This window comes from Neomonachus schauinslandi, chromosome 16, assembly GCF_002201575.2.
Source record: "Neomonachus schauinslandi chromosome 16, ASM220157v2, whole genome shotgun sequence".
NCBI lineage: Eukaryota > Metazoa > Chordata > Mammalia > Carnivora > Phocidae > Neomonachus > Neomonachus schauinslandi.
The window spans coordinates 49,573,461-49,636,348 of record NC_058418.1 but is presented as its reverse complement, the minus strand read 5'-3'; the positions used below and the strand labels follow the sequence as shown (position 1 = coordinate 49,636,348).

General features: G+C 45.5%; 1 protein-coding gene across 2 annotated transcripts; it reads right to left on the bottom strand.

Moving 5' to 3' along the window:
* Positions 1–12,691: 12,691 nt before the first annotated feature.
* NUDT7 (nudix hydrolase 7) lies at positions 12,692–41,698 on the bottom strand. Of its 2 annotated transcripts, none has more exons than XM_021702771.1 (4): positions 41,569–41,687; positions 39,286–39,439; positions 36,741–36,899; positions 12,692–12,725 (listed from the first exon to the last, which is right to left on the bottom strand). In XM_021702771.1, exons 1-4 carry the CDS (start codon positions 41,664–41,666, stop codon positions 12,708–12,710), a joined length of 429 nt encoding a protein of 142 aa, XP_021558446.1. In that variant the 5' UTR covers positions 41,667–41,687; the 3' UTR covers positions 12,692–12,707. The 2 variants fall into 2 exon arrangements, with proteins under 2 accessions (XP_021558446.1, XP_021558441.1); XM_021702766.1 differs by lacking the exon at positions 12,692–12,725 and adding an exon at positions 30,873–31,529 and having other exon boundaries at positions 41,569–41,698.
* Between the last annotated feature and the right edge of the window lie 21,190 nt (positions 41,699–62,888).

Genomic DNA, 62,888 nt, shown 5'->3' with positions numbered 1-62,888 from the left:
CATCCACCCATTATTCATTCATCCATCCATCCACCCATTCATCTATTTATCCATCCATCCATCCACCCATTATTCATTCATCCATCCCTCCATCCCTCCAGTGCCTGTATTCCTGCTGTGCTATAAACAAAGTGGAAGGAGCACATAACCTGATTTCCAGAACTCGTTCAGATCCCAGTTTTCCAGTTACTAGCTATGTGGCTTTTAGGCTCCAAGAGGTTGAGAGAGTTGCCCAAATTAAATAAGAACCAGAAGACCTAATTTTCAGGCATGGTGTGAAAAACTGCATGAGATACCATGCCAAACTCCTCCAAGTATTACTTCCCACACATAGCAGTAGGTGAATGGACAGTAATTCGTTCTCTGCTTCCTTCATGACTAAGGCCCGGTGCATGTCTTGAGAGGGAGACAGACATATCAACAGTGTGGCCCAATGTCCCAGGGGGGCAGGACAATGTAGATAGAGGATCAGTGTGTAGAAACTGGGGTTGGACAGGCTGTGTTCCAATCCTGGCTTGAACTATTCCTAGCTATGTAACCATGGGCTAATTCCTTAATCTTTCTGTTGCTTCATTTTCTAATCTGTAAAATGTAGATATTGATCACACTTACTTTACAAATTTGTGTGGGAAATTAAGAGGTAACCCACATGAATGTCTGCGCTTGGAAAAATCACTCTTTCTATGTGAGTCCTTGGTAACCACCTTTGTCATAGAACTTTGTATTTCAACAACTGTGTTTAATTCGAAAAGTTTAGAGTTCTAATCCAAACTTTTCCAAAGTACATTCCATGAAACAGTAGTTTCTTGGGATAGTGATTAGGGCTGGGGTACTAGGGGGTTCTGTGGTCAAATTTGCTTGAGACACTCTAGGTCAAGTGCAGCCAAGCAGCTTTCTTTAATGCAGGGCCATTTAGAACCTTGTAACAATGTGACCTTTGAATCTCCAAATGGGGATACAGAAGGCAGCTTCACCCAAACTTGCTCAACTTCTAGCCCGTTTTCCTTGAAGTCCACAGGTAGCATTCTGCAGGATATCTTTTGGTAGACGTTGCTCTAGACAAATCAATAGAACACTATTTCTGAATGTCTTGCTCGGGGCTAGACCCTAGAGAGGAACGAAAAGGAGAAAATGACATGACCTGCCCTTGATGAGCCAAGAGGCTTGCTCAAGAGAAAATAAAACTACAAACAGTTTTGAGAAGACTTCCACGCTAAGGTGGGGCCCAAAAAGATGGTGAAACTATTCAAGTGTCTGGTGTGGGGCACAATAGAGAATGGTGGGGACAGTGACAAACTCAATTTCAATCCCTCCTGGCCCCACAAGAATGCGTGCTCACAGAATGTATGCCTGGTCTTCCAAATGTTCAAGAGAAGCCAGGAGTCTGGATTTTTAGGTGAAATCTCCTAGATTTTAAAAATCCTAACAGATATCAAACAGAACGAGCAAAACATAGCTGAGCCAAGTTTAGCCCATGTGGTACCAGTTAGCAATTTTTGCCCTAAGCCAGTAGTTCTCAGCCGGGGGGCACTTTACCCGTATGGGGATATTTGGCAATGTCTAGAGACAGCTTTGGTTGTCACAGCTGGGGCCGTAGACATCTAATGAGTAGAGGGAAGGGATGCTGCTGACCATCCTGCAAGGCACAGGATGACGCCCACAGCAAAGAATCATCCAGCCCCGAATGTCATAGTGTCAAAATCGAGAGATCCTGCTGGAAGCCACGGATCCTTAGAGCCTGTGAGCGAGGAGGCCCGTGCTTTCAACATGCTGCCTGTGTGACTTTGGAAATGTCCTTGTTCCAGTTGGTAAAAGGAGATACTTGGACTAATTGAGGCTCAAGGGACTTTCCAGCCCAGGGGCTCAGGTGATATCAGTCGTCACTGTTGGCAGTGGCCTGGCACCAGGGCTGTCTCAGCAGAAATGACATGGATCAGAAATGATAACTCTGAAATGACAGCACACCCACCAAGGCAATGTGTCCAACCTGGAAGCCTGTCTGTCCTGTGGAAGAGTTCAGAAGCCTGTTTCCTGCAGCTCTCACTCCAGACACTTGAATAAATTTGAAGCTGATTGTAGAAGGCTGCTAAATCATCCTGGGCAGTTTTGTCTTAGCGACAGTTCGTATTTTGTTGAGGGGAAAATCAAAGGACATGCTTTAATTTAAGATACCCCTGCCTTTCCAACTAGGACAGTCTCTCAGATATTGAACTGGAGTCTTGGCATTGCATGAACCTGTTCATCCAGTTGGTTATCAGGAACAAAGTTTGTGCGAGTGTGTGTGTGTGTGTGTGCATGTGTGTGTGTGTGTTGTTTTGTTTTATCTTAAGGATTGAATTCAATCATGCCCACAGTAGAATTGAGGCAGGCTGCAGGATGAGGTGGGTTGATGCTTTGACCCGGATAAGCAGTGATGGAGGGGGAACAGGACAGAGAGTGAATGGAGCTAATGGGACCTTACACCCAGTGTGTTACTGCTAATGTGAACTCTGAGCCCATCCCGCCCAAGCAGTGAGCCACCCACTACTCAGGCTGCCCTCATGTGGCCTCATTCCTCCTCTCCTCCACCTTCTGCGGTGTTTCCCAAATGGGACAAATCACTAGGGAGAAAGGGCTTTCTGTGATCCTGGAGAGGTACAGGCAGGGATGTTTTTTAGAGATCCTGGGCACTGGCCTGATTTCCACCCTAACACTCTCAACCCTGCAAGAGGAGGTTGTGACCTTTGGTGATGCTGAGTTGCATTCAGGAACATTCAGGAGAGCTAGGTGTGTGCAACATTTGCATTTGTATAGATTCTTAGGGCAAGATCTTCTGGAATGGTAATACAAGCTTGAAGATACAACAGCAGTTACAAAGCAAAACCCCATGCTGGGTGCACAGTGTCCTCAGCAGCTATACCCCCCTCCCCCCCCCCCCCCCCTTACGGCCTCCCGGCCCCGAGAAATGATGCCAAGTGTGCTAGCTCTGCCCTTCTCTGCGAAGTAATCACCCTTCCCGTAACTTCCTGTACTCTTAGCTGGCTGGGCTGGAAAATCAGTCTCATTGTATGATACATGTGTGAGTGAATGAATGCAATCCCCACCAGTCCCTCACACAGGTGAAATTCAGGTACATGTACAGTGTTGATGATGTGCAGGTGTCTCAGCTAAGGCTCCCTCCTCAAGCAGACCCTGAGGCTAGGATGTGCATTCAAGCAGCTTATTTGGGAGAGGATCCCAGGAAGCAGTAGTAATGGAGTGGGGAGGTAGATGAGGATTGGAAGGAAACAGGAAACGGGTGCATTTTCAAGCAAGTTGCACCTGGGGCTCATCCCCACTGACGAATGATGGAAGACAGTGTAAAACATGCCTTTGAGTTATTCCAAGGGGGCACTGATGAAGCTGAGGTCTTTATGCACCAATAATTCCCTTTGTATGATTTGCTGAGGGCTGCTTTCAGGAGCATTAACTTTTCAGAACTTCCGGCTTGCCCTGCTTTCAGGCCAGGCTGGCTCCCATAGCAAAAGCCCTCAGGCGGAGAGCCGCAGGTGTTCATAGCCAGCAGCTTTAGGAGTGCAGAGGTGAGCAGAGGTGAGTGTTAAGGGCATCTGGGTTGGCCATTGCTGGCCTCTGCTGTAGCTTATTGATTTAAGCTGTTATTACCATCCTGCTACTCACATGAATGCAAGCCAACTCTAATATCCTTATGTTTATAGCTCTTATAAAATGACTCAAAAAAGCAAAACATACTTACATATTACATTTTTAAGCACTAAAAAGGAATATAAGTCAAAATTACAACAATAGCTTGAGGCGATGGGTGGTATTGTTTGGTCAAACAAAGTCAAGTTTTGCAATGTAAATATGGCACTCATCACCAAGGGGCAGGTTCTGCTGAACCCAGAGCTCCAGTAATATCCTCTGGTAACTAGATTTTCCCCTACTTTTCTGTATCCCAGCCACTGCCAAAAGTCAGTCGTGCAGCTCTGAGGTCCTTTGGTCTTCTTGTGACATAGTGCATCATTTTTCAGTCAAGGGTCTTTTCTCCATCAAGGTTCTTACTTGAAACTGGCTGATCTGACACACAAAAGAAGGGAATTAATTGGAGAGATGTTGGGTCACTCTCAGGCTCTGTGGGAGGACTGCAGAATCCAGGCTCTGGAAAGTTGCGAGAACAACAGGAGTTGGGGAGCAGGCAGGACCCCAGCTGAAATTATGCCAAGGAAGCTGTGTGGTGAGGACACTCCTCTCACCATTTCTGATAAACAGGGGACCCCTCTGCACCACCACCACCCACAGCAGATGCTGGGTACCACTGCTGCTCCATCACTCTGTTGCCCCTAAGACCTTGACATGGCCGCCACTGCTCCATCCCTCCATCCCTCCATCCTCAGAAGCAGTTGTCTGCTTCCTGCTTCAAAGCCCAGGTTGGGTGTGAATCTGATCAGTGACACGTGGCCCACAAGCCTGCATCTCAACAAGAGGGGAGGCTGGTAACACAAACATGTTGTATCATCAGGTTCTAGAGTGGGATTCAGGTTTTGTCTACCTCCAAGTTTCAAGGTGGGGTGTTCCCCAGACATACGAAGGAGGCTCAGATGCTGAGCAGTCAAAAAAGTTGACTGATGTCACTCCGATCGTTCCCTTTTCTTTCTTTCTTTAGTATGTCAGAGTTAAAGAGGCAAAGGGAAAGCTTTGGTGGGCTGGTGACAATCCACTGAAAGTGTCCCAAAAGAGTATTAAAGTGGTCTAATTAAAAAAAAAAAGTTCTAAAGTTCCCTAGATAAGGAATTGGGTAGTGCTCATAGGCACAATATAGTCTTACCACTACATGCCAGTTAGGACATCTCATTCTGGAATGCAGGGGTTATGTCTTATTTATTTCTTTGTGGACAAAAGTAGGTATCAATTGCATGCTTGAAGGAGGGAAGAAGGTGGCGAGGGAGAGAAGGAGACAGTTCCAATTAGGTCTTCAGCTCTTGAACACAAACAGATTGGGGCAATGAATCTTCGAGCAGGAGCCAGAAGAGAAGTGCAATTTTTAGAACAGAACAGACAAGAATTCCGCTTGTATGGGAAAAGATACTTTGAAGGGTAGGGAACCTCAGTTGTGGTTTGAAGAAAGAACACGTGGGCACAAAACCAAGAAAGACCAAAGCATTTATAAGAAAACCAAATGTTCTGCAGGAAAAAAATACTAGAGGAACAGTCAAAGGTGACATGACTTTCCAGTCTGGAAAATAAAGTATTTCCCTGGAAATACAACACAGAGGAAATCTCCTAATCAGGACCTCTTGAGCAGCAGTTCTTGCTGACTTAAATTAACACACCAGAGTTTCTTTGGGGGAAAATGAAGCTTTTATTATTTTTAATAAAAAATTCTAGGGTCCCAGGTAAATTTGCTTTGCCAACTTTTCTATAATAATGTAAAAAATAAAATTATTCCCATAAGAAGAGTATTGGAAACAGATGGGCTGTATAATCTATTCAAGATTTTTCCGTCTGTATTTTTGGGTATTAACTTGGGATTTCACAGAAAGGCATATGCTCGGAAGTGAAAGTCATTTTCAGATAGACACAGTTCAAGTGAGAAGACCATCCGTGTTCATGGAAAAGGCCCAGGACACACAATCTGGATATGACAGTGATTTATTTAAGAATGTTCCAGTTGGTAAGCAAGACGCATCTGAAAAAATAAGCTCAAATAAATACAAATCTGAATCCTGACTTCTTTTCTCTTGCCAGGAAATTTAAAAAGTGTGTGATGACTGTGTCTTTGTATGTCTTTGAACACTACAGTCCAGGGGCGCCTGAGTGGCTCAGTTGGTTAAGCGGCTGCCTTCGGCTCAGGTCATGATCCCAGGGTCCTGGGATCGAGTCCCATGTCAGGCTCCCCACTCAGCGAGGAATCTGCTTCTCCCTCTGTCTCCTGGCCTGTGCTCTCACTCTCTCTCTGTCAAATAAATAAAATATTAAAAAAAAAAAATGAACACTACAGTCCAGTGTGACTAGAGGTATAGAGCAAAGGATCCCTGGGGAGTGTTTGGGGAGGTGAAAAGTGATTCAAACATTTGAGAAGGGAATTTGTGCATGTGAAACAAAAGCCTTTGGAAGATGTAAATTTTGACTCAGCAATTCCTTTTTAGAAAGATATATTAAGGAAATTAGTAAAGATGTATGCAAATATCTCCACTCTCAGCATTTTTCACTGCGGCATTAATTATAATACTCTGAATCTGGAAATCTGAACTTCTACAACAGAAGTGAGGATAAGAGATTTGTTTTTCATATCCATAAAATTAAAACTCATGGGATCTTTGAAAATATTATCAATGGAAGAATATGTTAAGCAGGTTTAAAAAGGACCCAGGGATAAGTGATAGCTGCATATTTGCTTATGTATTTAATGTTGAGATGATCAGGAACGATCAAGGAAGGTCTTCATGGTGATTATCTGTGCTTGATTATTTTATGAATATCCTGAAATTTTTATTCTTTATGCATATCTGTACTTTATAATGTTTCTACAGTTAGCATATATTGCCTTTATACTGAATACTTTTAAATGACTTTAAGAAAAAAAAAATCTGGCATACATCTTCCCTTCCAGCTCTGTTGATGGGAAGAAGTAATTTTTAATAAGTAAGCAAAAAGCTACATGGTGTGTGATCTTTTTATATATATCATCTCATTACTTGACACAGTATCCTATGGAATAGAAAGTATATATATATATCTTAATTTTATTGCTGTTTATAAGAAACTGAGGTGCACACACTAGAGAGTAGAAAAGCTGGGTTCAACCCAGGTTGACTGGTTCTAAAACCGATATATGTTCATCACACCAGCTGTCACCAGGTCCCAAAGGATCTTCTGAAGGACTCTTTCACCCGTGCTTTTCATTTCCCAGAGCTCTATCCTCCAACTGGCTTTGAGTTCCTTTTCCAGGGTTGGGGGGAAGGCAGGAATTTAGTCTATCAGATTTTAAACACCCCAAAATATTTACCCTTGGGGTGGGATTACTTCCCTTCCTTGCCCCTCTCCTGGGACAGAGAGTTTACAAAGTCTAGGCCAATAGATGGTAAAGGACACAAGGTGGGGAAAGAGGTAAAGTCTTCTGGGACATCAGAGAGGGAGCCCCCAGCGGCCTTGAAGATGCTGCACCTGCAGGGTCCAAGGTGAATATGCATCTTCATTCCCAGTGAGCTCACCCAGAATAGGAAGGAAAGAAGGAAGGATGGAAGGATTGGAGGGAGGGAAGGAGGGAGGGAGGGAGGAAGGAAGGAAGGAAGGAAGGAAGGAAGGAAGGAAGGAAGGAAGGAAGGACAGGAGGAAGGAAGGAAGGAAGGAAGAAGGAAGGAAGGAAGGAAGGAAAGCAGGACCCCCTTCACCTCAAGGTGGGGAGAAATAAATGACCAGAGGTACAAGGGCAGTGGATGGAAGAGATAGAATTCCCAAAGGAAGAAAGTATTTTTAACCTTCTAACTGCAAATAGGTAGTGTTAAGGCATGACTTCAAATGCTTAGAGTTGGAAGGTCTCATCTCTGTTCACTTGCTGGGAGAGTTGGTCCAAAAATGATGACATAGGGAAGCCATTGGCCCTAGGGTTGGTATGGGGTGGATGGTCTAACTCAAACCCCAAATAAAGGACTGTTTGGCACATGTCAAACCTTATCTCATATTGACTCTCAGTGTGTAAGCAACCGACTGACCCTAGGTTGCTTCACATTGGATTGTACCACTCCTTCCTGGTCGTCCTTGTGATTGCGCTTTAGTTTTTGAATATGTGGAGCATTGACATGCTTCCAAAAGTCAAAACTATACCAAAAGGTATACTCAGAGAAGCTGACTTCCTTCTGCATCTCTTCCTCCCTGTTCCTCTGATCTGAGCCTTGTAGGTAACCAAGTTCATTGTTTTCTGGCTTATCTTTTTTTTTTTTTTTTTAAAGATTAGTGCATATATGTATATTTTCTTTATGTCTCTTCTAACACATTCTGTGTTATGCCTTTTGGTTCTTTGCTTTTTTTCACTTAACAATCTCTCCTGGAAGTCACTCTATAATCAGTTCATGGAGATCGTTCCTTTTTCTCTTTACAGCTGCTCAGTAATCCATTGTGTGCATGTACCAAAGTTTATTTTTACCCAGTTTTAAAATCTTAACAACTAATTCAATTTTTAAAATAGAATAAAACACATCTGTGGGCTGTGAGCCTATCATCTCTGGCCTGCGCGTATGCATAGAGTCGAAATGTCTCCAAGGGAAAGAGAAGATTCTGGGGTTGGGAGGTTGGGGAGGCAGAAGCAGCCAGGTCATAGGTGGGTGTTGAGAACACTTCTTAAGATTTAGGGAGGGCTGTGCATTCCATGAGTGATCAGGACCCCACTCCACTCCCAGCACAGCAGAGAGGTGACAGATCCCAGGGGAAAGTAGCTGTGGGGAGGAGGCTCATAAGGGGGCTGAGCTCCAGGTACCAGGACCCTCAGCCTCCTCGGCAAAGCCCCTGCACTCATCTGTGCTTGGAAGCAATAGGAGCATATCGATGAGGCCCAGGAGTCTCCTGAATGAATGCTCTGCTCTTGAGAAGACCTCTAGGGCCTTCACAGGTTGGAAGGAGTTCCATTATTGTATTTTCTGCCATCCTGGTGGGCTGGGTAATCAGCATAGATTTTTTCCTCCATGTATTTACTTGTTTATAGCTGAGATGCAGAAGACTGTTAGGCTAAATTTTATTCGGAGTAACAAATGTGATGTTTAAACGGAGAAACAACCCTGTATGTTGGAGCTAACTTCATTCCCCCTTCATATATGCCATCCTATTTGGTTCTTCTAGAACTCCTGCCAGGAAGATACTATTCTCACTTCATGAATTTCAAATTTATAAGATCCAGAGAGATTAAGTTTCTTGCCCAAGACCACCCAGCCAATAAGTGGCAAAACTAGAATTTGTACCCTGTGTCTGACTCACAAATTCCCAGACCATCTTCTTCAAAGAGTCATACTTCTCAAAATCACTGAACCTGCAGTAAGTTCATGGTCACAGCAATCACAGTCTTTCAGAGAGTTAAAAACTACATTTTGGTGTGTTTTGTTCCTCTGTTCAAAGCTCAGAAAGTACAGAGCAGTCCAAAGTATTACACGCTTTAGAGTCTGTACAAGAAAATCTGTAAATATCCAGGAGTGATTTTGAATAAGCAGATGAAGCAGTGATGAATATTTATTTGGCATATTTTACGAATCTCATAATTGAATTTTACTTCTTGTTCGGAGAGGGGGAAATTCACTCCAAATAGGAGGGAAGCCATGGAAATTCCAAGAGCTATAGGTGAATTAATTAGCTTGCTGTGAAAGTGGTTTTTGCTTTTTCATTACTGTTGTTGTTAAAAGCAAAAGAAAACCTCTAGCAATGGGCTTAAAGAAAAAGCCAGGTGGTGTTTGAAAGGACTCCAGGGGTGGATGGGGCCAGAACAAGGAAGAAATCTGGGACCCACACTAACGTTTTCTAGGTCTCTGGGGGCAATGTGGTGCTTTCCCTTTGCTTCTCTCTGAAATTTTGCTTATTTCCGCCCCCTTTTCTTTGCTTCTCTGTGCATATAGTGGAAAATGATTGTTGAGTGCCTCAGCATACTTTTCCTCTGCTCCTTTCATGGATAAGACAGGAAGTAAGTGAGAGCGAATGAGTTTGGTAGGAAATGAAGAGTCTTCAATAAAGAGGGGCTCCCCCTGCAAGTTCTAGAAGTGACCTTTCAGTGGGTACTGAGCAGTCTCTGCAATGGAGGGAGAGTGCCGGGAGGGGGGCGGGGCGGGCGGGGGGTAGTGGGGCAGATGAAAGTCTGAAGGCTCCAGGAAGGTAAATTTACAAATTGCCCCTGGTTGCATGCTTCTAAGAGACAGATGCAGGCTTTGAACCTAGGTCCCTGATTAAAACCACCCATCCGTGACTATAAAACAGGAATGATTTTGTTTTCCTGGGAAATGACAGGGATTGTTGGGAACTTCAAATAAGATACTAATAATTTGGGGTATTAAAGAGTACTCCCGAGGTGAGAAAAGTATTGGTACTACCACACCCACCAAATGCAGATACTACCTACAGACCCTGGATTAGGAGGACAGAAGTAAGAATGAGTTCTGCAAACATAGGGGTGGATCCTGTCTTTGTTAAAATACCGATGTTTCAGTAATCATAGATGTATGCACTCCTTCCGATTTCCAGAAATCATGTTCAAATCAATGATTTCCAGAAATCATGTTCAAATCAATCACTGTTGACCTTGATTATTTTTTCGGCATTGCTTTAAATTGTGCATCCAAGGTGAGTGCCTCACTCCCTTGACCCTAGTCCTGCCCCTGCAGTGGTTGACCGTACGGCAAGGTTTCCCAAAGTGTGCGCCACGCACAAGATAATCTTAGGTGGTAAATGGCCATGACACTAGATAGCACTACTCGCTTCATGAGGATGTTTTTCCTTTTTCCATACCTCTGGCTAGGTGAAGGAGAAAGTATCAGGTGGGGTGCTAGCAAATACTTGACATCTCTCCAACTAACCCTTGTTAAATTTTTTTAAATATAAGAAATTAGATTTGGGGGTATGCTAGGTATCTTCTATTTGCCCTCCAGGTCCACTCTCCTTTTTCTACCCTGCTCTGTGCCCTAAAGGCTGATCTCCATGGAAACCACTGGAAGACTGTCCACAGATTCACTTGCCCACTAGTTTCTGGATTCTTCTAATAATGGGAAATACCAGGAGGCAACTGGAAGACTGGAGGAGGAGCAAGAGCTCAGATCTTCATTGCCCCCAGCTCCTTCACTGCCCCTTGGTTCTCCTTCAGATGCCACGCTCCGTGGTGTTCTAATAACCACTCCTCCTCTTTCCCTCTTAGGGCAGCGTTGCCAGAAAAGTACAGGATGTCCAGTTAAATTTGTATTTCCAATAAACAACAAATAATCTTGGTACAAGTAGGTACCAAATACTGCACGGGACATAATTATACTAAAAAAGCTATTTGTTGTTTTCTGAAATTCGAATTTAACCCAACATCCTGTGTTTTTATTTGCTAACTCTATCAAGCCTTCCCTAGTGGGTCATTGCTCTTGTCATTTGCCAGGTTAATTTCCCTTAACATTGTTCTGCATCTCTGTTAATAATTTCTCCATTAAATTCTCCTTGGTGTCCCCATTTGAGAGTGTCATCTGTTTTCTGGGGAGCCCTGGATGGGTACTAGTAAGGACTAATATCTGCGTAGAATTTTATAGCATTGTTTTGTTCCTCACTTTGAGTTGATCTTCTCAAGTGATATTGGTTTTCCTTCTATGGTAGTGAAATATATTTTCCCTTCAAGATAAGTGTATGTAAGTTTGAAAATAATAGTAAGAGTGCAACATGGCACTTTTAATGGCGAAAATCATGGAGAGGATACCCAAGCCAACTGGCTTTTGAAAAATTGAAAAACATGGCATCTGGAGTCAGATCAACTCTAGTTCAAATCTCAACCCAGGGCTGTTGTAAAGATGAAATGAGATAACAAATGCAAAGTGTGGGGGCTCTGCTGACAGCGGTGTCATATCTACATATACATAAGCATGCACACATTGTCCGCTCAGAGAGGTAAAGCGACTCACCCACAGGCACACAGCAAGCGGAGAACATTCGGGGCTACGGTGCAGGAACCTGGCCTCCTGCCCCATGTTTTTCCACGGGGCCACGGGCTGGTTGTGTTGTATGCAGAGGAAATGCTGCGTCAGCTATGGGGCTGCTTACTGCTCTCGGTCCGTCTGGCAGGATTGGTCAGTCCTCATGACTCTGGTTTTTTGGAATGCTGGGATGAAGGCCATTGAGTCTGGCCAAGTTGATGTTTCAGAGGGAAATGTTGAAGACGCAAGTTCTCCTTGGGTTTAGTAAACTCAGAGAAGGAAAGGAGTGGCCTCATTTTTTACTGCCTGCCTGCCTGACTGATTGAATGATTGACTGAATGAATGAATGAATGAATGACTAAATGAATGACTGACTGCCTGCCTACCTGCCTGAATGAATGAATGACTGCCTTCCTGCCTGGTTGATTGAATGATTGACTGACTGACTGACTGCCTGCCTGCCTGCCTAAATGAATGAATTGCTGACTGACTGACTGACTGCCTGACTGCCTGACTGAATGAATGATTGACTGAATGACTGACTGACTGAATGAATGAATGAATGCCTGCCTGACTGCCAGTCTGCCTGCCTGAATGAATGAATGAATGAATGACTGCCTGACTGAATGAATGATTGACTGAATGAATGGATGGATTCAGGAGAATGTGAGGTATTAACCTGCCAAACTCTGGTTGTAGTGCCCGGCCCTTACCTCTCCTGAACACATCTCACCAGCTGCAAGTTGACCTCCTGTGGCGTCTTCCTCGTTCCTGGAAGATTTGGGCTCAGGAGATTTGGGCTGGCCGGACCTTGGTTAACCTGCTCCCGAAGTGGTGTTCTGCTCTTCACAGTTACTAACCTAGAGCCTGCTATGGACAAAGCACATCGTTAGAGAGAACTCCCAAGAATGAGCCAGAAGGAATGAGGGTGTCCCTTTGCCCCCGCCAGCCACAGGGAGAACAGCTACTGCGTGGCTCACGCTGCCATGGATGGTGCTAGGGACCTCATGCACAGCCTTTCCTTCCATCCTCACAGCAGTGCGGAGATGGTGAAACTGAGCCTCAGACCGCCACAACGTCATCGTGCGTGTTCTCTTACGTCGCCGGGCAGCACTACAACAGGAAGAAGGTACTGTCATTTCCGCAGTTTACAGATGTGGACGCTAAGACCTACAGATGCTGGCGTCTTGCCCAAATGCGCTATATGCTATGTGCCACGTGCTAGAACCAGGATTAAAACCCAGGCCTGTGGCCCAAATCCCGGGTTTTATGCCATCAGGGGTGGTGTGGGATGGTATAAAGGATTTGCTTACACAGCTGGTAAGAGGCAGAGTGGGATTTGAGTCCACACTCTTTTCTTTATACACTCATGTTTCTTAAGAAATTTGGTGGTGTTGTGATCTCGGAACTTATATTTCCACTGAATTGAGTTAAAGTACTAGAAAAGTGCCATGGAATGAGAGAGACAGAGACAGGGAAAGGGAAGGAGAAGGGGGAAAAGAGAAAGACAGAGGTTGGTGTAGTGAAGTTGAGGCAGCACTGAAGGACAGCCAACATTTGGGGGAGACGGTGGTACAGAGCAGACGTCGCGGGGGAAGGAACAGTGTGGACAAAGGTGAGGGGTGAGGGGGAAGGGTAGGAACACACTCGAAGGACGGTCTACCTCGGTGCTTCCTGTGCACGCCAATCTCAGCCGGCTCTGGTAGCAGGGTTTCTGCTGGGTGTTCCATCTGGGGCCCATTTTTTGAGTCTGTAGAACTGTTCCTTCTGATACTGGGCTCCGGATTTCTCATGCAAGTTCTGCCCCTTGGTTCTCCAGTTTTTGTGAGCAAAGGCCTTGCTGGAAGAGCTAAGAACAGGTAGAGCATGGGTATGGAACAGTCCTGTCTTTGCTGGGTGCGTGGTGGTGGGCATGGGCCTCCAGGGCCAGCGCCGACATCTCAAGTGGCTCTAGAAGGGACAGATCCCCACAAAGTGTCAGCTAGGTGGATGACAGCTGCATTACCGTTCTTGGACGGAAACAAGATTTTGGTTTTGTGTTTTGTTTTGCTTTGTTCTTTTGTTTTTGGCAAAATGCCCTGTTGTGTCAGGCCTTTTTTTCTTTTTTTTTTTTTTTTTTTGGTCTGAAGCAAGGAACACCGTGACTCTTATATCTGCCTTCTTTGATGAAAGGACAAAGCTGAGGGCTTTGCATTTTTCCATCTTCTTTGCAAAGTGGGCCTTTCAAGAATGGTAAACAAGTAAAGAACTGACATTCGTACACTTTACAAAGGGCTTTAGCACTTTTGATCCTTAATATAACTAGTAGATGTTTTTGCTGGTGTCTGGCGAGTAATTGGTCCCCGTATCCAGTTAAGTAATCAGAGGCTGGAATTGGTTAGAAGAGATCAGGGTTGAGAGTGGAGCAAATGCAAAGCTTCGGGTGCTCAGTTCAGGACATGTTCCATTGCACTGTCTTGTCTCTCTGGTGCTATTTCTCCATCACTAGAATCAAGAAGCACCTTACACTTCCGCTTAGGACATGGTATCTCGTCGACAGGGCTTCGAAGGTGTTAGTTATTCATATTTGTTATCTCACAGCTGTGGTTGTTGTTTTCCCTTCTCTGCCGCACTGAGGCATTTCTCCCAATGGCAGAGGCTCTGTGCCTTGGGACACAGGATGGTAGGATGGGAAGAACAGGGAGACTGCAGCAGACCGGGGTCTGCGTTGCCCTGGGCAATGGTGCTGAATGCATCTCACCTTTGATTGTTTTGCTAGGAGACCGGGGACAACCATACTCACCTTTTACTCTTGAACTACAGATTACTAAGCCAATCTGGGCCATGATGACCAACATTTAAAAAAGGAAATGAAATAGAACAAGTGGACTAGACAATGTCATCATGGATTACCCACAGTGCGTAGTTTTCATGGAATGTTTACATGTGTGTATGTGTGTAATGCATACAGTCGAAAATGAATTTCTTACTGTGGGTGACATCCAAAAGTTTTAGGAACGCTGTTGTGAAAATTAGAGGCAATGTAGGTAAAGCAAGTGCTGGACACAGAGGAAGTGATCGAATGATCCTTGTTACCATCAGCTTCTTCATTGCCATCTCCATCTCCAGACAAGCCAGAAAAATTCTGCTTGTGCTTGTCTGCCTATGTTGAACCAGATGGTTCACGGATCTCAAACTATCAAAGGATAACTCACGTGGCCAGCCAGCTCTCCTTAATCCTGCCGACCATCAGAACTGCCCGCAGAGGCCCATTCAAGAGGCAGGTGGCTATGACCGGCGCAAATCTCCTGAGTCTGAAAAGCCCTGAGCAGAGAACAGACCGAGCTTGCCTTGAAGGAATCAAGGTACTTTCCAGGCATGCTGTGCCAAGAGCTCTCTCGCCATTGAATACCTGGTGTCGCCTCTTCAGTTAAAAAGGATCGAACCAGCAAGTGGCGTGTTGTTGACCACTGAGCAGCTGTGCCCCCGATCAGATCAGAATGGCATCTGCTTGGAACAGAACATCTTGTTATTCTGCGTCCCTTTTGCTATGGCAGTTCAAGCGTGATGGTGCATGAGAAACATCGAGCATTTGTTCTAACATTTGTTAGACATATAGAAACATTTGTTCTAACATCTACCATGAACTGAACATTAATTCAATTGTGTTGAGCTTTTATAAAAGAGCCTCCAACAGTCACCGGAATGACTTTTCTTCCACAATGTCTGATCTTGTCAATACCCTGATTTTAACCCTATTAATGCTTGCCTCTTATCTTCAGGGTGGTCACCAAATTCCTTGGTCAGGCATTCAAAGCCCTGCCTCATGTTGTCCCTACTGACTGCCCTTGCTTCATCTTCTTATCATCCTGGCTTCATCCTGATCCTTTATTTACCCTAATACTTACAGCTTTTTGAATGGGCTTTGCTATTTCATGTCTCCATGCTTGTTCAAATGCCTTCCCCTCTGCTTAAAGCATCTCTCCCTGTCTCAGTCACCTGCTGAGTTTCTATTCATTTTTTAGGACTTCGTTCACCTCTTTTTTGAAGCCTTGAAGGTTAATTACTTCTTCCATTGAAAACATAGGAACCTGAGGGATATGTTCATTAATATTTGATTAAGATGAATTATAGTCAATTTATTTAGTTGCCTGTCTCCACGAATGCATGTCCAGGTGGGCACGTACTAACCGTGACATCCACTAAATGAATAGCAGTGTTAGCCAACTTCTATGAAAGACCTACTAAGTGCCAGATTAGAGCCCCAGGCATGGTAAGCTGTATAATGGTCCCCCCCAAATATCCATGCCCTCATCCCTAGAACCTTGAATGTTACTTTAGGTGACAAAAGGAACTTTGCAGATGTGATTAAGTTAAGGATCTTCATATAGAGAGATTATCCTGGGTTATCTGTTTGGGCCCTAAATGTAACCACAAGAGTCCTTAAAGGAGGAAGCAGAGGGAGAGCCACAAGGCCATGTGAAGGCTGAAGTAAGATGCTGTCTGCTGGTTTTGAAGATGGAGAAGGAGCCACAAGCCAAGGAAACGTGGTTCTAGAAGCTGGAAAAGACAATGGAACAGATTCTTCCCGGGAGCTTCTGGAAGGAGCATGGCCTTGCCAACACTTTGGTTTCAGCCCAGGAAACTGCGTTTGGACTTCTAGCCTCCGGAAGTTCAAGAGAATAAATTTGTGGGGTTTGAAAGCTATTCCACTGGTGATAATCTCCTACACCAGCAATAGGAATCCAATACACCAGGTAACACGTATGATGGGATAAAACTTACAGATGATATTTATTGGGGAAGAATAGAATAGAGCAATCCTTCCCCAACTTTGCAAGAATCACCAGGGATCTTGTTTCACTGCAGATTCTGATTCACTAGGTCTGAAGAAGGGCCTGAGATTCTGTATTTCATTTAATCTCCCGAGTGCGGACCATGCTGCTTGCCCAGGGACCACACTTGGAGAAGCAACAGACTCGAGCAGTGGGGCGAACACAAACTAGAGAGGTAGCTGTGGGCACAGAGTTTTAGAGACAAAGATCCACTGGGCAGGAATCTATGCAGTGGTGGCCCTCAGATGGGTATATGATGGTACCAGTGATTCCTCAGTGCCCTCTTGGTTGGGAGTCCAGAGGCCCCTCAATTTATTGTCTCTATTATTTCCAACAGCCCTGCAGATGAGGCACCTTAATGCTTTTTTGACAGATGATGACTTGAAGGCCAGAAGTATTAGAAGACTGGCCACACCCACATGGAGTCAGACCTAGCAGGTCTAAAATAAGTGGTTTTTTTCCCCTATTTCCCTCCACCGCCTTTTCTCAATAATGAATAATGTGCATGTGCTATGGGGCTTTGCAGAGAGAGCAGTGTTTTTCAATTTTCATACAATGTCTGGAGCCTACCTTGGTGGAGATCTTCACATCCCCCAGTGAAATAGGCACATGTTACAAGGGATTGGAATTGGACTTGCCAAGACTGAGGCTGGGAGAGAATGAGAGCTTTTGCCAGGCCATTCTGTTGGGTTAAGTGACAGTCCAAGAGCTGAGGGGCAGAGAGAGTCCCTGCAAAACATGGCGGCTGTGAGGGTCAAGAGGTAAAAGGCATCTGCCTCCTGTTGGTGGGTAGAGGAGAAAGTGGAGGACTAAGCATAAGAGCATGAGCTGGCCCTTAAAGAGATCCCAAATGATCAAATCAGAGAAGCCAAGGGCATTCAGCAAGCCCAGGGAGCAGGGGCAGGACTAAGATGGGAAGAGAACATGCAGATCCAGAACAAGAATGGAAGAACAATGGTATCGGGAGCCAAACAGGGGCCATGGAGAAAGAACCACATCCTTTGCCCCTCACCAGGGCTGTGGTCTCCTCATCAGTAGCATCAGAACCCTCATACTGTTGCTGTAGGCGGTGGTGGAGGTCAGAACTAATCTACATAAAGTGCCTGTCGTTCTCAAGCTATCAGGAAAATGATGGATTCCTTCAAGCAGCCATGCTGTCTGTTGGTCTTTATGCATTATTGGGTTTATAGTCTGAGATGGAACAGGATGACCTAAGATAAGAGTTTGCCACAGAGTTCCTGCAAGTTCCTTATTGGTGTTGTTTTGTGTCCTGTTGTTCTGTGGCTTAGAACATATAGGGAAATTCTTGAATTTTTCCTAAGTTATTAAAGATCATCAGAGGTTAGGAAGAGAAAGGAGAGAGTATGTTTGGGCAGGGAAGTTTTAATTTTGTGGCGACGTCTTTGGCTGCTGGCTGATATTTATGTTATGCATGATACAGAAGGGCCTTCCCTATAAGTTGTCCTGCACCGACCCCCACAATCCAACCTTGAGAGATTCCTATCCCAGTTCCCAAAGCTATTTTTCTTGCTCGGGCAGCAGATTTTATAGGTTTTAGAGGGTGCTAGTATAAGGAAGGGCAAGAGCATGCAGGCAATAGGGAGGCAGCACTGTGCGTTCATTAAGGAGGTAAGTTTTACAATTAGAAGTGGATTGAGCTCTAGCTTTACTTGGAGAAGTTACTTGATACCCTCTGGGTCTCGATTTCTCCATCTGTAAAGTGGGAATGGAAATAGCATCAGCCTACCTCACAGCCTTTGTGAGGATTAAAAAGGAAAATGCTGGAAGACCATTTAGACCAGGGTTCAGCAAACTTTTTCTGTAAAGGGTCAGAGAATTAATATTTGTGGCTTTGTAGGTCATAGGTCTCTGTGACAATGCTCAACACTGTCAGTGTAGAGTAAATGCAGCCACAGGCAATGTGTCAATGAATAGGTGTGGCTCTATTCTAACAAAACTTTATAAAAACAGGCCAGAGTTTGCAGATCTCTGCTTTAGAATAATATGAAGTAAGCCTTGGGGCGCCTGGGTGGCTCAGTCTGTTGGGTGTCGGACTCTTGATTTCAGCTCAGATCATGATCTCAGGGTCCTGAGATCAAGCCCCGCATTGGGTTCCATGCTCAGCAGGGAGCCTGCTGGAGATTCTCTCTCCCTCCCCCCCCCCGCCACTCTCTCTCTCTAAAATAAATAAATAAAGCTTAAAAAAAAAATACGAAGTAAGCCTTCAAAATGGCAGTAGTAATTATGACTGTACATATTGTTATTAGAAGTATCTCATACTGACTTAACCCTTTTTCTTTCAGCAGCCAGGTTCTCAAAAATTGAGGCTGGTACCATTCATTTTTATCCTCTATGGAGTAGTTTTTGTGTGTATGGAAGTGCTGGTGGGGAGGGAGTGGATTCTTTCCTTTGGGCTTTACATCTGACAACAGAATTCTATAATCCAAGTGTTTTGGGTATCACTTTTTAAATATGTTGGCCCCCTAATGATTTAATTTTTATTGATCAAACCATATAATAAGTGAGGATAATTTTAGAAATAAATAATAGATAGCCTGGTTCATTTATCATTTACATAGTCAAGATTCAACCGCAGAGTTGGAGATGGGAAATTTTATCGGGAACAGTTAAGTGCAAAATGTGAGTGGACCAAGATAATCTAATTGTTTACATTTAGCTATCCCTGAGGTCTGAGTACTTATAGCCAAGAGAATTTATCTGATGACTTCAGTCCAAGAAACACAACTTTATTTCCCCCCTACTAACATAGCTTAAGCGTTAATTTAACTTGTTGCATGCCCTGCAAACATCAGGCGCCTTATGTTCCAAATGAAAGAGTTCATCAGCGAGCTATCTCCTGATGTGTTATTAGCTGGAGGTCAAAATTAATGAATTTTGTCGGATTGCCTCGAGTAGAGATAGAAAAAGATAGAATTCTTTGGCAGACAGTTTCCACTCTGTCATCTGCTTAGTGTTTTTTGTTTTGTTTTGTTTTTTAGTGTTTCTCCTGGGGGGTCTTCCAGACCTAGTATTGCTTAGAGTTCTCAGGGCACAAGACTGAATAGTATTCTATTTCCCCCATACCTCCATAAGGTCCTCCATAAGGTCTGTGAATTTGCTGCCCAGAGAGGAAAAACAACACTGGGATCTAGGAGCCTTAGAAGCAGTGATTGAGGAAAGTCACCCATGACTGATGGCCGAAGGAGATCTGAAAACATGCTGGGGCAATCCAAAACACAGCTACCATAGAGCCCTACAGTAATGTACCTGACTTCTCTTCTGCCTTTCACGTGAAATTTGATGTAGGTGGAACTGGAGTGCAAGTTCTGCAGTAGTGATCCTCACTTAAATAGCCTTGGGTTCTCAGGCAAGCATCAGACATCACAAACCTCTTTACTCATGCTGGACAACAGAGCTAACTGTTCCAACCTTGCACATAGGATCATAAGAACACCTAATCAAGAAGCGTAGCATGAAAACCCTCTGTAAATACACATTATTATTCGTTCTGTTCATTGCTTGGGTCCTTTTAGACCCAAACACTTCCAGCAGGAGTGGGTAGATGAAGGGGCCATAGGGAAAGAGTTGCCTAATAAGTGAAGGTTTTCAAACTCTATGAATCCCACAAAAGGACCCACTCGTGGTTTTGTATTAAAAAATCTGTGGAATGAGAAGCAAGTATCTTCTGTATACAAAGGCTCAGACTCGTTTTTAGGCACAGTATTTTTTTTTTTTCTCAAGTAATTACCTCTATCTGGCCATAATGGAAACCCATATCTTCAGTTCAGAACATTTGTAATTATTGAGTGGCCTTGAAATTTTGCAAGACTGAAAAATATTTTTTCCCATCTTGGTGAACTAGTCTTTGGGGATGGTCTTGGGATAGATCTACATCAACGTTGTTTAAGACAGGGGAGTGGCAAGAACCTCAAAGCTCACAGAGATCTCACACCTTCAGCCCTCTGAAGGCACGTGCTTTCTCCCACAGCTGCAAATGTGCTCTGTCAAAGTGGCAGGAGGAGTGCCAGGCACCACCGGCTATCTTGGACCATGATTTCTTTTTTCAGAAATTGAAAAGAACTTTCAGATTCTTTCCCCAATATCAGTCTATTATTGTAGACTTTCTTCCAGGTTGATTTTCTCCTAGGGCCTCTGTGGTTCTCCTGACAACTTCTGTGTGGTAGGGTACCCCACCAGGTTCTGATGCGCCTGCACGTTGCTGGACCCCATCACTGGCAAGTTTCAATTCACTGTCCTGGGACATGGCTCAGCCTGCGTGAGGATTAGTTGGTGAAAATAGATGGCCAAGAAGGGGAGCAGTCATAGCCACACATATCTTCTGTACATTCAGAAAACCATCTCAAACTTTTCTAAATGTTCTACACATGACCAATTTGTAATGCAGGTATGTGAATATAATACACTGGGGTGTAGAGGGATGACATGGGGTGTGCAGGGAATGGAGTAGGAGAGAGAACAAAAGAGAAGACAGTCTCAAAGCCATCCCTAGTCTACCATGTTGTTGCCCGGTCAGCTGAGCCAATGTTCACCAAAGATGCAGCCAGGATCACAATTCTCTGATCCCCTCAGCTGAATGCTGTAACTGAAACCCTTGATTCCAGACTTTGGAGTTTTACTTCCTTTTTCTCTACTGGGCATTAGGTTGTTTTGTATTGAAGGAAGCAAAGTGGCCCAGGGTGAGAGGGGTCAAAGGCAGGCAGGGTCCAGAATGTGCCAGTTTGTCAGCCAGGAAACAAGCTTGAACTTCATTATAGGCACAGTTGGAAGGTATGAGAAGGTTTCAAGCCAAGAAGTGACATGATTTTGCTCATGTTTTCAAAAGATCACTCTAGATATGATGCAGGGGCAAGGATGCAGGGGCAAGAATAGGCATAAGGAAGGGACCAGTTAGGAGGCTGTTGTGGGTCCAGGTGGGAGGTGATGGTGGCTGACACCAGGTGTCACAGGGGAGATGCAGAAAACTGGATGGATTTGGGGTATGACTTAGCCACAGAATGAACAACACTTGGTGGTGGAATGCAAGTGAAGGATGTGGAGGGCGGGACGCAGAATCAAAGATAATGCCAATGGAGCTTCTGAGAAGAATAGTTATTTTGTCTGGTAAGCATTTTTGGAAAAAATCACTTGTTTGCACATCTATTATAATATGAAGCATAATGTGGATTTTTTTCTGATATGAATAATAGTACCTTCCATTTATTGAGTACTTAGCACGGGCTGGCCATTCTTTTCCTTACTGTGTGTGTAGGGGGGATACACATTCACCTGGCTTACTAAGTTACAAAATGACCCATGTGTTCCATATGGCCTTTGCCCCTCTGGGGATTGCATTGCCAAGGAAACAGACTGTTGAGTACAGGCACCGAAGCCAAATCCTATTAAATGTGCAATAATTCAAACAAAACGTACAAAGCCAACCAGCACTTGGGTTTGGAATACTGGCTTCCAAATGTCCCCCTCCTGATGCCTAGCTAGATACCTAATAAGGTTCAACGTTTAGATGCCTGTTCTAATTCTACCCAGAGTTCTGGACTTGTACATTCCTGCCCCAAATCCCTGCTCTGAATGTCAGAGTTTTTAATTAATCTCCCCAAATGGTATTTTCGCATAATGAGCTCTCTGCATGCTGCTAGCTTCAAACAGTAGACAAAAAGCGATTCTTTTCTTTTCCTCAGTCAGATTTGTTCCTTTGTAAAACATAAGCAAAAGTGCTTAGATACCTGTCTATGCTCAAATATAGCTGGAGAAGGTCCAGAATTAGAGATTTCAGAAGTAGAAGTTGTTTAGAGAGCAACTAGTTCAAATCCGCTTTATACATAAGAAACTTGAGGTTCAGACAGGTTGATTAATGTCTCCAAGGTCGCACAGCATATTAATAGGCAGTGCCAGGGCCAATGCCCACTTCCCCAGCTGGTGACCCAAAACCATCTCTAGGTGTTTCAAGGTTGTTCCTCTCAAACCCCTCCCCCAAAAGTTGTACTGACTGCTCCTTTCTTCCTTTCCCACTCTCTTCACCTCCATCCTCTACACTCCCATCTGATCCCATTGCCCTTCCCTCTCCCTCTTTCCCCCACCCCCTCCTCAAATGCAGCTTCTCACTCCAGCTCCTACCTCTGATCTTATCATCATCCCCACCACCATGTTTCAGGCTCATCTATCTCCTTACAAGATCAATATTGGCATTTACAGACCAAATGTGTTTTGCACAAATGTGTTTTTTTAATCCAGCACCCATGAGTTTGGCTATAAGCCTGTCCTCACTTGACCCTGTCATTTCATTAAAAAAAAAAAAAAAAGTCCAGTGGAATGAGAAAAAAAGTGTGATTGGAATCCGTGTATCATATCTAGATGAATGGTAGTGCGAGTGAAGAAAGGAGAGAAGGCAAGGGCCAGAGTGCTGAGAGCGCAGCGTCAACCTGGAGCCTGATTTGGCAGAAATGGACAGGACCTTTTTAAGAACAAGAAAACACAATATTCAAATTTAAGTTCTGCTCTCTTATGTTACAATCTACTTACCTGGCTGATACCCACCTGTCTCCAACTAAATAAAGGCACACAGAGGTTTTTATAAAAGGCATCTTGCGAAAAACACGGAGAGGCAGGCTGTGACCAGATTTGGGCTGACACTAGGGTAGAGGAGGTAGGAAGAAGAGACCTCAAGATACAGAACACGGAACTAAGATTGGCTGAAGCTGGAAATTGAACCAGAGGTGATTCGTGGAAATGTAAGCCTTTAAGGGTTTGAATAAACCTTGGAACACTGGACGTTGAGCTTTGCATTGGAATTACAGGGGGGATTCAGGTCGTTTATCTAGATCTGCAGGGGCATGGGCCCCAACATGTGCCATGCATTGGAGATAGGATGAAGAGGATCTAATTCTTGCCCTCTAGTGCTCATAGGAAAGTATATCAAGGCAGCTGGGTATGGAAACAACCAAGTTACTGATTGAAGATAGGCGCTCCTCCCTGATTCACTCTTGGTAGGGCACTTTATACCCTTTATGCAGTGAATGGGGTTGACTAATAATGTTGAGCCATCTTAGGTTGATCTTTGCCAAGCACCCTATTTGGAAGAGACTGGATTTTTCCTCAGCCCACCAAACTGGCTATTTGATTAGAAATAGCTATCTCTTTGCCCATTTAGTTTTATTCTTTCACTTAAGAAATATGTTTTGAGGGCGCCTGGGTGGCTCAGTTGGTTAAGCGACTGCCTTCAGCTCAGGTCATGATCCTGGAGTCCTGGGATCGAGTCCCGCGATCGAGTGCCGCATCGGGCTCCCTGCTCAGCAGGGAGTCTGCTTCTCCCTCTGACCCTCCCCCCTCTCATGCTCTCTGTCTCTCATTCTCTCTCTCACAAATAAATAAAATCTTAAAAAAAAAAATTTTAAAAAAAGAAATATGTTTTGAACATCCACTTTTTGCCAAGAGTGGCACTAAATGGTAAGATACAATGATGGACCAAAACTGAGACACGATCATGCTATCATGGAACTCAGGTCTATAGGAGGAAAGAGGCATCAATCAAGGAATCAGACAAAGGGATGTAATAATGTAGCTGTGATAGGAGTTATGGGGGAGAGGTACATTGTACTGAGAGAACATATCACCAGGGAAACTGACCTACTTATGGTGCCAGAAGAGGCTTCCCTGAGAAGCTGAGATCTGAACAATGAGTAAGAGAGTGCAATTGGCAAAGGCCATTGTGAAATCATTGCAGACTGAAGGATCAGCTTGTGCAAGAGTCCTGTGGCATTCACGAATTAAACCAAAGCCAGTAATATAGGAGTGGGATGAGCAGGGAGGGGGCAAGTGATACAACACACTGCTGGAGTAGGTAGGCAGGAGCAGAATACAGGACTTATATGCTCCATTAGTCTTTCTCATAAAAACAATGGGAAGTCATCAAGGTGTCTCAAAGAAAATATGATCATATTTAAATGCTGAAAAAATGGGCGCCTGGGTGGCTCAGTTGGTTAAGCGACTGCCTTCGGCTCAGGTCACGATCCTGGAGTCCCGGGATCGAGTCCCGCATCGGGCTCCCTGCTCGGCAGGGAGTCTGCTTCTCCCTCTGACCCTCCCCCCTCTCATGCTCTCTCTATCTCATTCTCTCTCTCAAATAAATAAAATAAATAAGTAAATAAAAAATAAATGCTGAAAAAATAACTCTGGGCGTAGGGGAAAATGATACAGAGCAGTGGTTAACAGACAGATGTTTTGCGGAAGTCTGCGATGCCTTAAACTAAGTTGATGTCAGTAGAGATATGAAAAACTAGTTTTGACAGATATTCAGAAGGTAAATTCAGTGGAATTTGGCAACAGTTTGGATGGAGGAGTATCTTAATTTGAGTTTACTAGAAACTCTAAGACAAAGACTCAAGTAATTTATTGGAATATACAGGACACATTGGTAGGGGGTGGAGAAATGAGACAAGAAAAGAAGGCAGCCACTAAAAAGTGAGGTATTAAGCCAGCTCCCATAGTGGATGACTGGAACCTAGTTCATTCTTAGAGTCAATGAAGAATTATGCCTCAGAATTATCCCACCCAAGGGGTGAAGAAGCTGGGCTTTTGATATACCAAATTCTTCCAGTCATTGACTGAGGATTGATATGGGGGCCATTAATTTTCAGGCACTTCCAATCTGCCTGCTATGGATTTAGAAAAATCTTCAGGAACAGAGATGTAAGAATTGGCTATTGGAAGTGGTCTGGTGCTCATTGCATTGATGGGGACCTGGAGATATGGGTGACTGTGTCAGCTAGGGAGTAAGGGCAAGAACAGTGTCAAGGACAACTCAGATTTCCAGGCTATTGAGATAGAAAACACTGGAAGGTGTTGCATACCAGACACTGCCATGCCCTGGGAATGCCAACAAGGTAAAGTCACTGCCTTCATGGAACCTACAGTTTAGCAACACTAACTAGTTAGCAACCACTCACTAGAACTTATAGTCGAGTTAGTGAGAACACCCAAGGATGTTCTCCAGAGAGCAGGCAGACAGGCTCTGGTGCTGCTTGGTCCTAATCCCAAGGGAATTACTGAGCCAATGAATCTGATTAACAGTCTGGGCTGCATGCCAATCTCTGGACAGTCAAGAGTGGACTGTTTCCATGTTAATCCTAAAGCAGAGGGGAGACCTTTTCCTCAAAATTGAGGGGGGAGGAGTTCAGAACCAGGGGGTATTCGTGTACTAGGGCTGGTGTAACAAAGTGCCATGAACTTGCTGGCCTTCAACAACAGAAATTTATTCTCTCGCAGTTCTTGAGGCCAGAGGTCCAAAATCAAGGTGTTGACAGGGCCACACTTCCCCCTGAAGTCACTAGGGAAGGCACCTTCCTTGTCTCTTCCAGGTTCTGGTGGCTCCAGGTGTTCCTGGGCTTGCGGCTGTGTCCCTCCAATCTCTGCTTCATCCTCACATGGCCTTCTCCCCTGTGTCTGTGTGTGTCTCAAATCTCCCTCTCCATGCACTGATAAGGCCCGCCCTTACAAATGGCCCATATATAAGGCTCATCCATCCAGGATGATCTCATCTCAAGATCCTTAATCACATCTGCAAAGACCCTCTTTCCAAATAAAGTCACATTCACAGGTACTGTGGATTAGGACCTGGACATATCTTTTGGGGGCCACTGTTCAATTCACTACAGGGGGCTAAGACATATTGATAAATGTTTATAAGAGGTTAGCGCTAGCAAAACTATCTCCAGTTTATCATTTTGTTCAATGTTGGGCCATACAGATTTATAGTCAGAAAAAAATGTAGGCAACTTCTCAGAATGCTTTACAGGCTCCATGGAATATAGCAGATCTAGAAGAAAAACCCAGGCTGGTGGAAGGAGAGGAAATGAGCCAAGAGGAATCTGTTCACCAATTAATAAAGAAACACAAACGAATTAAGAAAGTAGAACAAAATAACCAGAAAGCTTCAGTTTCACATGGGAAAGAACTAAAAAAAAGAGAAAAAAGAGAAACAGAAATGCATTGACAACCATGATGAAGTACAGAATAAAGGCTTGACAATAAAATGAAAAATGAGGAAAGTTATTGTCAAGGAAATATCAAACCAAGGCTATACCTATAAAATAAAAATTTATGGACTTGAATATGAGCCCTTTAAAAAGGATCTTTAAATTGCTTCAGGAAATATTTCTTCTTCCACTTGTATCTGGTGGATTCTGACAGGACGGCCACTGCCCAAATTAAAAACACATTTCCACCAATTATTGGCTAACTAACCTTTAAACTCTGACTTTTTGGGCTTACTCATCATTATGCACATGGCCCACAGTAGTTCCTGAGCAAGTATGTTCTGGCACAGTTCAAATTCTTTGGAAGATCTAATAGATGTGGCTCAATTATTTAAGTAGACCACACAAGTCATAGATTACTAACCATCAAATTAGATACTGCCTTTGGGTTGGCCATCAATCCTTGCTTCATTTAGCACCAGGGGAAGTTAGACTGAGAGGTCTTATGATATGTGGATCTGTCCCTTTCTGGGTCATGGCTGGAATAAACACAAAGGTACACACATATTAAAGAGAAAGGCAAAGTGGTGCAAGGAAGCCATGTCCATGCTATGGCGTAGCATGGGTGATTGAATGGTGGGCACACAGGAATTGACACTCAAAGTCCGAGTGCTGTTCAACAATGGGAAGGCACAGGGAGGGGCTGAGTGGTGATGGGAAGGCAGTCAAGAATCCTGAATGCAGCATACACACAGACCCCATTAGGAACCCAAGTACACCACATCTAAGACAACTGGACTGAGTGATGATCCACTCCAGTGACTGTATCAAAACCTTGTGCTATTCTCAGATGAGAAACCAACTGGAAACAAGAACAAGACTTGAGTTCTATTTAATCATCTTGTCTGAGGGGTGAAGGGATGTTTCCCCATCTCGGTTCTTTAACTGGGAAGTGGGCACCACAGAGTTGTTAAATGAGCAAGTATGACAGCACTTTCATTAATTAATTGGTAGGCCCCATTTTAATTAACACCATCCTAGCTAATTAGTCATTTCAGGGTGTGCAACACCAGCTGTGTAAGCTGGAGGACACAATGAAGGCAAAAATAAACTCTGCTCTCCCTCCAATTTATTAAGTTTGTATTGTTTTCCGTTTCCTGTGCGGGGCATCAGGGGAAACATAAACTTAACCTTCTATTCTTGCCTCTGTCCTTATGAAATTAGCCTCATCTTGGAGTAAGTGGCTAAGAGTAAAAAAGAGTATGGGCTCCAAAATTCATATATGTGGGTTTGGAATGTTGGCTCTTCCATTTATGAACCGTGTGACCAGGGGCAAATATTTAACTTCTCTGGTCCTCAAACTTTCCTATCTAAAAATGGGAATAAGAATAATACTCACTGCAGAGATGTGGTGTGAGGGTTAAATGAGTCGTCAAAGTAAAGGGCCAGGTGTAGCACAGGTGCTTAACCAGTGTTAGTCCCCATCGTCACCACTGCCATCCCATTCACTTGGGTGCTACCTCCTCATCCAGCAAGGCTCAGCTCCACCACCGCCTCCTCTAAGATGGCGCCCCTGAGTCCCAAATCTGAGTCAGGTGTCCCTCCTCCCTGCGTCTGCATGTTTATTCCTATCACAAAACTGGCTTTGAATCTCCCGTCTATGTGTGTGCTCAACTGGTGCACACATCCCGTTGGTGAGCGATCGTGGTTATTTTATAAGATTCGAACAAAAATAGTATTTTTCTAGTATATGGTAGATCTTCAAATGCTACCAAGTTAGTACGACATAAACACTAAATTGTTTGGATGTAACAACATAACAAAATTATCCAGGGTTTCTTTTAGCCTACACGTACCCTGAAAAAATTACTGAGACATCAAGGGTGCCCAGTGTGAACCAAGAAAGTTCAGGAACCTCTGGCATAAGGAAATGATGATGTGCTGAATCAGAGAAATGACAATACTTGACATTATTGTTATAACCTGGCAGTTATAATAGTGCCGTAATTACTAGCTAACAGGAAACTGAGCCCTTTCTACTTCTAGGCATTGTTCTGAGCATTTAGTTGTGCTTCCAGTAAAGGGGTCACATGTATTCACTCCTTTAATCCCTTCAAAAGGCCTAAAACAAAAAGTTTCTTTCTCCCACTTACAGAAGAGGAAACTGAGGCCTGTAGAGAATGAGTCACTTGCTAACGGGCCACCAAACAGGCTGATGCTGGAGCTGAGATTCAAATGTAGGCATCCTGACTCTCAGACCCACGGCTCTTAATCACCTGCTAACCGAGGCTGCAGGGAGGCAGAGAAGGAGACCCAGCTGAGCTAGAGCTGAGCTGTCTGGATGGCACAATCTACAGAATTTAGGGATGGATTTTAGAGATGGTAAATGTTTTGGGGTGTTCGCCTAGCCCACTTTCTTCAGAAATGCTCCTCCCCACACCCTGCTGACTCTGGGCATTTGTGGTCCCGACCCCCGCCCTTGACCATATCCACAGGTTCCCTGCCAGGTGACCCAAGCTAGGCCAAATGAAGCTTCCTCCAAGGACCTGGAGACTGACACACTGAGTTGCTGTTGCTTTTCCAAGCCTATATCAATCAACCCAAATGGATGGTTCTTGCCCCAGTAATGACTGGATACAGAAGGGAAGGGTTACAACTTCTTGCTTTTGAGGTAGCTAGCTGGCCTGCTCCTTCCCCATTGCTATGCTTCTTGAGGCTGATTTGTTCAGTGATTTTGCAGATTCCCTGAGATCTGTACCCTGCCAGTAACTTTCACTTGAGCCAGATTTGCTAGACTTCCGTTCCTTTTAAGCAAAGGATGTTTAACTGGAACCCTGAACATGGATGTCCTAAAATACAGAAAAGACAGAAAATACCACCCCCCCTCAAAAAAAAGGGCAGGGGGAGGCACTACCCCCATTGCTAAATATTTAGCCCCTTAAATTGGGTGGCTGCGAGTGTCCTTCAGACTGTAGACTTCGGCTGGGCCAACACCCCTTAGAAACCAGGCAGATCTGAGGAGTTCACAAAAACAAACAGTTCAGAAAGGCAGCTTTCTGCACTGCCAGAGGGGTCAACAATCTACCAGGCAATTACACTGCTGTCAGATTGTAAATACACATTTGCAAATGCCTCTGTAATTGCTCCGAAACAGTTTAGGCCTGTTCATGCAGGGCCAGTTACTGAATGTTAATGGAGAAGCTTACCCAACATCTGCTTTCAAGGTTGGAGCCAGATTTGTGCCATTTCCATGTTTATGGGTATAAAGCAGCAGATCAGGCATTTTTCCTCTGCGAGCTCTCAGAAAAGAAAAACTCTGAAGCAGTGGGCAGTTGCATGGCTGACTGAATGGGTTTGGTGTGGCCATCACATTTTCAGCTATACCAGAATCTTCCTAAAACTGGCTTGGCTTTCTAAAATTCTTGTAGCAGTCAGTAAGATAGGAAATTGTCGTCACGGACTTAAGGTTATGTTGCTTTATGCACTGATCTCCCTGACCTCATACAGGATGGTTAATACTGTAATTAAATGAAGAAACTCCTGCTAACTCGAAGCACGACATATGGAAATGCCCATGTAAGAAGTGGTAGATCTCAAGGGATGCAATTGAGAATGTTTGTCTTTTTGACTTTTCATTTGGGGCTTGTGCTCGAAACCAGTGTTTTTCTGCTTTCGTCATCTTAAGACAGAGAACATTATCTCTTCCGATTGGTGGGCATATGGGCCTCTTAAATTCCTTCATTTCAGTTGCTCTGGATGATGACTGCTAAACCCACCAACACCCATGGGCGTCTTGTGTATGTCACAGAACCCATGTGTTAAAGGTCAGATCATCCCAAATTCTAACTGCTGGCAACACTTCAAGTTTGGGTGAATATCCATCTAGCCATTTTCAAGTGTTATGGTATATTACTTAGGGTCATAGCTCTGCTCTAACAAAATGACCCCAAGTAACAGTGGCAGATAAATGACAGAATTTTATTCTTCTCTCACATAATAGGCCCAAGTGAACAGCGCTGGGTGGCAGGTTGCTTTACTCCAGAGAGGCATTTAAGAGATCCAAACTCCTACCCCCTTTGGGTTCTGCCATCCCCCCAGGAATTGTCCTCATTTGTATGGCCAAGGCTGGATTCCAGGTAAATCTATGTTGCAGCTCCTGGAAAGGGGAAAGAGAGTCCAAGGAAGCTGGCTTATCTCTTCAATTGGAGATGACCTGCAAGGTCAACTTTCACTCACATCCCATTGGCCCAAATTGAGTTCCAGAGCCACATTTAACTGCAAGGAATCCTGGGTAATGCCATTTCTTACTGGGGAGCTAGGAGCTTTGCTTCAACTCTACTGCCAGGGAGGAGAAGGTGGATAGATTCTGATGGCTGGCCAGAAGTTTCTAGTATAACAACAGACAGAAAGAGATATTACCTCTCACAGATAAAATAAATGCCACATGGTCATATATTCAACAAATATTTATTAAGTGCCTAATAGGTGCCAGATACATGTGTACAAAAAAATATTAACATGCTGTGGGTGAAATTATGCAACACTATGAACACATTTTTCCACTTTTGAAAGACTTCTGCTCTCTCAGGTAATACAGGGCAAGTGGGAAAAAGGCAAGGTTTTTTACCTTCATATTGCAGGGAAAATAGTCGCACCTATCAATTGCCAACAGCTTGCATTATTGTTGTTCTTATGGATAAGCAGACACAAAATCCTCTTAGCTATTTGAATGGTGGTCTCATAAATCATAACTTGTTTGTAGCATGCTTACTTAGTTTCAGGAAGATCTCTTCAGAGGATGAAATCAGATCATTGAGATTAAACTCCATTTCAAAGATGGGTTTTTTCCCCAAAATAATTAAGGCAAGGAACAGGGCAAATTTTGCAGTTATTCCCTTGATTTGGTAAGTGACACCATCTTCAGGGTTTGTGTACTCAAAGCAATGAATAATAACATGATGACCATAACGTGTCAGGTAATTCTGGTGGTAGACATGTGGATGCAGGAAATATTCCAGAGGCACCAGGAACACACTCTTAACTTCATCGGGATTAGGCTGGGCCTGGAAGTTGTGGTCTATAAATCCTACAACTGGGGTTATCAATGTATCACTCTAAAAGCAGAAAACAAAATACACAAATTAAGAAAAGAGTCCAAAGCAGGCAATGATATAAGGTGGGTAGGGAAGGAGGAAGAATTTGCTCCAGACATGAACAGTCATGTCCCCTGTGAAATGGGGGTAGTCTCACCCCTACCTGAGCCAGTGTTTGTGAGATGACTCTGAAAATGTATCTTTTGTGAACATACTGGTATAATCTTTTGGAAGGGCAATCTGGCAATGTTATAAAAATGTGGTCCCTTTGACCTAGCAATTGCATTTGTATAAATATATCTGTATGATAAATTCCTACCAGTGGGAAAAGATACAAGACCGAAGCATTTTTTTTAAAGATTTATTTATCTGAGAGAGAGAGCGCGCGCACAAATAGGGGCAGCAACAGAGGGAGAGGGAGAAGCAGGCTGTCCTCTAAGCAGGGAACCAAATACGGGGCTTGATCCCAGAACGCTGGGATCATGACCTGAGCTGAAAGGCAGACGCTTAACCGACTGAGCCACCCAGGCACCCCTGGACTGAAGCATTATTTGCAATAGCCCCAAAATAGAGTTATCACTCCTCCACTGATGGACATTCAGGGTAGATCAATTATGAGTGTATCTGTGTAATGGGATACTCTGCAGCCCTCAAAATGAATGTGATAAGACACCATTCCCTGTCAGTACAGACAAGAATGTGCCATCTTATCGATAGAAAAGTGACATATTAACTGTGGCATATACCCAGTTATGGGAAATTGCATTTATAATTATATATGAACTATTTTACATAACAGATGTTTATAAGGGAGGGGGGATTTCTATTTATAACCACAACTGCTTGCAAATGAATGCAGGGTATTATTTTTTTATTTTATTTTTTTTAAAGATTTTATTTATTTATTTGAGAGAGAGAGAATGAGAGACAGAGAGCACGAGAGGGAGGAGGGTCAGAGGGAGAAGCAGACTCCCTGCCGAGCAGGGAGCCCGATGCGGGACTCGATCCCGGGACTCCAGGATCATGACCTGAGCCGAAGGCAGTCGCTTAACCAACTGAGCCACCCAGGCGCCCCAAATGCAGGGTATTATTAAGTGAAAGACCTGCTGGGAATCTCCAGGGTGAGGCCTGGGGTTTAGTGTGGAGCTGCATAATAAGAGAAGAGCTGCATAAGCTTGAAGTGGAAAGTAAGAAGAATCTGGAGTTCTTGGGGGACATTCCAAGAGAAAGTGGCTGGGAAAAGCCAGGGATATACCTTGAGGCTGGGACACGAGAGCAGGATAAACCGGTCTGTGGAAAATTCTCAGGGGAGTGACAGCTGAAGCATGTTTAAGAACAGTGATGACTCAGACCATTAACTGAATTAATGGTGAAAGTCAATATCTGGACCAGGAGTGGAAGACGGGAGCATAGACTGTAGCTGTCCTTCCGGTGGGAAATCTGGGGTCCTAAGCGGCCCCAGGGCAGAAGCAGTGTTCCACTAGCTGTGATCACCGCCTGGCCCTGAGGGAATGCTCAGCCTCTTTGGCCACAGGGTTCCCCAGGAGCCCTGGGTGTCTGGGAGATGGGGCACACTCAGATGCGAGTGATTTCTTAAGGAAGTGCTCTCAGGACAAAGCATGAGGTAGGGAGCAAGGCACGCGAGGGCCCTGCAGGGCATCTGGGCGTGAAGTACACCACAGAGCTGGGCTGTCATGCCCCCCCCCAGCACAGTCACTGGTGAAGGGCTGGCTGGCCAAGTACATTCTCAGGCCCTCCAGGCTCCCTGTGAGCAGGGAAGGGTGGAAAGCTGCAGGTGTGAGCTTTCAGAAACACAGTAAGAGGAATATGAAAGGGTCTGGGCAGACAGAGCCCACAGTGTTGGTTCAGCGTGCGGTCTGTGGTTGCTGTCACCATGAAGTAACCACAGCCGCTGGGGCCCTGGGCTAGTACCCAACACCCTCTCCCTGCTTCTTCACAACAGCTTGACCCTGAAGGAGTTTTAACAGTGGAAATCAGAGACCTGAAGCGACCTGCTCAAGGTCACGGCCGGGTAATACTTGGCAGAGACCAGGACTCACCGGCCTGCTGCCCACACTCTAGAGCACAGTGCTTAAGGGCTATGAAGACACACATGTCGCCATATCTCAAAGAGATGGCACATCAGCCTCGCGCAGGTGGAGAGGTCTCAGCTGCAGCTCGGATTCAAGCTCTTCCTGAGGGCTGAGCTACGAGCACAAACTCATCCTCACCCTAAGGGCCAAACTGCTAGGCAGGGGTGTGGACAAGCAACTTAGTGTGGTCAGTACTGGCCCTCGGACTCACGTATCAGAGTCTGAGGAAGTAATTGGTAGGAAAAAAAAAAATCAAAGCCACAAGGGAGATAATAGTTTAGGACTGAACATTTCAGATGGGAAGTCAGGCACGTTCACCATGGTTCAAGCTTAGAGAAGTCAGAGAGACTCTGGAAATTTGTGGAGGAAGCAGCATGTCTGGACACACAGTTCCCAAAACACAGGTGTCTGTCTTGGAAGGAAAAAAGGATGGTGGGCGCATGGCAGACGTTGTAGGACCAAGGAAAGACTGCATTTCGGCCACTTGCCGAGTTGGAATCCCGTGGAGATTGGCTTCTGCTGTGGCCACAGGGACGAGGCCTACTTCAGGGCCCCGGGAGGAGGCCACCTGCTCTTAGAAACATTCCCAGGAAAGGACACGCCACCGAAAGGCACCAACATGTTTACAGGAGTCGAAGCTTCGGAGGGGGTGAAGTGAAGGAGAGTGACTGGAAATGTGTGGGCCATGTGCAGAGAAGAAGGAGAAATGTCTCCTGAGGCCACCGCAAACAGCAGTACATACACGTATGGCAAAGCGACTCCTGGGGTGGGCTTGGAGGGCCATCGCCTGCCCTGGAGGGTTAGCAGGAGGTGGGAAACAGCCAACAGCACCTCCTCTAGCTCTGACACCCAAAAACATCTCCAGGCATTGCCATGTTCCCTGGGGGACAAAATCAGCACTCGTTAAAAACCACTGAATTAGATTCTGCTTGTAAGTGTTCAATCAGTGGTACTTTTGCACTACATTTAAAAGATGTGCAAGGTCTAAAAACAAAACCACCCTCGCTAGCAATTCCAAACACAGGACACCCGTTCTGGAAAGCCTTTGTTCATTCTAACTTCTTGATAAGGTGATCGGCATCATTATATTAAGAGGAGGTCGTTTTAGAAATCTCCGGCCTCAGGAGCGTCTGGCCCACTGACATCTCCTGAAGACCAGACATCCTCCTGTGGAGACTGTTGTATTCTCTTCACAGGCAGGACTCAGTAGCTCCCGGGTGCCTTGGAAATAGGAGTTACTCTCACTTTGGGAACTTTTTACCATTAGGGTTCAATTTGTCAATAGAGTTTTAAAATAAATCCCCCAAATAGGCTGGGGGATTTGCAGATGCCGAGCGGAAGGGGTTCCCATTAGAAAACACAGTTGCCTAGGAAGTAATTGATACATTCCTTGTCCTAATCCCATGTTTTCCCCTCTCATTTAGGAAGCATTTACTTGAGAGGCCATTAGCTTCTTCCGAACTAAATCTCCCTTGAGTGGTGACCTTTCTGTTTTGAAAATGGGCCTGATTAAGATAGATGTCTCAGCATCACTGATCATCACAACACTGTATCACCAAGACTGTAAGGCAAACAGAACATAAAGGATGGTCGGACCCACTGGTTTTCTAATTGTTATGCATCAGTGGGACTCTCCTCTTGAAATAAAAATGTACCTGAAAGTCCAATGTATAAAACATACAGTTTACACCTACTTCCAATATGTGATTAGAGCACTTCCCTGTGGTATTCTTCCCCAAGCCCATAACCCTAGCTTAACCGTGAGGAAAATATCAGGTAAATCCCAAATGGAGAGGCATTCTACAACATACCTGACCAGTGCACGGAAGAAGTGTCAAGGTCACGAGAATAAGGAAAGTCTGAGAAACTGTCACAGGCCAGAGACTAAGGAGACATGACAAACAAATACAATACAGTATCCTAGATGAGATCCAGGACAGAAAGGAAGACATTAGTAGAAATATTAGTAAAAGGCAAATAAAGTGTGGAGTTTAGGTAACAGCAGGGTACTAACATTGGTTTCTTAGTTGTGAGTTGTGACAAGTAGACACCAGTGGCATACCGTGTTAACAATGGGAGGAACTGGGTGCGGCTACATGAGAACTCTCCGTAGTATCTTTGCAACTTTTCTGTAAATCTGTACCTATTCTAACATTGCAAGTTTATATTAAAATTTTTAAACCAATAAAATAATGCTGTTATCCGAGCATAAATTTACAACATTTACTCCGTCTGAAGTCAATTAATACAAGTTATAAGTTCACGTGAAATAAGATCTGGGTATTATATGAGTCCCAGAATTCATTTTGTTGCTTTCATGGTTTTTTTTTTTTTTCTTCATGTATACAATCAAGGATCCTGATTCATACAGAAATGTAGTTACAGGGGCGCCTGCGTGGCTCAGTTGTTAAGCATTTGCCTTTGGCTCAGGTCATGATCCCAGGGTCCTGGGATCGAGCCCCACATCGGGCTCCCTGCTTGGCGGGAAGCCTGCTTCTCCCTCTCCCACTCCCCCTGCTTGTGTTCCTCTCTTGCTGTCTCTCTCTCTATCAAATAAATAAATAAAATCTTAAAAAAAAAAAAAGAAAAAAAAGAAATGTAGTTACAAATAGTAATAGTTCTTAAACAGCTTGCCTAGTGATCTCAGGGTACTGCTCAATTAATGTGATATGGAGAAGCTTGATTCCAAGGTATGTATAAAAATTAGTGTATTTAGGACAAAGGTAATGCACTGGTGGCCTCCAAGAAGCTAAAATTTGGAACACAGCATGCTCAAATGTGTGATATTTTTTCAAATGAATTCTCAAAAGAAATGTATACTGGCGAAAAATAAATGTAAATTGAATCTTAAAGAAAGAATTCTGAAGCATCTACAGGGTTCTACAGGATCCAGTTTGAAAACAATGATGGAGTTTGACCCTTTCATTTCTGGATGGGCAAAGAGGGGCCCAGACAGGCAAGGGGGCTTGCCCAAGGCCAGTTAGCTCACAAGGGGCAAAGCCCACATAAGAGCCAGTCTCTTGACTCTAGGGACAGCACTGTCAAGGGTCATGCTTGGCCACACGTGGAATGCTGACGACCATGGGTCCACTGGGTGGCCTTGACAGTGTAAGTAAGCCAGTTCCACTCGAACACTTACGTCAAGCAGATATGGCACCAGGCAGCAGACAACCTCCACTTGGTGAGGATGCAGCCCTACTTCCTCCTGGGCTTCCCGGAGAGCTGTAGCCACATCATCCACATCTGCTGGTTCAGACTTGCCTCCAGGGAAGCAAACTTCTCCAGGTGACCTTCTTAGCTGGATATTGAAAGAACAGAACTGCGATGTGGGATTTCAATTCTGGTACCACGCACTCATTCAACAAGTAGTTACTGAACTTCTATTTTGTGCCAGAGACCACTGCCACCCTGGTGGTAATAAGGGGGGGGAGTAAGACCACCCCCCCCAAAAAGTTTTTACTTGAATCCCTTTAAAAAAATGACCTTTGAGAACTTCCTTCACTTGTAATTTTTCTCTACTTGCCCCTAAAAGATACCATACACACGAAACAAGATCTACGCTGATGGGGGAGAAAAGCCAAAAGGAAGTAGAATAAAAAGGGCCATGTTATCAATAGACCGCCTTGACTGAGTGCTTATCCTGCTCTGGGCATGCTGCTTCACAAGAAGTTTTTCCACTGAGCCCTCAGAACAGGTCCACATGCTGTTATTTTTTAAAGATTTTTTTTTTTTTTTTTTTTTTTATTCATGAGAGACAGAGAGAGAGAGAGAAGCAGGCTCCCAAGGAGCAGGGAGCCCGATGTGGGACTCGATCCCAGGACCCTGGGATCATGACCTCAGCCGAAGGCAGACGCTTAACCATCTGAGCCACCCAGGCGCCCTCACATGCTATTATTTTTTAAAAGCATTTTTTTTTTTGAGGTGAAATTTACATAGCCTAAAATGAACAATTTTATTTATTTATTTATTTTAGAGAGGGAGAGTGTGAGCAGGGCGGGAGGGGCAGAGAGAGAAGGAGAGAATATGAAGTAGATTCCATGCTGAGTGTGGAGCCTGACGTGGGGCTCAATCTCAGGACCCTGAGATCATGACCTGGGCTAACTTTGCTCTAGGTTCCAGAACTGGTAGGAGAGCCCATACTGAAGCAGGAGGGATTGAAGACAGGTGCCCCTTCCCCATTTACTGGGAGGAAACCCATGAACTCTACTTGTGTGACTCCAAGAAGGGGTGCAGCTCCAGGAATGCCTGGGAGGGAATTTCTTGCCCCCAGAGCCAGATAGGTATAGAATCAGATCTAATCAGATTTAAATACTCTTTTTTTTGTTTGTTTTTAACGTGATCTTTGCACACCAGAGTTTATGGTCTAAGATGATTCTCACATAATAATCAACAGGCAAAGCTACCTGGGTGAAATAGTAACCAGAGATCCATTTTGGTCTTGCCTCAATTGTCTACATTATTAATCATCTGACAGTCTGAAAAGTAATACTGAAGTGCTTCTCCTCTGCTTTTTGGCAGAGCTGAGAACAGACCCAGGCCCCCTGGTTTCCAGTTAGGTATCTCCTGTTGGAACCTGGATTTTCTAACCTCCTGTGTTTATGTGATTGTTGCCCGACCCAGACCCAGAAGAATCCACATGAGTCTAATCCCAAACCTACAAAACTTCAGCTGAGTCTTTGGCTTTCTTTTTCCCCGAGGGGATACTGTTCATTGAGGTTCTGCTTTGAAAGCCATGCTTATGGCCCATTTTCATTTTTGTACTTGGGATAACTCTGAAGTTACTGCTTCCCCAACTTTTCCTCAGAAGCACCCTAACAGCAAAGGAGAATGACTGTATCCAGGCGTGTGCCCAGGGGAACTCCATTCCCAGCGCAACATTTCTTTAAAGTAGAATGGTTTCTCTGAAAACCTCAGGCAATGTCTAGTAACAGCAATAGTGATGGCAGCTGAAACTGACCAGAAACCTTGCCAAGTGCTGGGGTCAGTTTAGGCGCTTTGCATTTGTTTCCCTGGGAAATCCTCGCAGTAGCCCTACGAAGCAAGCACCAGTACTTTGTCCTCATTTTGCAAGTAAAGAGACTGTAGCACAGAGAGGGTAAGTAACTAGGACAAAGTCACAGAGCTGGAAAGGAGAGAGCCTGCATTCAAACATCGGCAGCCAGCTTCAGGGCCCAGGCTGTTAATTTCTGTGCTCCAGAATTTTCACAGTGTACCTGGGGTGGGGTGGGAGGCTTAAACAGTGGCTGTTGGCAGCGGCACTGTGCCCCCCATCCCTGCCAGGACAGGGATGTCTGGAGACATCTGTGGTTGTCACAAAGGGGTGTGTGTGTTTGTGTCCGTATTACTGGCACCTAGTGGGTAAAGCCCAGGGATGCTGCTAAACAGCTCACGATGCACAGAACAGCTCCCACAGCAAAGAATTATCCAGCCCAAATGCCAATTGCGCCAAGGTTAAGAAACCCTGGTCTAAAAGTATTTCAAGTTACTTCCTAGCTAAATTACTTATTTTTCTAAACCTTTCCAAAAAATGCCATGTTATCCTGCGGTTTCTTGGACCCCTGAACATCACAATCTTGAAAGTCCATTTGAGAATCCATAGCCTCAAAATGTGTGCAACTGACAAATTTTTGTGGGGTTTTCAAATGTCCTGGAACTTGAATGGCAGGAGCCCTTTTGTCACCTACCTTCTCTGACCGGAGGGTGAACAACAGGTGGAGTTTTCCTTCTTTTGCCAACAATGGTAAAAGGACAGAATATTTGTTAGACGACAAGTGAGAATATTTGGTCCCAACATCATGCTTTTTTAAGCGGGCCTTAGCATCATCTATCAAACTGTTTCTAAAATGGAAACAAACCAAACATTTTAGTAACCAGAGTCATGATAAAAAGCTCCTCGTCCTGCCTATGTTTCCGTTTCATTGTGTGTCTTGGAGCTTACCATTTCTGACTCTCATTGTATTTTTCAATAACAGAGCAGAAACGGTAACACCCAAATCACATGACTGTTGGCAAGATAAAATGAGCAAAAAACTACTAAGAATACAGTTTAGTACACAAGTTCACTTTGAAACCTAAAATAGAAATTATGGTAAAATATTCTTTCAACGACACAACAGTTAAATGTTGAATTCTTAATTATATTCAAGTAAGACAGGTTTGGTAAACAAGTCATTGTAAGGTTAGACAACTCTCAGCTTAAGGACTTTTTCTTAACCTGGCCCTTATGTTATCAAACCCTTATGTTTTCAGTTGCCTTACAACAGGGGTTCCCAAACTTTAGTGGCAACAGATTTACCCAGAGGGCTGGGCCCACCCCACAACTGCGACTCAGTAAGTTTTGGGTGGGGCCTGGAAGTTAGCATCAAACTCCCAAGCAATGGTGATGCTGATGCTGTGGGCCAGGGGAACCCACTTTGAGGACCATTACTGATAATGTGCAAGTATTTGGATATATAATAAGTACATTGGGTGCCCTGAATTCATGACTGTGAATGTTTTGGTCCTTTTGACTGGCATTATTTTGTTGCTGGTTCATGTAGTAGTTTAAATAGTGTCCCCCAAAATTCATGTCACCCAGAAGGCTCAGAATGTGACTTTATTTGGAAATAGTATCTTTGCAGATGTAGTTATGGATCTTGAGATGAAATCATCCTGGGCTCTAAATCCAATGACTGGTGTCCTTGTAAAAGGAGAGGACACAGACACACACACATACACACAGAGGGAAGAAGGCAATGTGAAGACACAGGAAGAGACTGGAGTGATGTTGCCACAAGCTTAGGAACATCAACATCCATCAGAAGCTGCAACAGGCAGGAAATTTCAGACATCCAGCCTTCAGAACTATGGGAGAATAAATTTCTGTTGCTTTAAGCCACCACGTCTGCGGTACTTTGTTATGGCAGCGCTAGAAACTAACGGTGTGGTTTTCATTTTTCTCAGGGAAAGGCAGTCTTGCATCCCGGCCAAAATGAGATATTTAAGTCAGGCAGAACTGGTTTTAAAGGGTTTAGGAGTGACCTCTCCAAGTCTGTGACATGCTTGAAGAGATCTGTGAGCATGTAATGACACTGTTCACATACTGTGACTGCAGTCCGCCCGTGCCCCATTAATGGTAAGGACTGTCATAAATGTCTCCAGCATGAGATGGGCAGTGGCTTGCGGGAGGTGTTTGCTACTTTGGGCTTCTTTCTACGTGGCGGGTTGCTCACTAAAAGTGACTGGGTGACAGCAGTGGATTTCAAAAACGACCAAACACCTGAAAAGCATGCTGGCACTGGAGGGGACTCCGGAGTGCATCCCATGCACACAGGCCCGGGTCCAGAAAACTGGCCCGCCCGAGTTCGCATTGGGCTGAGTGAGTGTGACTTTTGAGAGGCCCCCAAAACTGACCAGAGGGACCGGCAGTAGCAAAAGTCTGCAGAAACGTGTCTGTCCACATTTGGGGCTGGTCCTTGTAACAACCACCAGGAAAACACCACAGTAGCGGCCACCCTGTTCTGAGCATGCGCTCATCCTACGCACTTTCCACACTTTTCTTTTTCTAGCCTCGTAACAGCCCAGCGAGGTGAGGACGTGATCCCGTCCAGGCTCAGGAAGGTTAGGTAACTGAGAGACCCGAGCCTTGAACCCAGAGCTGCCTGGCATGGGCTGGTGGTTTCTGGGGGTCAAACTCCAGAGAAGCCCTGAGCTGAAGGGGGAAGGCAGCTGGGCAGGGGGAAACGCTCTGCCCGTGGGGAAGGGGCGCGAACCTTTGAGGCTGGGTGTGAGCCCACGGGGCCAAAGCTCGGCCCAGGCGGGCCGGAGGAGGTGCAAAGGCCCCGGGACCCCCGGGGCGGCCAAGTAGGCTAAGCGCACGGAGCGCAGGCTCTGCAGGTAGGCAGGCGGGCTCGGCAAGAACGGCCCCGGCACCGCGCTCAAGGCCGGGGCAGGCCCTGCTCGGAGCGCCAAGGGCGGGGGAGGCTTACCTGACCGGCTCCGGCGACGCACAGGGTCCTGACATCCTGCAGGGGAAAGTTTGTTTCCGCACGGAGACGGCCTCAGAAGCGCTCGGCTGGGTGGACATGCGCAGAGCAGCCGCGGCCTGGGGCTGGGGGAGAGGCGGGGCCTAGGAGGCGGGAGATGAGGCGGGGCCTAGGGCCTTAAGGAAGGATCGGGGCGGGGCGAGACGTGGGGGCGGGGTGGAGGGCGGGGCTTAGGGCCGGGCTGTTTGGGGTTGCCTAACGCGGTTTCTGCTCAGTTCCTTAATCTTCCCCAGGAAGGAGAAGCAAATGAGGAATCCCGAGGTTCATCGTTGTAAAAAAGGGAAGGGGGAAAAAAACGTACAAATGCATTGCTGCTGATTTGAGAGGGTTCTGACACCCGCATTCACTGTTGCTAGGAGGTTAAGTTGGTTCAACTCTTCTGACCAGCAGTCTACGCGTGTTTCCTGAGCACCTACTGTGCGCCCGCAGGATGCAGATCCCACAGCGAGCCCAAAGACCCGTGGAGCCTACAGACAAGTGGGAGAGAGAGAGAGAGACATGGATCAAATAATTGCGTAGATAAAGCAGAGACCTTTAATCCTTAAGAGTATATGAGGGAGGGGCGCCTGGGTGGCTCAGCTGTTAGGCATTTGCCTTCGGCTCGGGTCATGGTCCTGGGGTCCTGGTATTGAGCCCCGCATCGGGCTCCCTGCTCAGCGGGGGGGCCTTCTTCTCCCGCTCCGCCTGCTCGTGTTCCCTCTCTCGCTGTCTCTCTATCAAATAAATAAATAAAATCTTTAAAAAAAAAGTATATGAGGTAGAAACGTGGGTGAAGCACGTCAGAGAAGGCTTACCAGAGACAGTGGAAATGGGGCGGGCCTCCAAAGCATCTGTGCTCCAGGTATGGTCCTCGGACCAGTGCATGAGCATCACCTGGGTGCTGTTAAAAATGTACATTCTGGAGGGGCGCTTGGGTGGCTCAGTCGGTTAAGCGGCTGCCTTCGGCTCAGGTCATGATCCCAAGGTCCTGGGATCGAGCCCCACATCGGGCTCCCCGCTCAGCGGGAAGCCTGCTTCTCCCTCTCCCACTCCCCCTACTTGTGTTCCCTCTCTCCTGTCTCTCTCTCTCTGTCAGATAAATAAATAAAATCTTTTTTAAAAAAATGTACATTCTGGGTTCCACCCCAGAGCTGCTGGATCAGAAACTGGGGTAAACCCCAGCAATCTGTGCTGTAAGAGGTGTGTAATAATCGGAGAGCTACTGTAAGGTATGTGTGGAAAGCAAATAAGGGAAAGAGGCAGGGGAGAGGGTCCCAGAAAGAAGAATAAGTTTGTGCAAAGACCCCAGAAGTGGCTGGAAAAGAGTGAGTGGGAGAAAGCCTGGTTTGAGCTGACACTTGTAAGACACCAGACTTCAAAGACTTAAAGCCAGGCTGACTTCTCCATCAGGCAGAGGCACAGGAGGTACAATGGCTGGGGCCCGCAGTAACTTTGGGCGCTCACAAAAATGTTTCAACTTACATTCTTTTAAAATCAGAAGAAGAGGGGTGCCTGCATGGCTCAGTCGGTTAAGCATCTGCCTTCGGCTCAGGTCATGATGCCGGGGTCCTGGGATGTGCCCCTCGTTGGGCTCCCTGCTCCGCAGGGAGTCTGCTTCTCCCTCTCCCTCTGCCCTTACCCGCCCCCCACCAGCTCATGCTCTCTCTCTCTCCCAAGTAAATAAATAATCTTTAAAATCAGGAGAATAAAATGAATATAATGATAAGCAACATGAAATAATGAATGCAGCCTGGGTTACATCCTTCCTTATACCAGTGCAGTCATAAAATATAATTATTTTGTTATCATTTTATGGAGGAAGGGGTCCACGAAAACAATATTGCCTAGAGCCCCATGAAAGTCACAGGGTGGCCCTCGGTCATGAGACAGTTGAGCCACAGTTCCCAAGACCTTTAAAACCACTCAGCTCAGATATTCACCTAGCCAGTACTTGCCAAGGCTGGAAGAACCCAAACTAAAAGCTTGATGACATCCAAATAATAATGCTAATGGCGCATTCACCCACATTAGCGAACTTAATTTGAGCAACCGCACGATGTTATTTCCATAGGGCCATTACCCTCCTCACTTTCCAGATTGGGAAATAAAAACATGTGTAATATCACATGGCTAGGGTTCAAGATTAGCTGGTTCTGACCTCTGTGTTCCTTTCTTTTGACACCACTTCTCAGAGGCAACTGACCTATGAATTATGCGGATCTGATTGTGAATGAGGAGACAAATTACATCCCTCATCCAATATCCACTGTGTAGCAGCTGTGTGCTAGCCATGTCTAAGATGGGGCCCCTTGACCTCTAAGGCCTCCTGCTCTATTGGGGGGTCTACACCAATCAACAGGACCCTCAGCTCTCGTAATTCAGTGTGTTCTCAGCTCTGGATGAGAAGGGATGGGAGAGGGGTTCAGGATTAAGTTGAGGGCTGAAAATCATTGTCTGAGGCTTTTATTTGCTCTTCTTTTAGACATCCTTTGATTGAATCTTCATTTTGAAAGTGAGCAAGCTGAGGCTCAGAATAGTTGACTGCCTTGCTCATGGTCATACAGAAGGTAAATGGTGGAGCCAGGTTCTGATCCCATCCACCGAGCTGCAGGTGGCACTCCAGTGGGATCCGAGAGATAGGTGGGATTTCAAGAGGCCAAGGTGGGAAGTTGACATTCTGGGCAGAGGGAAGAGCAGAAGCCAAGCTTGGGTGAAGAGTCTTGTTCAGAGGGGGAGGCAGTATAGTGGAGCTGGAACAAGAAGGGACGTTTTGCAGAGTAGAGCTCTGGGAAGAGGTAAAAAGGCTTTGGAAGCCAAAGCAAGATGGAAGTTGAACTTCTTCCCGAAGGGAGAGGAATAACAGGTCAGGGGTTCCCAGAAAATTTCCGTGGAAGCAGGGTGGGAATGGATTGAAAGTGGGGCAAGGCCAAGAGGTGATCAGAGGGCTCTTCCAAAAGTCGGGGCCCAAGGAGCAGAAAAGGAAGCTTTAAATCTTCGGAAAAATTCACACACTCCCCAAATCAGAAAGTCAAGAGTGTGGCAGGGGTTTGGGTTACTTTAATGTATAACGTGGCGTCCCGAGATGCTTTGCTGCGTACCAAGGCTAAACGCACAGCGTCTTCTTTCAAGATCAGAAAAACTGCTGTAAAAATACTTAGTTTTTATGGCTTTTGTAAGGCTGGAAGCCACAGCACAGGGAACATCACAAGGTGAAATGCATCATAATCAGATTATATATGTATGGGTGTGTGTATATCTCTGCAGCTGCAAAACAACAGAGGCTTCAAGGTTAACCGGCAATGTCTTTTAGGGGAAATGACTGGTCTCTGTAGTTTTTGCATGCAGATTTGTTGGCAGTGACATAATTCTGGAAAATGTGTCAAAGAGAAGCAAAGCTATGACAAGGGCCAGGCCAGCCTGCGAAGCTCACACCTCCCTGGTGCAGTTCCGTCAGAGAAGCACATCCCAGAGGCCAGGGGGGCCCTTATCTGCAGTCCACCTACCTGGAAACTTTATTTGAGCAGCACCTCAGGGCCAGCCGGGGTGGTACAGAGATAAGAAAATACCAATCAGCCTTCAGGAGCAAAGGATATCTGGGGAAAAGACCTACAACAAACAATTAGCTTTAATGCCAGGTAAGTGCTTTAATCCAGGAAAAGGGCTAAATGCTCTGGGGAGTGAGGAGCCCCAGCGAACAGTGAATTCCGCCTGGACGTAGGCAGTGGGGTCTAGGTAGGCTGTGGAGAGCGGGTAAGATCCCAGGGAACATCTAGCACTGAGCATTATTTTCCTAGGCAATCTGAGTTTCCTCTAGTCCTTCAGTTTGCGGGAGTGTCTCAAATTCTTGGAGGGAAGTCTTAGGGGAAGACTTTCAGAGTAAGTCTCACATGCACAACCAAGCATACTGGCTACATTTGCCAAGGAGACGCTTCCCTCCTCCCCCCTGCCAGCTCACAGCCCCAGCCTCCATCAACTCTCCCCCACCCCCAAATCAGACTGAGTTACGGAGCCACAGCCTTCCCCCCTTTTAAGGAGAGGGAGTTTAGAGAGTTCTTTGAGGACTAGGTTTAAAGAGGAATTTCTCTAGGGCTCAGTGGTCCTCAGCCTCAAAATCACCTGGGGCCAAGGATGCTGCATGGACACCTCAGTGCCCCAAATCCCACCCCACAGGTACTTATCTCAGGGTAAAACCCACCTAGGAACATGCATTTCTGAGCAAGCTTCTAGGTGATTCTGCTGTAAAGGTTGAGGACACTGGGTTAAGGTTTCCAAAAGGAGATGTTTGATGTTGAGAAGATAAAGCCACCTCCTTCTAGCACTTGCTAATGTGGCAGGCTCAGAAGGAAGGACAGATGGTGGCCACCATGCCAGAAGCTATAATTCCTGGTACCACTGGAACAATCTTCCTTTCTGGTCTTGGGAGTTGACAGTTTGGGCAGATCCATCTCAGGAGAGGCTCCAGGGAAACTGAGTGGATCGTTGTATAGAAAGTAGGCTGGGGTGGACAGATTCCTACATGATGGGGTCCTTGCCTTTTTTTTTTTTTTAAGACCTGTTGAAAAGGAAAGAGTTTATGAGTTTGGGTCAGTACATTCTCTGGTCAAGTGTCCATTCTTGGCTAGGCATGGAGTTGGGTGTTAGAGATATAGAGACACATAGCGGTTGGTCTTCTCTCTTGAGGGTTTGGTATCGAATATGGCGGTGAGTAGTTTTAGTCTGCACAAGAATCTCCTGGGGCTGATTAAACATGTAGGTTCTGGGTGGCTCAGTCGGTTTAGCATCTGCCTTCTGCTCAGGTCATGATCCCAGGGTCCTGGGATCGAGTTCTACATCGGGCTCCTTGCTCGGCAGGGAGCCTGTTTCTCCCTCTGCCTGTAGCTCCCTCTGTTTGTGCTCTCTCTCTCAAATAAATAGGTGAAATCTTAAAAAAAAAATGTAGGTTCTTGGGCTGTGGCCTCAGGGATACTGACTCAGGTGGGGCCCGAGCATCCACATTTGTGTCCCAGCCTTTGGGTAATTGTGATTTTAGTGTATGCTTTGAAGTGGGAGAAATGAAACTTGAATCTGAAAATAAAATAAAATAAAATAAAATAATAAAATAGTGGAAATCAGCCTGGCCCAGGAAGTCTGGATAGGCACTTGAGCCACAAAGTCAGTTACCTGAGATAGCCCTTGATTTCTAGCAGCAGGTGTGGGCTAGGAATTAAAGGTTAAGTAGGGATTACAGGGAAATGCTTTTAGTACTACCCTCAATTACAAAAACATAAATTGCTGAGGATTTATTTCCCGGCACTGCAAATGTGATTTTTCAAAGTAATTCATGGTGTTTTCATCCACATTTAATTTTCATTGTGTAACAATAAAACAGATACATGCTTTCATATTAAAAATGGCTTAAAATCTCTGCGTTTCGGTGAGCCAGGCTGGCAAAAAACACGAAAACTGATGGGTGTGCATCGTTCATCTATTTTATATCATTGTTGGTTCTCATTTCTGTGCCCCTTTAGAAATGAGATAAAGATTAGTTATGTTTGATTCTTTACTGTCATGTAATCTTTGTGTAATGGAACCCTCAAGTAGGTTTAATTACCAGTAACAACTGTGCTGGGAAATCTGTAATCTGAATGAAGGCTCAGTCTAGGATGCACGTAATGGCGTGACTGTGCTGCATGAGGAGAAGCAGTCTGGTCCCAGTTAGCTTGGGAATTAGTTGTGAAATTGGCTTAAGATTTTTCCAGTGCATGCGGGAAGCTCAGTGTCTGCAGAAGAACCACAGACTCTGCCCCGTAGGGAATTCACCTTGGCCTTTGCTACCTAGAACTCACAACTCAACCCTGGTTGACGTCTCTTGCAGTAATTACAAGTGGGTGGGGGAGGCAGAAACTCAGATCCCTCACCAAATCCAGACTCCACCACTCACCCATCTTGATGCCTATCCAACCTCGGCAGAAAGCACGCTATCTGCGCTCTGCTTGTAGGAACGATACTCAGGCATGCAGCATCTGCTGGTGTAACTGGTATAATAAACACTGCTGGGTGGGCAGAGACACAGACGGACAAGCCCTTGGAGAAGATGCTGCCAATTTGCTGCTCGCCTCTGGTCTTATGTTTGTCCCATGGCTGGCTGTCTTAAAATGGCCACATAATAGTGTCATCGGGGACGGAGGGTGCTGGTCATTGCTGAGGTCTTCAGTGGAAGCCAGAAAAGGATACAGGCTATTTTGGAGCAATTTCAAGGATCTGGTAGTAGAGGGTTATGCTTCCAGCAGCGCTGTCCAGTAGAACTTTCTGCAATGAGGGAAATAATCCCTGTGTTCTCTAATGCAGTGGCCACCAACCAAATGTGCACTTGAGTCCTTGGTGTGCCTGAAGAACTAAATATTTTAAATTGTATTTACTTTCAGGTAATCTAAATAGCCACATGTATCTAGTGGCCACCATATTAGCACAGTCTGAGGGTTGTAGTTTCTGAGTTTCCAACCGTCCTGCGACCTTCTTGGAAATACCAGCTCAAGTACCGAACTTCTAGTTCAACACATGCTTTGGGGAAAATTCTTAGAAGTTTATTCCTAGGGTATATTTGGGGGCTGGAGCCCAGAAGCAGGCATCCTTATTAATTCTTTTCTTCTACAACAACAAACGTGAGCTCACATTCCTGCCAGCAGACACCCGACTCCTGTCCTCGCTCCTATCATATCAGTGAGGATTTGCATCAGGCCTCTAGATTTACACAAGACAAAAAGCTGTTATCATTGAAAGTGCTTAATTGTTGATGCCTACTCCATGGTGTGAGCTGTGTTGTCATGCGTTGAACACAGTGAAACCTTCATGGGGGATCCTGATCTGCTGCTCCAAATAGTACCTAAAATACCGCCACTCCTTTTCCCCTTAACCCACTTTATTTCTCTCCGAAGCACTCATCACTGGATGATACCATACATGTTAATTTTCTGTCATTCCCTGCCTCTCCCCACTGAAGCCGCAGCTCCAGGAGACAGGAAGCAATACATCTTTCCCCCACCGCTGTCGCTGTAGCACCCAGATTTCAATACATATTCTTTGGCTAAATGTGGAAATGAAGAAAACATTTCAACTGGGCTTTGAGGGATGGGAGGATTTTTCTTTAAAGGTTTTTATTTATTTATTTGAGAGAGAGAGCAAGAGTGGGGAGGGGGCAGAGGCAGAGGGAGAAGCCGACTCTCCGTGGAGCAGAGAGCCTGACGTGGGGCTCGATCCCAGGACCCCGAGAGACCACGACCCGAGCTGAAGGCAGACATTGAACTGACTGAGCCACCCAGGCGCCCCAGGACAGGAGGGTTCTGATGGGCTTCGGTGAAGGAGACAGTCACTCTAGAAGGAAGGAGAAGCACAGAGAATAAAGCACTTGGAGAGTTGTGGAGAAGCTGGCTTTGCCTCGAAGACAGGGTGGGAAGCCAGGAGTGGGAGAGAGACAGGGAGAGAGAGAGAGACAGAGAGGGAAGGAGGGAGAGGGGGTGAGAGAGAGAGGAGGGCCTCCTTGTTGCATAGGAGCAACCCCTAAGAGGGGTGAGATGTGGGGGTCACCCTTCTGTCTCCTGAGAGTGCTGGGTTCTCTCCTGGAGAAGAGGCGGTGTGGGCAATGGACCACTCCCCTCTTCTTGCATTCTGGCTAGGTTAGCAGCACACAATATAGCCAGTGAGAGATAGATAGATAGATAGATAGATAGATAGATAGATAGATATATCTATATATACACACATACATGATGTATGCATGCAATTTACTTTTATAAAGTGTTTCAAGACTGTGCATTCATAATGGACTTGCTTCACTTTATCTACACGGAAGCAAAATGCATAGCACAAAACATGCACAACCAGGGGTTCCCAAAGCATGCCATCCTTATAAACAAGTCTCAGTGGGACCCTCACGGAGGAGCTGAGTCATCTTTTTGGGAAAAGGCATCTGCTGTTGGACCGTATTTCCTTTCTGCATTGTCATTCAGAATACAGATGTGCTCTAGAGGCAGGGATAAAAAGCAGAACATGTTTCTTTTAATGCTGTTTGTCTTTCTTCAGAGTTAAAAGTCACATTCTGTTCCCCCAATAGGTGCTGGATGGCTAAGTAGGCTAATTTGTATAGCCTCATGGGCAATGAGATGTGTATAGTTTCCCCAGCATGGGTCTAACTCTGACCTTGTGTCGAGAGCAACATGTATGTCAGTTTAGTAGAGGTAGAAATGTATTCCTGATAGCACCCTCCTGCACCGTGGCAGCCCCGGGATTGCTCATTTTCCTTTCCCGAACGCCGTGACAATGTTTTATATGCTTTCTATATCAGAAATTGTCATCAGTGACAGCCACTTATGCTTGAGGGCCCATGTGTGAGGCATAGTAGGAAAGCGTGTTCCTTGCTTTACATGGATGGGCTTAATTAATCCTTATAACCACCCTCCAAGGTAGAGACTTCTCTTTCCTTTTGCAGAGGAGCATCCTGAGACAGAGCAGATAAGCAGGTGAGTCCCATAGAGCAGGCACAGATGGAGCTAAGATTTGCATAAAAGCCATTTAACGCCAATAGCAATATCCACATATGACATTTTGCTCCTTATTGAGCCTGGATTTTTTATCCTTTTTCTGTTTTTTTTTTTTTTTAAGATTTTATTTATTTATTTACAGAGAGAGACACAGCGAGAGAGGGAACACAAGCAGGGGGAGTGGGAGAGGGAAAAGCAGGCTGAGCAGGGAGGGAGCCTGATGCGGGGCTCAATCCCAGGACCCCGGGACCATGACCCGAGCCGAAGGCAGACGCTTAACGACTGAGCCACCCAGGGGCGCCCCTCCTTTTTCTGTATTTTTGTGTCTATTTGACTGCTACTTAGTATATACACATGTATGTATATATACATAATATACATGCCCTTGGATGTCTTTTATTTGTAATGTGTACCTTGCCCATTAGAAAATGGTTTAAGGTGCTTTGCCTGATACTAAAACCAAGGAAGACTGGAGACATGGATTGTGTAAGTGGCAAAGAGGAGGAAATTGTACCAGAAGCGGAAGGCATGGTGGCAAGATGGTCATTGCATTCAAGTGGATCTGTGAGCTTCCAGGTAGCCAAGGAAAGAAAACAAGAAGCCACCTCTCTTTTTTTGTCCCATATCTACATCCTGTTAAGTATTTCAAAATTACATTTTCTTTGTATGACCACAGACAACTGGCTCTTCCCACTGCTGGCAAGGACCAATGCCCCCCTGTTTAACAAAATGCAGGGCTGAGAAGGGTCCAGTATAATCAAGCAGGACATGGTCTCCGCAGTCTCCCTACTCTTGGAGCTAACTCTCTATCGGAACCAGCCACGTGAAGACGCTGTCCATATCTCAGTGGTACATCAGGGTTAGAAGACACACCCTGGACTAGACAGCCAGGGAGAAAGGGCCAGAAACCAAGGGATACAGAGCTGAGACCAAAACGCAGCTCTGGGCTGGTAGCCTCTCCCAGGGTTGAATGAATTTTTGGCAGGTCCGAATACCTGCCCACACAGGCTTCCACAACTCCTCTCATCACTTCCCCTCTCTGCTGCCACCACCTCTACCTTCTACCACCTGGTCAGATACTGACAAAGGAAAAGGAAACCCAAGGGGGGGTACTGGCCCGCTCTGGACCACTGTGGCCTCCCAGACGATAATACTGTCACTGTTTGACTCGAGACTCCGCACTCCATGAGGCTACGAGAGATGTCTGCCTGGCTCACATCAGCACCCCGACAAAGACCCTCGGGGACCAAATGTCAGTCTGGCCCTCTTTTCTATGAAGCATCAACCTTGCTCCACCCCCCATCCTGTTTTGGGTTGCCTTAGCCCAACCTAACAAGAATCCTGCTAAGTCAGCTTAGCGGAGATCACCCCACCCTTGACACCTAGTCAAGTTCCTCATCTCCCCCTTCCAGGTATAAGTCCATGACCTTATAAGACCTTGACCTTGACCTCCACCGTTGAGGTGTAAGACATTTGGCAAGAATCCTGGTAAGTCAGTTCAGCAAGAATGCTGTTACCCTTGATGTCCCCTCCTAGTAATTTTCCATACTGACCCTCCACACTCTGCTCCTTGGACATGAGTCCCTAGTTTCAGAGTTGTACTCAGAGTTGAGCCTGATCTCTCTCCCCTGTGGAATTAGTGATGACACCCATTGAAATCCTGAATAAAGTCTTCCTGACCTTAGTAACAAATGTCAGAATGTTTTTTCAAGATTTATTTATTATTATTATTTTGGGGAGAGAGAGAGTGCGTATGCACAAACAGGAAGGGCAGGAAGAGGGAGCGAGAATCTCAAGCAGACTCCGTGCCAAGGGCAGAGCCCAACGCGGGCTCCATCTCAGGAAAATTGTCAGAATGTTTTGTTTAACAATCCCCAGACCACAGCAGAATGTGTGGCCCATGACTGAGTGACACGTAAGGTAGTGAGTGTTTTGATTTGAGGAACTTTTCTCCTTTCTAGCTGTGGGACCCTAGGCAGATCCCTCAACCTCTCTGAATTGCAATTTCCTCTGGAAAATGGCAGTAATCATTAGATCTGCCCCCAGAGCATTGTGAGGAGGGAGTGAAGCAATGCACTGAGTCCATTCGGCGCCGGGTCTGGGGTCTGGCACTCTGCAGGCAGGGCAAGGCTCAGGGAGGTGGGCACAGCCAGATCTGCAGGGCATTTCGGCCAGATGAAGGAGTTGGGAATCCAAGCCTCCGTTTCAGACTAAGCATTCCAAACAGTCCCCCGAAGATGCTCTCCTTAAACTGCCTCTTAGCTGCCATCTTTTTGAAAACTGTGTTTAGGTGGCCGTTGCAGCCAGGAGGCTTTGTGTTTGTGATTACTTGTCTCACTAATAGCTGTTGGTTCCTCCTGGAACTCTGTTTACCTAATCTGGTCAGGCTGGTACACAGACAACTGGGCTTTGATATGATAAATGGTCCGTGAAAGCGCAGGGAGCAGGCATACAACACTCATTTTCCATTCTATCCAGGAATAAAGGAAAAGGTTACCAGCTGTGAAAAACCACCACATTAGAAGCAGATTTCTGACCATCGGCCTGCCGGGGATCATCTCGGCAGCGTGACCTGTGGAAGTAGTAATAATATGCAATTATGTACCAGCCTTTCTCTTAGGACACACAAACACTTTCTAAATATTTCCCTCCGCTCAGCGAGGCAGAGATGCTGGGATATTAGTCTTCTGCAACTAAAAAGTCATCTTAAAAGAAACACTTTAATTATCTTCCTCACGCTGCACATTTGAGAAGCTTCTCAAGCCGGTGTTTCGGGATGGACATGTTACCTGATCACGTTACCTGAACACCTAAAAGCTTGGTGCTTGCATGCGCGTTTCTACACTGGCCTACCTGTTAAATTCTGGAGCCGTGCAGCTCTGGTTTCCCTCAGATGTGTTAGAACAAAAGGGCTCTAACCCATGCATCTTTCAGAACCAGCCATACCTTGGTGAGTCCTGAAGGTCAAGAGAAATAATGGTGACTGACTCCTTGTTTAGGTCCTTCTTACATTCAGGTTTGAGGTGTGTATCTTACTGATGGCTACTGGGCACAGTGTTTCCTTTTCCTGTATCAGACTTCTTTCTAGAACACAGACCAGGGCGATTGCCAGTGACTAATGAGAGCCAAGCCTCTGCACCAGGGGGTGTGGCAAGGGCCCCTGCTAGGAGCCCTGAGAAAAGTAGGTTTTAATCCTGGTTTTTGAAAGTCACTATCAACGCATGACTTTTAGGAGAGTCATTTATCCTCTGTGACACTTTCCTTTCCCTTTTTCGAAAACGCCTGCCTTCTGAGAGTGTTGAGAATGACCGAATGACAGAACACAAGTAGGAGCAGTTTGAAAACCGTAAAGGGTTATACATATGTGGGGAAGGATTTTTCACATGTTATTTGGGACCGAGGCCTAAGATCAGGGGTTCTGACCTCTTTTCTATGCTGACGCAGAGATAAACATGGCCCCAACATCTGTGTCTGCTCCCCCAGAACCAGAGGGGTGAGTGCATGGTGCACATACTCTCGTTCTCGCTCCGTATTCACCCATCACGACTAATACTCACCCCTCCCAGAACTCATTCAGAGCTGAGTCTGTCTTGGCAACACCCTACCACCAGCCAGTTATAATTAAAACAGTTCAATTATAGTGGCCATCTCTTATAACCCCCCGAAACTTGCCAAGGGGAAGACTGGCATGACTCTGTAGGTACCACCCGGCCAAGCGTTCTTTTGCTGGTGTTAGTATTTCAGTCTCTGGGGAGGGTTCCTGTTGGGAGGTGTGCTGGAGACACTGAGGGTCAGCACACATTGTCCCCATTCCTCAGCTCTGCGTCAGGCGTGGTGTTAGCCAACAGCCTTTCAACAGAAGTTCCCCGTGTCACTTTTGGCCCCCTCTGGCAGCTCCTTCCTGGTTCTTACTGCCAAGAAGGCCACAAGTGCCGCGTGGAACAGCTACAAGATGGTATCTCAAGCTCCTAAGGGAAAGTGCGTTGGTTTGCTAGGGCTGGTGTAATAGGGTATTGCAAACCAAGTGGCTTAAATAAGAGAAATGTATGGCCTGATAGCTCTGGAGGCTAGAAGTCCAAGATCAAGGCGTCATCAGGGTTGGTTCCTTCCAAGGGAGAGGACAAGGGAGAATCTGTTACACCCTCTCCTTGGCTTCCGGTGGTGGGCTGGCAATCCTTGGTGTTCCTTGGCTTCTAGAAACATCCCTGCAATCTCTGCCTTCATCTTCACGTGGCTCTCTCCCCGTGTGCATGTCTGTCTCTAAACTTCCCCTTATCATAAGGACACCAGTCATATTGAATTAGGGACCTGACCTACTCCTGCTGACCTCGTCTTAACTAATTACAGCTGTAACGACCTTACTTCCAAATAAGATCACATTTTGAGGTAGTGTGGGTTAGGACTTCAGTACTGACCCACATTGGATGTGTCGTGTGAGGGAAAAAGAAACGTTTGTCTTAAGCCACTGAGATTTGGGGGTTGTTTGTTCTACCAGCATTGTCTCACTTGTCCTAATTAATGCCAGAAGTTTAAATTAAATGCACACATTACATCCTCAGCTTCCCCATAGGTGGGCATGAAGTCGAGAGCAGCATTTCTTCAGAGAGGCTCTCCCAGGTATGACCACCTCCTGGGCTGGTTGGTGATTCATGGTCCCTCAGCCTCACAGAACCAGTGCCACCTAGTTAGCTTTCTGAGGGACTAGACAGGCCCTCCGTGCCTCACCTTTTCCTCTCTGAGAAGAATCACAAAACAAAGACAGGAAGAAAAGAAAAATGCTCTTTTCTTGGAGAGAAAGGGCAGATAATACCTTTGTGAGCATTACTGAGTTTCACAAATGCGTCTCCAGAGATCTTCCAGTTCAAGAGATTTACCTATACATGAGGAAATCGGGATCTTGTCAAGTAAAGTGGTCACTTGTCCAAGGTCATGGAGTTAAAAGAGGCAGAGCTGGGTTTGGGAACTGAGTCTCCTTTTCCAAGTGTGGAGGGGGATTTTGGAGCAAATGGTCATGGCCAAATACATTGTCTGGCCTTGAGCACGGCTACGGTGTGAATGTTTATGTCCTCCTAACATGTGTATGTTGAAATTCCAAAATCTAATGTGCTAGTATTAGGAGTCGAGGTCTTTGGGAGGTGATTAGGTCATAAGGGGGGAGCCCTCATGAATAGGATTAGTGCCCTTATAAAGGAGACCCAACAGAGCTCCCTCCTCCTTCTGCCGTGGGAAGACAGTGAGAAGTCTAAGGGAAGAGATCCTCACCCGACCACCCTGGCCTTACCACCCACTCTGATCTTGGACTTCAGTCTCCAGAACTGTGAGAAATAACCCTCTGTTGTATATAAGCCACCCAGGCTGTGGTATTTTGTTATAGCAACTTGAACAGACTAAGCCAGGCAGCTTTTATTTATATAATGGGAATTGACGCAAGTATGATTTTTGCAAAGCTGAATGAGAACAATAGATCTCTTGCGATAATGACAGCCGAGCCCTTGAGATGTGGCTACTAGGAATTGAGGTGTTCTGGGAGTGTAAACTGCACACCAAATCTTGAAGACTTGGGGGAAAAAAATGAAGAATTTTGTTAATAAGCACTACATGTTGAAATGATAGATATGAAGTGAAATGAAGTCCTTTTTTTAAAAGACTTATTTACTTATTTTAGAGAGAGAGAGGTGGTGGCGGGGGCTGGGGTGGGGAGGGGAGCGGCAGAGGGAGAGGGAGAGAGAGAATCTCAAGCAGACTCCCCGATCAGTGCAGAGCCCAATGCGGGGCTCGATCTCATGACCCTGAGATCATGACCAGAGCCAAAACCAAGAGTCTGACACCTAACTGACTGAGCCACCCAGGCGCCCCAAAATGAAGTACATTTTTTTAAAATTTTATTTATTTATTTATTCATGAAAGTCAGAGAGAGAGGCAGAGGCAGAGGGAGAGAAGCAGGCTCCCCGCCTAGCAGGGAGCCCGATGCGGGACTTGATCCCAGGACCCTGGGATCATGACCTGAGCCGAAGGCAGACGCTTAACCGTCTGAGCCACCCAGGCGCCCCTGAAGTACATTTTTAAAATGAATTTCTTCTGTTTCTTTTTACCTTTTAAAAATGTAGCTACTAGAAAATATAAAGTCACATATGGGGATTGCAATTGTAGCACACATTATGTTTTTATTGGTTAGAACTGACATAAGGTGATTTTTAAATGCAGATTCCAGAACGCTGCCCTGGACCCCATGACTGGAATCTTTGCTTTCTTGTTCAGGAATCTTATTTTTATAAAGACTCTCAGGGAATTCTGTTGCATACTACATTTTGAGATCAGAACACTTGGGGCACCTGGGGGGCTCAGTCGGTTAAGTGTCTGCCTTCGGCTCAGGTCATGATCCCAGGGTCCTGGGATCAAGTCCCGCATCGGGCTCCCTGCTCAGCAGGAGTCTGCTTCTCCCTCTCCCTCTCTCTCAAATAAATAAATAAATAAATCTCAAAAAAAAAAAAAACAAAAAACCACACACACATAACACCAATTTGCTAGAGATAGGGGGTGGTTGTTCATCAAAGTCTGTATATTCCCTGTCTTGTCCCCCAGACAGAGAAGCGGGACAGCCCTTGCCATTTACCAAAAGCAGACGTCAGCACAGGTGGGAGAAAGAGAAGAATGAGATACCTTTCTTTACCTACATCTCAAACTTTTGGAAAAAGCAGGAACCATTTTCACTTCCACAAATACTCTTTCCCATATTTCTCAGAACACGGAATTTACTCTCTTAAGTGTTTATTAGGCAGTGTGCATGAATCGTGCAGATATAACCCATCCTGCTTCATGATGTCAAAGAGGGGGGGATCTGCCTGACCCCTCTGGCCATGAGGGTCGGTACTGAGTTCCCCTCCACCTGTGGCACAAGTGATTTGAGAAATTGTAACTCGTGTTTCCCCTCTCTGCTGAGACCTCCTTTTCTCTTTCACACTGGATTTCTGGAGAAATGGGAGGAAGCCTTAAGGTGTGTAATATGGAATATCAGGCTGCAATTTATACTCGCTGTTATTTTCTCTGTAGATCAAGTGCTCCCTCATTACCTATCTAACAGGGAGGCAGCGTGGAACAAGACTTTTGAGCATGGGCTACAGGGGTTTGAACCCCAGCTCTGCTATTTGTAGGCTGTGTGACTTTAGGCAAGTTAGTTACCCTCTCTGTTCCTTAGTTTTCTCATCTGTAAAATGTGGATAAACCCGGCGATTTCCTCATAGGGCTCTTGTGTGGATTAACTGTGATGATAAATACAAAACAATTTGAATGAATTCTAAACAAATACGAAGACTTCAATAAATGCTGGACATTCTCCTCCTCCTCCTCCTCCTTCTTTTTTTTTTTTTTTTAAGATTTTATTTATTTATTTGACAGAGAGAGACACAGTGAGAGAGGGAACACAAGCAGGAGGAGTGGGAGAGGGAGAAGCAGGCCTCCCGCTGAGCAGGGAGCCCGATGCGGGACTCGATCCCAGGACCCTGGGATCATGACCTGAGCCGAAGGCAGACGCTTAATGACTGAGCCACCCAGGCGCCCCTCCTCCTCCTCCTTCTTAACATCAACCACCAAAATCATTTTCATGTTTTATCTTTCTCTTTTTACTCTCCAGGGTGAAAACCTCTCCAAAAGCAAGAGTACATCTGTGGCGTATGTCTTGTCTTATCTCATCTAGTATAGTGTCCATACTTAGTGAAGTTGCTTTATAAATGCTTATTATTTCTTAAGTCTTTTCCCTGATCTAATGATAGATGACAAACATTTTTACACTACAGACTATGTCCCAGACATTGCGTCAAGAAACAGAACAGACTTCTGCATGTAACAGTTACACAGTAACACTTTATTATTTTACTAATCTATTGCTCAAATATACCCACGAATCTTATGACATCATCATGTGCACCTGTTATGTACTTGGCCTTAACCGAATGCTGTCAAGGCAGCCACTGCTGCCGAGAAGTCCAAAGTCAAATGTATGTTTTGTGTTTCTGATGCGCTCAGCATTTTGTTAGCCTTCTATTTTCAGCACAGAGAAATTTCCAAAGAGTTTACTTACCTGGCTACCGTCACTGTGTGGCTGGTACACCTCTGGTTTGGGGAGCCGTGCTTTTCTGGTCTCACCAATTCCAGTACTATCTGAATACAAAGGCAATTTTATTTTGTGGGACATTTCTGAATTTCAGTATTCTACACAAATTGTAGAACTTGGGCACATCTGTGACAGTAAATCCTTTAGCCCGATTGGACTTCCTGCTCACTTATCCCCCCTCTTGTGGAAACCAATGAAACGGGTACCCATGCGTCCTCAAGCAAGGGTGCTATGTATGGTCCAGTCATCGATGATTGGGTGGGACAAGCCTGGTGCTCACTGAGGGCTGGCAGTCCCCTTCCCATGCCTTCCCCTCCCTGTCACTCCACCTTTTCATTCATCCCCTTCTACCTATCTACTCTCTTCCTTCTGTCGGGAATAAAAGCGTTCTCCACGGCCCAATCCAGGATTCACCGCAGAATATTGTTTTGACAGAAAAAGAGGTAGCTGCCTCAGGGCTCATGACAACTCCTGTTTGCAGTTATTATTAATTATCGTAACCACACCATTAATGTCCTATTTCCCACTTCCTGCTTAGGCTAAGTAATGAACTCGTAGTTTCCACGAGTTAACCAGGATTTCCATCCCACCTAAAGCAGGAATGCCCCACTGTATTATTTTCTTCATAGCCTATGATGCCCCAAGATTTCATGATACATGCTTACATTGATTTGTTCATTAGCTGCCCAACCCACTAGAATTTAAGCACCCTGGGAGCGGGCCCATATTGAGTTTACTGCACTATTCCCAGTACCTAAAATAGCACCTGGTTCGTAGTCGGTACTCAATAAATGCTTGCTGAGTGAAGAGCTGTACGAGCAAGAACTGACTAGTGTTTGAGATAACGACGGCACCCTACCTCTTGTCTCCCTCTTGCTTAAGAAATAGTAGCAGTGGTAACAAAAGCAAATACAAAGATGGGTGCTATACTTCCTCACCTTTACTTCTCACAGGCAGCCCGTTGTGATGTTTTCAAAATACATCTTGAACCTGACGTTCCATCTCCATAGTTATACTCCTGGGTAAGCCACCTTCTTTTCCCCATGTGGACAGTGACCAAGACCTGGTGTCTCTGTGTCCTCCCCTTTCAATCCATTCCTCTGCACAGCAACAGAAGGGATCTTCTTAAATTCGATTGGCATCATGCCAGTCTTCTACTTAAAGTCCTTCAAACCCAGGACACCTAGCAGATAATGCAAACTGGCACTGAGGGCTGTGAGGCCTGGCATGACCGGCCCTTTCTTTGCGGTCACTGTCATCTCACACTTCCTTTTCTCTGGCCTCCCGCGCTCCAAACACGTTGGCTTTCCACCAGTGCCTGGAGGGTGCCAGGCTCTTTTCCACCCCAGGGACTTTGCATGTGCTGTCTTCTCAACCTGGAATTCTTTCCCCCTCAACTCCCTCTCCCTTTAGGCTGAGGTGTCACGTCTGGAGAGATACCTCCCATGATTCCCATCTAAATTCCCCCCGTTCCCATTCTGCTAGTCTCTTTGTCAACGCCTCTTTGGTTTGTCTTTATTGCCCGTCTTGCAGCCTGTGGTTCTTTGTTTTTCCCTTTTGTCTACACCACTAGAGTCTAAACTGCAAGAGGGTAATGGCAGTGGCATCTTCCTCCCTCTTGTGTTCCTAGTACTGAGCTCTGAGCTGTTAAGGAAGCTTATATTAGTGTCCTATGGCTACTGCAACAAATTGCCACAAACCAGTGGCTTAAAACTGTGCAAATTTTTCAACTTACAGTTCTGGGGGTCAGAAGTATGAAAGGGTTCTCACTGGGCCAGAGTCAAGGTGTTGGCAGCTCCAGGGGCTCTGTATACTCTAGGGGAGAACAGTCTCCTTGCTCTTCCCATCATGTAGAGGCTGCCCTCACTCCTTGGCTAACAACCCCCTTCTCCATTCTCAAAGCCAACACTGTTGCATCTCTCTGCATCTTTCTTTTACAGATAGTCATCTGACTCTCTTCTCTGCTTCCTTCTTCCACTTTTAGGGACCTTGGTGATTCCCTTGGGCCCACCTGGATCATCCAAGCTAATCTCACTATTTTATTTTATTCAGGCTAATCTCACTATTTTAACGTCAACAGATTAGCACTTTACATTCCATCTGTAACTTTACTTCCCCTTCGCTATGTAATTTAACATATTCACGGGTTCCAGGGATTAGGAGGTGGATATCTTGGGGACCATTATTTCTGCCTTAATAAATATTTATGGAACACTTGAATAATAAATAAATGGCCAACTCGCTTGGAAGTTCTTTGTGGGCAAATGGCTGCATTTAAATTTCTTTTGTTGCTTCTTGTGCCTACGCAGGTCAGGCAGATATTCAGGCTTAGTAGTTATTCTGATGGGCATTTTCTGATTGCCAGAGGAAGACAGCAGACTCAGGAAAGAGTTCTTTCTTTAATTATCAGCCTCAGAAGAGGACCCAGAGACCCTTAAGGTACTAGGTGAAGTGGGTTTTCAAGATCTAATTAAATATCTCATATTCTTTAGAAGCCATGAGATTTATACGGTAATTGACACGGTTTCTCCTGGAGTGACAAATGTAGGCATTAGAAACGTTTGCACCAAAGGTGATTCCCACCAAAGTGGTTAATTTCTGGGAGATTGATACAGGGAAGCTGAAGGCCATGTTTTGCAATCAAGTAGGCTGCACTTGCCTAGACCTGGATAGAATTCCAGCTTTGGAGTGGAAAGAAATATGGAGGTAGATGCTTCATGAGTATCATACAAATGGCAGCACCCTCGCCTGTGAGGTGAATGAGTGGAATGAAGTAGTGGGTTTGCTGAGAAAAGCTGCCGATGCTCAGCCTCCCATAATTTCACATGCTTTTCTCAAGGACAGCACAGCAAAGACATTCAGTTGCAAGACAGCTTTTTCTTCTCACAGGAGACCTCGTGTTTAGCTGTCATTTCTCAGGCTATTTTTAGTGATGGTGCTTTAAAAACTTGAGGAACCTTTCTCCCCTCACCAGGCTCAAGCACAGGGTTGCTATGCAACAGTCCCATCTCCCTGGTGGTTCTCACACTCTTTTCTCCCGGATATTCAGTGAACTGGACCTTGGCTGGAGCCAAACAATAGAGTGAGACAGGCTCATGCAACGAAAAAGCAACAGCTCTGGCTCTCACAGACCGGGGTCCACTTCAGCTGCTCCCAGGTGTGTGGCCCTTGGCAAATCTCTTTCTCTCCTTGGGTCTCAGTCTCAGCATGTGTGAAATGGGGATGTTACTCTGCTCTAACCCATAAGGTTTTTGCGAGGATCAAATGGGATGCTACCTATAAAGCCCTTAAAACACAGTAATTTCACAAGACAGGGGTCTGTTTTAATTTGCACAAAACGAGTTTCATAAAGTCATGTTTGGAAAACTGAGGAAATCCTATTGACTCACCCTGCGGTGCTTGTCTGCCTCTTAGGTTCATTAGAATCTATCACAAGGGGCGCCTGGGTGGCTCAGTTGGTTAAGCGACTGCCTTCGGCTCAGGTCATGATCCTGGAGTCCCGGGATCGAGTCCCGCATCGGGCTCCCTGCTCGGCGGGGAGTCTGCTTCTCCCTCTGCCCCTCCCCCCTCTCATGTGCTCTCTCTCATTCTCTCTCTCAAATAAATAAATAAAATCTTTAAAAAAAAAAAAAAAGAATCTATCACAAGATAATTTTCTATGAAACTAAAAATAAAATAATAGCAATGCCACAGTTAACATTTGTGAGCATTTATGAGCAAACACTCGTAATTAAACACTGTTTCATAGGTTTTGACAAAGAGCCTTGTGATTGCATGGCTTTGCTACCTACACATGATGGAGAAGCCCCGAGTTACTCTCAAAATAAGGTCCTCATGCCTCTATGTGTACTTTAGGGCCCCTGGAACAGAGGTCTGGGAAATCCTTGGTGAGCCATGGATGACATCTCAATTCTCATCTAGGGGTGATCGCCTTGCACGCCCCCCCGGTACTGAGAATACAGCCCATGTGTCGAGTTTACCAAATGGCTTTCACACAGTGATAACTCTGACCCATTGCTTCCTATGTGCCTACCGAGTGCCTTTGGTTTTTAAAATGTTACAATGTTTAATCCTCACAATAACCTTACGGGAGAGGTACTATTATAACCCAGAGGGCGAGCTACTTACCTAAGGCTACTCAGCTGAGTGGTGGACAGATACTTGTATTTGGGGCTGTCTAAATCCAGGGCTCTGATTCATTCTCAACCATGACCCTGCACTCCCTTCCATTTGACATTCACAGAAACGCTGCCGCATGGACAGGGAAGGTAATACTCACTCGATTTTGAATCAGATGAAACACGGCCTTAGGGAATTCCAGTGACCCAAAGGTAAGTGGCAGAGCTGCAGTTAGAAGACAGGTTTTGGACATTTAGAACAGCGGTCCTTCTGCTGTTCCATCATGCTGCATTCGAGTCCTGGAGAGGGACCATTTTTGACTCTTTATGAAGGAAAAAGGGACACCTTTTTGTAGCTAGTAGGTAGCTAGTTTACATGGCACCTTTGGTTCTTTCCTGGTTTCCCGAAGATGGCGGTAATGACAGCCCTTGGCCAGATGGGGCGCTCTAACCATCAGCTGGGCGCGTGCCTCTCGGGCAGTGTTTCTAACTGGGTTGCGCATCCAAATCCCCGCGGCTCCATCCGGTTAAAGGCAGATG

What these genes read in the sequence shown, in the direction of transcription:
- NUDT7 (XM_021702766.1), bottom strand. Translation starts at nt 41,666, where the DNA reads ATGTCCACCCAGCCGAGCGCTTCTGAGGCCGTCTCCGTGCGGAAACAA. An exon ending in GCGTCGCCGGAGCCGGTCAG is followed by an intron (nt 39,440 to 41,568) that starts GTAAGCCTCCCC and finishes TTTCCATTTTAG; the next exon opens with AAACAGTTTGATAGATGATG. An exon ending in TGGTGCCATATCTGCTTGAC is followed by an intron (nt 31,530 to 36,740) that starts GTAAGTGTTCGA and finishes TTCTGCTTTTAG; the next exon opens with AGTGATACATTGATAACCCC.